This window comes from Lactuca sativa, chromosome 3 (assembly GCF_002870075.4).
Source record: "Lactuca sativa cultivar Salinas chromosome 3, Lsat_Salinas_v11, whole genome shotgun sequence".
Classification (NCBI taxonomy): domain Eukaryota; kingdom Viridiplantae; phylum Streptophyta; class Magnoliopsida; order Asterales; family Asteraceae; genus Lactuca; species Lactuca sativa.
The window spans coordinates 292,799,062-292,871,150 of record NC_056625.2 but is presented as its reverse complement, the minus strand read 5'-3'; the positions used below and the strand labels follow the sequence as shown (position 1 = coordinate 292,871,150).

The following is a 72,089-nucleotide window of genomic DNA, read 5'->3' as shown; positions in this document are numbered from 1 at the left end:
ACTTCCGAGGATCGATGATTTATTCGATCAGTTGCAGGGGGCATCTTGGTTTTCCAAGATTGATTTTACATATGGATATCACCAGAGGAGAGTATGGGGGAGGATATTCAAAAGACGGCCTTTAGAACTCGTTATGGGCATTACGAGTTTGTGGTGATTCCTTTCGGGCTCACCAACGCACCGGCATTGTTCATGGATCTCATGAGCCGAGTGAGTAGGCCTATGTTGGATCGGTCGGTGATCGTGTTCATCGACGACAACTTGGTGTATTCGAGGTCCAGAGAGCATCATGAAGAGCATCGACAAGAGGTTCTTGGGGTTTTGAGGTCAGAGAGGCTTTGTGTCAAATTCTCCAAGTGTGATTTCTAGTTACGAGAGGTCTAGTTCTTGGGACACCTCGTTAGTCAGAATGGGATCTTGGTCGATCCGGCCATGATTGAGGCAGTTATGCGATGGGAGGTGCCGAGATCCCTATCCGAGATCAGGAGTTTTCTGGGGTTTGCTGTTTACAATCGGAGATTTATTAAGGATTTCTCCAAGATTGCAGTTCCTCTCACCCGATTGACCCAGAAGGGTGTTACTTTTGTCTGGGGCCCGATCAACAAGTATCATTTAAGACTCTTCGCTAGAGGTTGTACGAATCTCCAGTGTTAGCCCTTCCATAGGGAGTAGAGGACTTCGTGGTCTATTGTGATGCGTTTATTTCAGGGATGGGTGTGGTGTTGATGTAGAGGGGTCACGTGATAGCATATGCATTGAGACAGTTGAAGCCTCACGAGACGAGGTATCCCAAACATGATTTGGTGTTGGGGGCGGTGGTGTTCGCCCTCAAGATTTGGTGCCACTATCTTTATCGCGTCCGGTGTACCATTTATGCGGACCATAAGAGCCTGAAGTACCTGATGGATCAACTCAACTTGAATATGAGATAGAGGAGATGGTTGGATGTAGTGAAGGACTATGACTGTGAGATCTTATATCACCCAGGTAAGGCTAATGTGGTAGCCAATGCCTTGAGTCACAGTGCCGAGAGCGCTCCGATCCGAGATGTGTGTATGAGGATGACAGTGATGACTCCAGTCTTAGAGACCATCCAAAAGGATCAAGTGGTGGCTGTAAGACCGAAGAACCATAAGAAAGAGCGTGTGATTGGGCAGGTTTTCGAGTTTGTGACAGACAGTCGTGAGCTTATGACTTTCCATGGGCGGATTTGGGTGTCGTATACAGGTGGAGCTTGCCGTATATTGTTGGAGGAGGCACATAGATTGAGATTCTCGATCCACCCAGGGGCCACTAAGATGTATTTGGACCTGAAGAGAGATTATTAGTGGCCCTGTATGAAGAGGGACGTGTCATGGGTTGTAGAGAGGTGCTTGAGCTGTTGATGGGTTAAGGCGGAGCACCAGCATCCACATGGTCCTTTGTAGCCTTCAGAGATCCCTCAGTGGAAGTCAGAGCATATTTCTATGGAATTTATCACCAAGTTGCTAAGAATTTCGCGTGGGGTTGATGCGATGTGGGTGATTGTGGATCGACTGACGAAGAGTGCTCACTTCCTCGCTATCAGTGAGAGCTCTTCTGTAAGGACACTGGCCGAGATTTATGTGAGAGAGGTGGTAGCTCGACATGGAGTGCCAACCTCGGTAGTGTCATACCGAGACATGCACTTTACTTCTAGGTTCTGGAAGAAATTTCATGAGGAATTGGGTAACCGGTTGCATTTCAGCACCCCGTACCATCCGCAGACAGGCGAACAGAGTGAGCGGATGATTCAGACGCTTGAGGACATTCTACGTGCATGTGTTATGGACTTCGGGGGAAGTTGGGACACTTATTTTCCCTTGGTTGAGTTTTCTTACAACAACAACCATCATTCGAGTATTGGTATGCCTCCCTTTGAGCTTCTATATGGGAAGAGGTGTCGGACTCCCATTTGCTGGGGAGAGGTAAGGCAGCGAGTGATGGGTGGCACTAACATAGTGCTAAAGACGAACGAGCAGATTCAGCAAGTCAGGCAGAGGTTACTGACAACCCACAGTCGCCAAAAGTGTTACACAAATCAGCGACGATCCGAGCTAGAGTTCCAGGTTGGAGATTTTTTCCTCCTAAAGGTATCCCCATGGACATGGGTGATCCGATTTAGGAAACAGAGCAAGCTGGGGCCCGGATACATTTTTCCTTTCAGAGTGATCGCCGGAGTAGGTAGAGTGGCCTACTTGTTAGAGCTAACATCAAAGTTGATCCAGTTCATAACACTTTCCATGTGTCTCAGTTGAGGAAGTGTGTAGCCGATGAGACGGTAGTGGTACCCTTAGAGGACATTCAGGTGGATGCGAGCCTGAATTATATCGAGAGGCCAATTGCGATTTTGGATCGGAAGGTGAAGCTTTTGAGAAACAATGAGGTGCCCCTAGTTTAGGTCCATTGGCAACATCAGAGGGGATCCGAGTATACTTGGGAGCCGGAGTCTGAGATGGGCGAGTAGTATCCAGAGTTGTTTCCGGAGCCTCACTTCGAGGGCGAAGTCTGATGATTCTAGTAGGGGAGAATTGTAACATCCCGACTCCCATGTATTTCTTTTATTTATTTATTTATTTGGAGTTTCATGAGTGACTCAACGAGTTATGAGTCTAACTCGTCGAGTAGAGTCTGATTTGGTCACGTGGGTTTAATGACCGACTCGACGAGTCAGAGAGTTGATTCGTTGAGTAGGCGCTGTGAGGTGAAACCCTATATCTCTGGGGTTGGGGCCTATTTAAGATAACTTACATCCTCATTTCTGCCTCATCAGCTGCTTAACACCCCTGAGTGAAACCCTAAATGTGTGTAGTGAGCTAAGAGAGTTATGGGGCTAATCTTTGAGTATTCTATTGCATCTTTTGAGGAAAAAAGGAGATTATCCAGCAAGGAACGAGGAGGAACTGTTGGATCTAGTGCTATATCGACCGGAGCTTCTGTGGAAGGTAAAAATCCTACACCTTTCTCATCTTATGGGTTAGATCTCATGATTATGGAAGATTAGGGCTTTTACCACCATTTATTGGGATATTGAGTGCATTGAGTCTAACAAGAGGTCTAGAATTAAGATATGGACCTTGTGAGGTCCATAGAGTCCAAAGGTCTTAGCTTTATGCAGCCATATAAGAGTATTTGTACTAAAACACCCTTGTTAGAGTTGTATTGGCATTTTGGAGGAAAATATGACATGCATGAACGTAAAGATCGAAGCTTTACGTGACATTCGAGCCTTGGGAGCCTAGATCTAGAGTGTGGAGTAGTAGATCTGGCTTGAAACGACTGAATGAGAATTCAGACTGAAGGGACTCGCCGAGTCAACGAGCTGACTCGACGAGTCGGCTAGGGTTTTCCCCGATGAGTCTGTACATGGGTAACTCAGCAAGTTGACGAGACAACTCGACGAGTTGAGTTGGGTTTTCACGAGGTTCTGAAGGAACAAGGGGGATTCGGCGAGTCACATAGATGCACTCGGCGAGTCGAGTCAACATGGACAGTTGACACGAGTGTTGACTTTAGGGTTTGGTCAAGGCAGGGAGTATGGGGACCATGAAGGGGTAAAATGGTCTTTTACCCATTCCATAAGTTTGAGAGAGAGATTTACCTAGTTTATTTCAAGTTGTGATTTAAGTGTTGATTAGAGATTATTATCTTATGTGTTAGGTGGAGGCTAGTTCGAGATTCGTGTATGAGATTATTAGTTACTTGATTACGAGGTGAGTTTTCTCACTATACTTACCATGAGTGGTATCTATGTGTGACCAGAGGGTATTATGTGTTATATTGAGTATTTTGATATATCATGCATTATGTCTTTGTGATTTATGTTGAGTATTATTAGTATGAGCTTGTTGAGTTAGGACAGGAGGGTCCACCCGAGTTGTAGGACAGGAGGGTCTCCACTGATACACATTGGCCAGAGGGTCGTATTGAGTTAGCCTCGAGTGGCTAATGTGATGTGTGTGGTATTTTGGGGAAGTCACTAAGCTTTGTGCTTACCTTGTTATGTGTTATGTGTTTCAGGTACCTCTTAGGATAACGGCAAAGCACCGACTTGATTGTACACACGCTTGAGTTGGAGATATGTTTTGGAGGATCCTGGATTTGTGTTAGAAACAGTTTTGGAACATGTGTTTTGATAACTTGATGTTTGTGGAATATGTGGTTTTGAAATGAGATAATTGGGTTTTTAAATGAAAAATTTTTGGTGTTACAACAAAGGTCAAAGAAAAACATGGAGTACTATAGTCTAGCTAAAGACTTAACCTAAGCTAAAAATCCTCAAACCTAACTTAAAAAAAATAACTCAAATTACCTTGGTGACAACTTATCTGTGGTACTGATTTACATATACATAATACATATATTCTAGACTTTAGGAGTTTTTTATTGTCATAATGCTAAACTCTAATTAATCATGTGTCACAATGCGTTGTGATTCATTGGTATAGTTAGATCCTGAAATCGTTCCATGCTATAGCACCTAGTGATGTCTGTCCTGTTATTGTATATGTATACGCACTTATGTAAACGTATTTATGTAAACATACTCATATAAGCGTAATCACCTAAACGTAATCATGTAAACGTATTTATGTAAACGTACTCATGTAAACGTATCTATGTAATTGTATAGTAGTGTACTGTAATGTTCTGCGTGTGCTAGCTGTAACGTGTGTTCTCTCTCTATCTAGCATGTATAGTAATGTATTGAGTGTACTAGCTGTAATGTGTGTTCTCGCTCTATCTAGCATGTATAGACTCATGAATGAACTGACTCGTGGTATGATTCTGCATTCTAGTAAACGTATTAGTATCTCCCTAAACTACCCATATGGTAGCTTACTAGTAATATAACTGGTACGTATGAACATGGAAGTATACCCTTGCTACCCAAGGGTATTTGAACTGACTGGAAGAACCTTTATGACTATGTATGTACACATGATTTATATAACTAATATTTATACGACCTTCGGACGGATACCCGATACCTTACCAGACCACATCCCAAAGGGGAAAAGGAAATAAAGCGACTAGCCTTCCTAAGTCCTTTAAACATTTCTTATATAACTATACATACATAGGCATGCAATTGACAATATCAAAGCATAAAATAAGTTTTGTAAAGCCTTTGAACATGATTACTATCCAAGAAAAGATCGACTTGATGTCAATCTATAAAACGGGTTGAAAGCATTTGTTTGATAAAACAGTTTAAGTATAAAGAAACATTTGTTTGAAACACAATTGTAAATGAGTTTGAAGTGAAACATATAGTGTATAATGAACAGTTTAATAAGGAGTTTTAAACATATAAAACATTTATGAAACTCATTTGAAGACAACTGTTTGGTAAAACGGCAAATGAGTAGTAAATCATTTGAATGCTGCTTATTAATCACATGTGATTGATATAATAACTAGCATGATTCTACTTGTATCCCCCCATAAAACATTTAAAAACATTTAAAAACATTTAAAACATTGATTAAGGGGTATGAACTCACCTGTAGTGAGTGGTACGGATGAACTGAAGATGTAGGATTGCTAGGTGTCAAGTGAAGTCTTGAACACACTCTATGATCCTAGTTAACATATAATATCACATATATGTATCCAATTAGTCTTTAAACAACTAATAAACAAGTCAAGACACCCTAGGACATGCTAAACACCTTTTACAAGTGTTATAAGTCTCAAGGATTGCATCTAAGTGTTGTAGGGAAAGGCTAGTGTGTTTGGGGTTCAAGGAACACTCCATTAGGGAGTTTACAGTTTTGTGGTCACTAGAAAAAGCGTTTATGGTCATAAACCCTTGGGTTTACGGTCGTAAGCTCACCCCCTTTGTGACCATTTGTTGTTTGAAGCTTTAAGAGTCCCTAGAAGCTTTTCTACTTGATGTATGTGACCATGGAAGGAACTTAGGGCACCATTTCACTCCTAAATGGAGTTTACGGTCCTATTACAATTTTCCTTTGAGTTTACTACCATAAACTCCTAAGGTTTATGGAATTTGGGGGGTTTTCAAGTCCTTAGCTCATCATGGTAATAGTCTAGGTTAGATTCTAGGCATAAGGAATAAATATGGGACATTTATACACCATTTTGGGGTGTTTACGGTTTTGGGAGATCCCCAAACCGTAAACACATATAAATGAGTGTTTTCTTGTTCTTTTATGTGATAAACACTTCAAGGAATGATCTAGGCAAGTCCCTAAGGCATTGTGAAGCATCTAGGCACCCTAAGGTACCCCTTTGCACCTTACTTGGTGTTTACGGTTTTGGGAGCCTCCCAAAACCGTGAACACCTTGTTCTTGGTGTTCTTGGGACATTTCCTTGATATTAAGATGTATAGCAAGCTTTAAATGACTCTAGTATAGAAGTACTTACTTTGTGGAAGCTTGAAACGAACTAAAAGTCCAAGAACACTAGTGTGTGTTCCTGGTGTTTTGGAAATCTAATCAAAAACACAAAAATGGATGGATGAAAATATGTATAATCACTAGTAGTTATGATACATCAACTAATCAAGCCAAGAAGTACTTACGTTTTCGGGAAATCGGTTGAAAATCGGGATGATAGTTGAGAGTGTTTTGGAGTTTACTCTTTAGAATGAAAATGAGAAGTGATGCACTTTGGGGAGTAAACTCATGCTTAAGGCATGAGTTTATGGTTTTTGAAGAAATTTTTGGCCCAAACATAAAAGTTTGGCCATGAACTTCTAAGCTACGTGGTATTCGCGGTTTTGAAATTTGAAGACTCGAGACGGCACATCCTTTCACCCGATCGTTTAAAGAATAATTATTATAATAGTCAAACGAACTTTAAATTTGTTAAAAACAAATAGAAATGAAATTGACTTATAATATGAAGTGATTGAATTTTAGGGTTTTACCGAATGAAAATTTAGGATTCTCACACAGGATTACCTCCGCAACTTCAAGTCGAGTTCCGATTCGACTTAGTTCCAGAGGCTACCCCCGTAGCCAAATCGCCCTATCGTCTAGCACCTTTAGAGATGCAAGAACTGTCCGGTCAACTTAACGAACTGCTCAGCAAGGGATTTATAAGACCAAGCTTCTCACCCTGGGGAGCTCTAGTCTTGTTCGTAAAGAAGAAAGACAGATCGTTTCGTATGTGCATCGAATACAGGGAGCTCTACAAGCTGACCGTCAAAAATCGTTATCTGTTGCCTCGTATCGACGATTTATTTGACCAACTTCAAGGGGCGAACTTCTTTTCAAAAATCGACTTGAGATTCGGATATCACAAACTACGAGTGCTAGGGGAGGAAGTTCCAAAGATAGCCTTCCGAACTCGTTATGGGCACTACGAATTTGTAGTGATGCCTTTCGGATTGACAAATGTGCCCGCTGTATTCATGGACTTAATGAATAGGGTGTGTCGTCCTTACTTGGATCAGTTCGACAACGTCTTCATCGATGACATACTTATCTACTCTTGTAGTAAGGAGGAGCATAGTCAACATCTGCGACAAGTCCTCGAAACATTACGTTCGGAGAAGCTCTACGCGAAGTTCTCGAAATGCAAATTTTGGATTCGACGATTCGAATTCTTAGGGCACGTGGTTAGCGAATAGGGTATACACGTGGACCCTTCCAAAATTAAAGCCATTGAGAACTAGTCAGCACCAAAGATGCCTACAGAAATTTGTCAATTTCTAGGCCTCGCTGGCTACTATCGTAGGTTCATTCAGAACTTCTCCCGCATAGCGAAACCTCTTACAATACTGACCCAGAAGGGCGTGGCCTTTGATTGGGAAGAGAAACAGGAAAGAGCATTTCAAACGCTCAAACACGCCTTGTGCACCGCACCAACACTATCCCTTCCCGAAGGAATAGAAGACTACGTTGTCTATTGCGACGCGTCAAATCAAGGACTCGGATGTGCTCTGATGCAGCGAGGTAAGGTCATCGCCTATGCCTCGAGACAGCTGAAGACACATGAGGTCAACTACACGACCCACGATCTTGAGCTAGGAGCAGTTGTGTTTGCTCTGAAGATCTGGAGACATTACTTGTATGGAACGAAAAGGACTATCTTTACAGTCCACAAGAGCTTACAACACATATTCGACCAGAAGGAGCTCAACATGAGACAACAATGGTGGGTCGAGCTACTCAGTGATTACGAATGCGAAATTCGTTATCATCTGGGTAAAGCCAACGTAGTAGCTGACGCCCTGATTCGGAAGGAATATTCTGGTCATAGAGTCAAATCATTGACTATGACTATCCATTCACACTTGTCCACACAAATTAAGGCAGCTCATCTTGACGCTTTGAAGCCTGAAAAAGTGGCGGGTGAATCCCTAAGAGGGACGGATAAGAACTTGGAGGTTAAGGGTGGCGGAGCTTACTATTTCATGGACCGGATCTGGACCCCAAAACTCGTTGGTTTCAGAGACTTGGTCATGAATGAGGCGCACCACACTCGTTATTCCGTGCACCCGGGTTCAGATAAGATGTATCTGGATCTCAAAAAGCTTTATTGGTGGCCTAACTTGAAAGCAGAGATTGCTACCTTCGTGAGTAAATGCCTTACTTGTGCAAAGGTCAAGGTCAAATACCAGAAACCCTCCAGTCTACTACAACAGCCCGAGATACCGGAATGGAAGTGGGAGCAGATAACTATGGATTTCATAACCAAGTTGCCCAAGACGACGGGTGGACTTGATTCCATATGGGTCATCGTTGGTAGACTGACCAAGTCTGCACACTTCCTGCCGATCAAAGAAACAGACAAGATGGCGAAACTTACAGGAACTTACATTAGGGAGATTTTAAGACTGCACGGTGTTCCCTTATCCATTATCTCGGACAGAGATAATAGATTCACTTCGAGGTTCTGGCAGTCCTTACAAAGTTCCCTAGGAACTAGGCTGGACATGAGTACAGCCTACCATCCACAGACCGACGGGCAAAGTGAGAGAGCTATCCAAACCTTGGAAGATATGTTGCGAGCCTGTGTGATAGACTTCGGGAAAGCATAGGATACTCATTTACCCCTTGTCGAATTTTCCTACAACAACAGTTATCACACGAGCATAAAGGCTGCTCCATTCGAGGCCCTCTATGGCCGAAAGTGCAGATCCCCTTTGTGTTGGGATGAGGTGGGTGATACCCAGTTAGCTAAAGGACAAGTTCCTAAAAGCACTCTCACAGGTCCGGAAATCATACGGGAAACGACGGAGAAGATCGTTTAGATCCGTGAACGATTGAAAGCTTCCAGAGACCGATAGAAAAGCTACGCTGATAAACGTAGGAAACCGTTGGAATTCGAGGTGGGTGACCGTGTTCTATTGAAGGTCTCATCTTGGAAGGGCTTGATACGCTTCGGAAAGCGTGGAAAGCTAAATCCAAGGTACATTGGGCCTTTTGAGATTCTCGCAAGAATTGGCCCTATAACTTACAAACTTAACTTACCGCGCGAACTCAATTACGTACATTCTACCTTCCACATATCGAACTTGAAAAAGTGCCTGTCCGACGAGACTCTTGTTATTCCACTCGATGAGATCGAGATCAACGAGAGCCTCAACTTCATGGAGGAACCAGTAGAGACCATGGACCGAGAGGTCAAGCAAACGAAACAAAGTCGTATCTAGTGAAGGTTCGCTGGAACGCCAAGCGAGGACCAAAATTCACTTGGGAGCGCGAGGATCAGATGAATCTGAAATATCCTCATCTATTCTCTTAGTTATTTGTAAATACTTTATTGGCTTAGACTTTAATTTCAGGACGAAATTCCCTTTAACAGGGGATGATGAGACAATCCGAAATTTTCATTCGGTCAAACCCTAAAAGCCAATCACTTCATATTATAAGTCAATTTCAGTTCTATTTGTTTTTTTTAACAAATTTAAGGTTCATTTGACTATTATAATATTTATTCTTTAAACGAACGGGTGAAAGGATGTGCCGTCTCAGGTCTTGAAATTTCAAAACCGCGAATACCACGTAGCTTAGAAGTTCACGGCTAAACTTTTATGTTTGGTCCGTAAACTACCCCAAAAACTGTAAACTCATGCTTAAGCATGAGTTTACTCCTCAAATCACATCACTTCTGATTTTCACCCTAAAGAGTAAACTCCAAATACTCTCAATTATCATCCTGGTTTTCACCCGATTTCCCGAAAACGTAAGTACTTCTTGGCTTGATTAGTTGATGTATCATAACTACTAGTGATTATACATCTTTTCATCCATCCATTTTTGTGTTTTGATTAGATTTCCAAAACACCAAGAACACACACTAGTGTTCTTGAACTTTTAGTTCATTTCAAGCTTCCACAAAGTAAGTACTTCTATCCTAGAGTCATTTAAAGCTTGCTATACATCTTAATATGAAGGAAAAGTCCCAAGAACACCAAGAACAAGGTGTTCACGGTTTTGGGAGGCTCCCAAAACCGTAAACACCAAGTAAGGTGCAAAGGGGTACCTTAGGGTGCCTAGATGCTTCACAATGCCTTAGGGACTTGTCTAGATCCATCCTTTATGAGTTTATCACACAAAAAGCACAAAAAAAACTCACATTTATGTGTGTTTATGGTTTGGGGATCTCCCAAAACCGTAAACACCCCAAAAGGTGTATAAATGTCCCATACTCCTTCCTTTTGCCTAGAATCTAACCTAGGCTATTACCTTGAAGTGTTTAGGACTTGAAAACATAAAAATACCTTAGTCCATAAGAGTTTACGGTAGTAAACTCATGGAGAAATGGTCCATGGATCATAAACTCCATTTAGGAGTGTATTGATGCCACAAAACACTTCCTAAGGCTTAAACATGAAGTAGGAATGCTTGGATTAGCTTAGAAGGCTTCAAACAACAAATGGTCACAAAGAGGGTGATCTTACGACCGTAAACCCAAGGGTTTACGACCATAAACCCTTTTGGTTATGACCATAAAACCGTACACTCCCTAATGGAGTGTTCCTTGAATCCCAATCACACTAGCCTTTCCCTACAACACTTAGATGCAATCCTTGAGACTTATAACACTTGTAAGAGGTGTTTAGCATGTCCTAGGGTGTCTTGACTTGTTTATTAGATGTTTAAAGACTAATTGGATACATATATGTGATATTATATGCTAACTAGGATCATTGAGTGTGTTCAAGATTTCACTTGACACCTAGCAATCCTACATCTTCAGTTCATCCGTACCACTCACTACAGGTGAGTTCATACCCCTAATCAATGGTTTAAATGTTTTTAAATTCTTTTATGGGTGGGAATACAAGTCGAATACTTATAGTTATTACATCAATCACATGTGATTAATAAGAACAAAACCAGTGATTTTCTTACTGTTCAAACTGTTTATCAAACTGTTTTGCTTCAAACTGTTTTACAAATTCTTATACTTATCAAATACGTTTACTTAAGCTCTGTTATACTCATTATCAAATGCATGCCTATGTATGTATAGTTATATAAGCAATGTTTAAAAGGCTTAGGAAGGCCAGCTCACTTTATTTCCTTTTCCCCGTTGGGATGTGGTCTGGTAAGGTATCGGGTATCCGTCCGAAGGTCGTTTAAATATTAGTTATATATCGTGTGTACATATATAGTCATAAAGGTTCTTCCAGTCCATTTAATACCCTTGGGTAGCAAGGGTGTACTTCCATGTTCATACGTACCAGTTACATCACTAGTAACTTACCATATGGGTAGCACAGGAGGATACTAATACGATTACTAGAAAAATGAAACATACAATGAGTCAGTTCATTCATGAGTCAGTACATTGCTATTCATGCTAGATAGAGAGAGAATATACATTATAGTTAGCACACACAGAACATTTCAGTACATACAAGCTAGATAGAGAAAGAGTACACTTTTCAGTTAGCACATTCATTACATGTATATTCATGCAGTTATGTGAACCATCAAACGGGTCATGGCACTTCCTGCCATGACCGTTTTTGTATCCCGAATCTCCTTAATTGGGGAGCGTATGAGTTTGTGTATAGATCTATACTAGATTGACTATCCTACACCTTGCTGCTCGCTACAGTGGGACTTGCAAGTCTACGGGTGCCAAATGTCATTTCTTACGGTGTATTACATCGTCGTTTTACTAGAGTCGGTAGCAGGATACAGGTCGATCACATGTTACTTTGAACACCTTTTGTTTTAAGGTAGGTAGTACAACGGTAGTCACTTATTACAAATACTACAGTACTATAATATTTTCCCATTACATTCACTTCGTGAATATTCACACGATGCACGGTAATGTAAAAACTATATTTTTGGTTAATGATAGTCGGAATTGGGAAAACACACACTCTAACAAGAGACACACGCACACACACTAGATGCCTTGGTAGAAAGCTACATTTAGTAGGAAACATAGGGCTTTCTAGGAGAGTTCAATCATTTTACAAAACATTGTACAAAACATCTTACGAAACATCTTACAAATGCTTTCATACAAACACAAACATTAATATACTTATGATTTCACCAGCTTTAAGCTGATACTCGCTTTCAAAATAACTTGTATTCTCAGGTGACCAATAGACAGGTGCAGGTGACAAGATTTTTAGAAGATGGAGTTCGTTCAAGACTCATATTTTATTTTGATATGTATATTTTGGTGTCTATATAACTTGACAGAACACACATGTATGAAATTATATTATTAATGCAATGGATGATGTTGTTGCTTGTTACTATTATTCATTGTTGTGATACTGTACATGACGTCCACCGCCCCAGAACGTTTTCGCCGTTCATGGTTTTGAGGTGTGACAACTTGGTAATCCTAATTTCGGTGTGTTAACAAGAGGACAAGTTAGAGAAAAAAATGGAGTTCTTAATGTTCACCAAGAGTTTTGCATATTTAATGCTTTTATTTCTAAAATTGAACAAAAAAATAGTCAAGACTGCATTTGAACATCCAGATTGGGTTGTTGCAGTGCAATTTGAATTAATTGAATTTGAAACTAACAAAGTTTGGAGGTTAATTCCTAAACTAGATGATGTTTTTGTGGTTGGTTTAAAATGGGTTTTCAAAAACAAAGTTGATAAAGAAGGAAATGTGGTTCACAATAAGGCAAGGTTAGTTGTAAAAGGTTATTTTAAACAAGAAGGAATTTATTATGATGAAACTTTTGCTCATGTCGAAAGATTCAAATCAATGCGGATTTTTCTTGTGTATGCAACTCACAAGAACTTTAATGTGTACCAAATGGACGTGAAGTGTGCATTCCTTAATGGTGTAATCGAAAAGGATGACTATGTTGACAAACAACCTGGACTTATGTATGATAAGTTTCATAATCATTTTTATATCCTTGACAAAGTTGTTTATAGGTTAAAAGAAACACCTCATTCTTGGTATGCAACTTTGACTAATTTTTTGAAAATCACTAAATGTAAGAAAGGATCAATTGATCCCACGTTATTTCAAAAGAGAGTTAGAGATCATCTCATGTTTGTACACATTTATGTTGATATACTTTTTTTTTCTACCGACCCTTCATTGTCAAAGGAAGTTGAAGAATTAAAGAAAATTCAGTTCGATATGAGTATGATGGGTAAGATTAACTACTTTTTGGGACTGAACATTTTCAAAAGCAAAAGAAGGAATTTTTATAAATCAAGAAAATTATATGAAGAGCTTGCTTGAGCGCTTTGGTATAACTACTTGTTCAGATGTTAAGGTTCCCATGACATGTGGCACACACATAAGTCCTTCGTTGGAGAATCCTACAAGTGATTTGAAGACATATAGAAGCATGATAGGTTCCTTGTTGTATTTATATTCAAGTCGACCTAATATTTTGTTTTCGGTTTGTAATTGTGCTAGGTACCAAGCAAACCTAAGAGAACCAAATATCATAGTTGCAAAATATGTATTTCAATATTTACATTGCACTCCAACTTTAGGATTGTGGTATCTATAAAATACAAAAGATTCTTTATTTAAGCATTTTTAGATGCGGATTTAGTGGGTTTCCAATTGGATAGGAAGAGTACAATTGGAGGTTGTAAATTTATTGATGGGAAGCTTGTGAGTTAGTAGTCAAAGAAGCAAACAAGTGTATTGATATCTACAACGGAGGCTAAGTTTATTGATGATGTTGTATGTACTCGCAAGTGATCTATATTCAAAGTCATTTGTGTGACTATGCAATTAACATGAAGATAATCCTTTATTTTGTGATTCTCTAAGTGAAATTTGCATTTGTCATAATCCAATTCAATATTCTAAAACAAAACATATTGCACTTCGATACTATTTCATCAAAGATCATGTTGAGGATAGGAATATCAAAGTTCATTTTGTTAAAACCACAGATCAACTGGCAGATATTTTTACTAAACCACTTGATGAAAAATATTTTTTGAGAATCTTAAATGGATTAGGAATGATGGAAGCTTGTTATGTTCCAACCTCTAACTAATTTGTCTTTTCTTTAATAATCGAAGGTTTGCACTAAACCTTGCTATTGATACAATTTCATTTAGAGATTACTGTTCATGTTTAGAGCTTCAGTACTCTTCATTTTCGACATTTGCTCTGAATTGATCAGCGATTGTTGCTAACAAGACAAGGAGTAGCGAAGGTAAATTTTATGTTCTAGCGAAGGAGTAGCGAAGGCTTACCAAAGGATCTTTCGAAGAACTAGCAAAGTCATAATCGAAGGACTAGCATAGGTATTATTTTGTTTGTTTTCATTGAAAAATTCTAAAATCCAGAAAGATTTTCTTTATTTTTGTCTTTTATTCCTAAAATCAAAAAGCCAAAAGATTTTCTTTATTTTTTTCTTTTATTTCTAAAATTCAAAAATCTCAAAAATATTTTTTTACTTTTGATTTTTTTATTTATTTTAGTATCTTGTTGGATATTTCATTGTAACACATGTTGTACATAAGCATGAACAAGCGAAGCTCAAAACGTATAAGGTATTATTCGATACTCATTGAGTAGTTAAGTGTCCCAGGAAGCATGTTGCAACATGTTGTCTAAAGCCTCTCTGACTCATTATTTGCAAAGCCTTAATGAAAATTTTCTTCCCGATAGGCTGTATTAATGACAGTTCTCGAGCTACCATTCTCTTCTCAGTTTAAGTTAAGAGATGATTGCATTGTCATATTTTTCACAGAGGTACAATGAATTCTTTTATCCAATATTTTTCACTCAAAATTTCTTACACATTGCACACATAATGAAACATGTCACAAGAAATCTCTAGTAAAAAATAACTAGGATGTAGGTATGCCAAAATTTTGTGTTTATGATCTCAAATAATTTCTCCATGATGAGAGTGAGACCCAACAAACATTTCACCTTTAAGCAATTGACAGTGAACAATTTATTGTTAAAGAATTTTTACAAAGAATTGACGAACGAAGCCTCATGTTTCAATGTACCTTTTCAAATGTCCAAAATCTCATTTTCAATTCTTATGTGTGATCTAAATGAAATGTACTAATCCCAAGTCATTTATTCCCAATAAGATCCAATTCATTATTTTCTATGAGATTTTCATTTGAACATTTACTTCGATCTTTAGTCGCTTACAATTTTTCCAAGGCTTACTTTGATAATGATTACACTAATCACTCAATTATTTTCTTACAATGATTTCTTCTTATGTTAAGTTGCAAATTTGTTTAAAATGAAGTGTACCTTTGATACTTGCTAAAAGAGCCCCTTCGATACTTGTTTATAAGTATTCAATTGTAATTCACGAGAAACCACACAAGCAATTTGATTTCTCTCTTGATATCGAAGGAGGAGTATCTTTGACCAGGTATTACCAACCCATACCAAGATTTCGTAAGGTCTGGAGTACGATTTCATTTAAAATTCCCAGAAGTGAATGAGGCCCAACCTTAACTATCGAAGACTAGTCATTCAAATCTGTCAAGGCTTCTTGATTATTCGATTTTGTTGGTGATATCGAGATGGCCGTTGAGAAGAGACGTTACTGTTGCTTTATCATGCATCAAGAAAAATACTCATTATGTGTATATGTGGAAGATTAGTATGGTTTCGCTTTGGTTACCTACTTTCCACATGGCAGTTATTAATTCGGGCTTGGTTTAATTTTGAATTTCATGCTAGTTATAAAAGACAATTCGGCGGTTCAATTTAATCTTTTTGATTTCCTGAATTCATGTAGGAACCCTAACCCTATTTACTAATCATTTCCAAAATTCTCTTCTCGATCATCATGTCCACTGCTAATACAGTTGTTGATCACTTCAACATAACTGACAATGAAGTTTGTAACAATTGGTAAAAAATGGTCGGTGTTCGGCGGTCAAACCACCGCGAACCACTATGTATTAAAGACCAAGTGCATGTAATTTTATGTTTATAATGTATATTAAAGATATTATATTTATAATTACTTTTGTAACATCTCAAAACTTCTATCGTTGAAGATCGAATCGAAAATCACCAAAAAAAATTAAATTTATTTGTTACGTTAAATTTTTTTTTTTTGCATTCAGTTTATTTGAGAGTTGTGGATAAGAAATTTGAATAGATTATGTTCTCTAAATTCCGTGAATATAAAGAACATCCAAAACAGAGATCGCATGAGAAAGTTACGCCTCTTTAAAGTTATAAGAATTGATATTTATTTGATTTTCCTTAAAAGAACTGTGCACTGCTTCGTTTGAATTAGCTACGAGCCTCGTAAATTATTTCTGAGCACTTTTTTGAACTTAGACCATGTTTTATTATTTTATTCATTTTTATGACATTTTTAGTCTCGACTAAAATCAGATTCGTAAAATCTGTCGAATCCAAAACAATTAATCGTGAAACTTTAAATATCATTCCACGGAGTTCCGTATATCCAAACTAAAATCCTTCAGGATTTCATCTGGAATCACCATGATTGAGACAATAAACAAACACATTCATAAAAATTTTCATATGTCCGGATCTATAAACACACAGACCGAGAAACGAGACAATGAGCGTGTTTGGTACGGAGTTTTTGGAAGCGTTTGAGAGCTTCTACTTTTAGTTTTTTTTTTTAATAAAACGGTTTAGTTTAAACAAAAAGCTTCGTTTGGCAGTACGAGCGTTTAGCTTTTAGTTTTAACAAAACGCTCCGATTCTAAAAACTACTTCATGTATCGTTTAACAAAACGCTCATGAGCTTTTGAAATAAATTTACATAATTACCCTTAAAAATAAATTTATATATTTATTTATTTTTAATCAATTGTCATTTTATGTAATTTTATATATTTCAAAAGCTTCCAGCTATTTTTACCAAACATTCATATAAAAAATAAAAGATACAGTTTTCCGCTACCAGCTACCCATTACCTGCTTACAACTAATAACTATTTTTGCCAAAGACAACCAATATCACTATTTCACTAAAATACTACTTCGCATATGTTTAATTGTCAAAATATCTACCCAAAGGTCACCTTGACTTTTCAATAATTGAGTAAGCTTCAAATGGAAGCTACCCAATTCCTTCGTCCATTATTGATCTGAACATCCCTCTCTCCATCTCCCATTTTTCTTTTCTTTTTCTTCTTCTTTCCTTCTTCAATTTCTGGCCAAATGAGAGGCTGTCGGCCACCATGGCAGTCCCTTTCCCTTGTGGACTCAAGCAATCACCAAACACCACTGGAGACTTGTTTCCGATCAGCACCAGCCAAACACCCATCTTAGTGAACTGCTTCCACCATCGAACACCGGAATGTCCCCGACGATGACCAAATCGAAGCTGAAGGTCACCGAACGTCGATCTCTCCACCTCCTTCTGATCGTCCTTCGCAGCTCCCTCCCCACCTTAGACGATGACAACGGCCCCAGCTGCCGCCTCCACTGCTTCTCCATCGATTGAAGCTGTTGAAAACACTTTTTTTAATCAATGACTACAACTGTTTCACATCCTCCTTTGAGTTTGCTAGCGGCGACGGGAGTAGTGAACCAAGAGGAGCTCGCTAGAGATCGTTTGCCCCTCTCCCTCCCTTCGCATTTTCTGATGCCGAATCAAAAAACGGAACCGACGAAGAAGCTGCCAGAGCAGCCCATCACCACTGCGGTCGGCGACAGCAGCCACCTGCTGCTTTCATTTTCTTTCCTGGACCGTTGCCCGTCGATCAGTCACCATCGGACCTTCCCGATCGCTGCCTTCTTCGTTCATGTTCCTTTTTCCTTCTAGATCGGATGAAGACCGATACCTGTCCCTTTTTTGTTTGTATCAATTGCCCAAAAACAGTCCCCCACTTATATTAAATAATCAAAATCAGGCCTTTGACATAAATCTTTACAAGTCGTGTCCAGTTTGACTTAGTCATTACAAAAATGGTCCCTATATTGTTTTACAAAGATCAAAATTGTCCCTTTTGATTTAATTTATCACAAATCAGTCATTTTTGTTAGACAAATTACAAAACAATCATTTTTGCATATAAAGTATTTCAAAACAAGTCCTTTAGTTTAAAGTATTACAAAAATAGTCATGAGCTTTGTTTTAACTAAAAAAGACGTCGAGATGTGGTTTTTCACGTGAAGCTTCACCAAAACCGAGCCTAGATCGAGATCATGCAACGAATGTATCAAGCCTAAATCAAGATCACGCATCGAATGTGAGTTTCTACGGCACCTCTTCTTATAGTTTTAATATATATATATATATATATATATATATATATATATATATATATATATATATATATATATATATATATATGTGGGTGGGGGGATTTATGAGTATTCATCCGTTCGTTCATAAGAAAAATATTCATCATGCATCATTATAAATGTTATTATATATTACTTGTCATAATCATCATAAAATTTAATAGTCATAATAAACTCCACTATCACTATCATTTTTAAAACTGTAAATTTTTATCGTAACTTTGATCCAAAACACAATTAAATTATTGTTCTTATAGAATTATAGTCATGAGTTTTTCAAGTTTAAATATTAATAACAAGAACTAAATTTTTATTCGTAAAACACTGAAACAATCTAAAAAATTTCTTTTAGAATTAGAAATAGATTCTAAGATAGCAATATTCAATTGCATATCTAATATTGAAGCAGTACATGTAATAGATAATAGTATAAATTGGAAACAAGAACAAATAAAAAATCTTGAAAATAAGATAACAAGATTAATTTGTTAAATATGTCTCAAGAAATAGAAAAATCACTAATAATAACTACTCCGTTAATAAAAAGAAACTAAACATTTCATTTCAAAAATAAAAAATACACAAAACTTGTTAATATGGAAACTTTACAAGAAAAAGTAGAAACATTAACTAAATTATTTGCTGCATTAGAAATTTCATCCGAAATTCAAGAAATTAATACAGAAATAGAAAATAATTCAGATAACAATTACGCAGAAGTAATATATGATTTTTCATCCGATGATGAAAACCCTTATTCAAATCCATATAGAAATTCACAAAATAATTTTGGATTAAAACGAAAACAATCATATGTTGAATATGATTATCAAAGTCAATATATTTATGGACCACCTTCATTAGAAGAAAATTTTTTATATAGAAAAAGAATGGTTAAAAATAAACAAAATAAATAGGAAAAAATACCTCCACAATACATACCTAGATTATTTACATTTCCAACAAATTCAGATATTCTCTTTATTGATTGTGATCATAATCCCGAAGCAAAAATTCAAGAATGGAGTAATAAAATGAGATTACAAATTCAGTTAGCTGAAGAATTAAGAAATTTACACCCAACACTTTTTCTTAATTTTATCATTCATAAAACACAAGGTAATATATATCGTTTTCTCTCATCTCTTGATGAAACTGAAACAATGATGATAACTACTATTGATGCTATGGAAACATTTAAAAATGGATTAAGTCGTCTTATTCAGGAATTCAAAGGAAAACAAATCGAAGATAGAGTATCATAGGAAGCTTTTCAATTAGAATCGTTATGCCTTTTAACTACTCTACGAATCTGTAATATGTGTTATCTAGACCCATTTATATGCGAATATTCTGAACATTATTATAATTTAGATTCCACTAGAAAAAAAGATAACATTAGACATGTTTTATGAAAAATTACCATCATTAGTAAGTGAAAGTGTAATAAAAGATTTCCAAGAAGCATTACAACAAAATAAAATTGCAGATACTTTAGGAGCACAGATAAGTATATTAAAAGCATGGATGTCGAAAAAATGTTTAAAATAAAAAACAACACAAGATGCAAAAATTTATTTATATTGTGACACCCTTTCTAATAAAGTTAATCAATATGGTTGTAAAGATAATAAAAAACAACGATATAAAAATAATATTTGGAAAAAACAAACTTATTAACCTAGATATAAACAATATTATAAACAAGGTGAAAGAAAATATTTTCGAAATAGAAAACAATATAAACAAAAATATCAATCTAAAACAAATTATTGCCCATCAAATAAAAAAGATTGTAAATGTTAGATATGTCAAGAGAACGGACACAAAGCTTATGAATGCCCAAAAAAGACTAAAAATGAAAAAGAAAAAAAAATCTATTAAAAATTGCATATGATCTCGGATATGAACCTATAGAAGATTCAAATATAGATATTTATGCATATACAACTGATTCTGATTCAGATGCAGATAAATAATCCTATGGAGAAAGCATTATTGGGATTAGAACGTGAGAGAATGCTCATATCTAACTCATCTGAAGTATACATTGCCAAAGCATACAATGGTATGAAAATACCATCCGAAGTATACTGTGACATCCCCAAAATCACGGCCAGAAAAGACCGGTTTGTTTATGCTTTATAAAAATTAGAGTACTTCATTTCATAAAAATGTTGTGGAATTTGTTCCCAGAAAAACATGGTAAATACGTTATTAAAATATTTTTGAAGAAACGTATTTATTTTATTTTAAAACGTTTGGGATGTCATCGTTAATACAAAAACATAAGCATAAACAGAACTTACAATTATTTACACTAGTGATCTACATCTCTTTAAATCTCTCAGTGTATTGTGACTTCATATCAACATCTGTGATATAAATAAACTGAGTGGGTCAGGTTGGGAAACCTGGTGAGCACATAGAGTTTTCAACCCACAATAATATAATTATTATTTTTAAACATCAAACAATCAACCCAATTACTCATTCCTGTTATCCTCACATTACGTCCCTAAAACATCTAACACAAGGGACCTAGTCAAAGGACTATCATTGGGATGGAGTATATCTGGTGAGCACACAGTTCACACAGTTCGAATAAACACACAGTTCGGTTAAACACACAGTTCGACTAAACACCTACAGGTTGCGAGCCTGCTAGTGTTCCACTGGACTGTCTAGAATAGTCCGTGGTCGTCATCTATACTCCGCTAGATGACTAGATCATCAAGAACAACTATAACGAGGCATCTCATTATTTCATTTTATCACACAACAACTAATACATCTACCCATGTTTTACCCAACACATTTTGTAGATATAAAATACATATACACTTTAAATCATTGAAAACATGTATAAAACATTTATCCAACATAGATAGCAAGTATACAGATAATATACACACACAGCACGTAATTTATATAAAATACTTCATATCTATATGTAAGCTGAAAGTAACTATGCACTCACTTGAGTAGGTGGTGACTCAGCACTCGGACAACGCTTCGATACTCTCAAAACGATATTCCTTCGATAAAACCTAGTACCGATACCACTAGGGTTTAGTTTAACGATAACCGCGACAAATTAATTAGTCTGACTATTATTAAGCGTTAATAACGCTCAATATAACTCATAATAATAGCCCAAATAATTATTTTAAGGACCTAATAACATTCATATAATTATTTGAAAGGTATATTAAAAATTGCGTAAGCGTAGCATACTTACAGCGAATTTTATCGAAAACCGAAACTTAATTGGAGCAGCGTTTCGAAACCGAAAAACTCCTTTTTCTCGGGACTCCGGGAGCCTCGGGGCTTCCCTAGGGTGCTAAGGGGGTTTTCTAGGGTTTAGGGGGGGGGGGGGGTTTAGATGAGCTAGAGAGAGAAACTAGTGAGAGAAAGAAGTGAAAAATGGTGTGAGAAATGAAGAACCCTCGCTGCCTTTTTATAGGTGTGCGCCCTCGGTCGTACGCTGGGCGTACAGCAACACTACGCGGGGCGTAGTTCGGATAAGGATGCCACCTCGGACCAACTGTCTCGCATTCGTCGGAAGGATAAGGCCGAAGGGTACGCTGGGCGTACCGAACTCGGACGCAGGGTGTAGGGCGAAGCGACGTGTCCTTCATCCGAAGTGAGCCGTGATCAGCAAGCGACGGTTAGGATTGAGCCACGTCATCAGTCTCCCACAGATTTCGCAATTTCCACTCCCGACTTCTAAAAATCACAACTTTCACATACGAGCTCCGTTTTCGACGTTTTTTATATCCACGCGAAGGTGGGAACGTACTCTACAACTTTCGTTTAGATTTCGTTGGCTAATTTTGGCTCGATTTTAATTTTTATATTATCAACGGGCCGGGACACGATTGGTCCGTTAAATCCTCATAACTTCTTCATCCGACATCCGTTTTCGCCCATCTTTTTCTCGTTATGCTACTCTCAACGAGGTCTTCGATTCTCGTTTAGGTTGTGTCGGCTAAAAACCGCTCGATCTAATATTTGAATTTCGGGCTGTACACTGCTAGTCCGAAACTTCGAAAAATCATAACTTCTTCATACGAAGTCAGATTTGGGCGTTATTTTTATCGATGTTCTTAGTTTAACATATTCTACGACTTTCGTTTAGATTGCTAAGGCTAAATCTCGCTCTATCGTAAATTCACTATTTACGCTTCCCGGTATCGTGTCGGTTCCGTCGCGAAACTTCAACGGGTCATAACTTCTTCGTTATAACTCAGATTTCGGCGTTCTTTATATGTACGAAAACCTTGTAACATACTCTACAACTTGGTTAAAATTATTTATTCTAAATAATCTTTTGTCGAAAAGTCGTTTTCGACCCCCATTGCCTCTAATTTGACTAGCCCGGATTTGCGGGCGTTACATATACAGTGGTATGAAAATACCACCAAAAGCATACAAAAATGAAATATACAGTGATATAAATATATAACCAAAACATACATTGATATGAAAATTCTCATATCAACATTTGAAATATTAAAAGCAAACAAATATGAGCAGTCCTTCCGGTACCTAAAAGGCACAAGTATTCAGACAGCAGACATATTGAAATGGAAGCAATCATGAAGCAAATACAACACCAGCTCAAACAGAAGCAGGAGCAAAAAGCATCATTAATTAAACAACTTGAACTAGTCAATCGTGAAGAAGAGCAACTATAAAAGACACTACAAATTTTATCATCTTATTCAGCACCTAAAGAAGAAGCAGCTAGTAGCTCAACAACAAAGCAACAAAAAGAACACATTCAAGAAATATCATCCGATGATAGTCAACCACAAACAATACATAAAATAGAAAAACAACCTATGCCACCAAACCAAGAAGAATATCCACTACTTCAAGCCGATCATAAAAACATAAAGAAATGGTATGTGATTTTCAATGGAGAAAACAAAGGAATATATGACAATTGGGGAATTGCCAACTCATATATTCTTTGAAAAAATGTCATTCAAAAAAGTTACAAAACAAAAAATGAAGCAGAAGCTGCATACAGAGAAGCATACAAAGAAGTCATAAAAAGATAATGTCGAATGTTCAAAAACAATTCTCCTTGCACCACAAAAACCCATATCCAGCTATTTCCACCACACAGAAACCTGTATCCATCCCAAAATCTCTTAATCAACTACATGCCAAAATTGCCCTTGAAGCCATTCCATCAACCAAAGAAAAAGAAGCCACGAAAAAACCAACTACCCAAAAATTTGCTAAACTATGGCATAGTCTAGTCTCATACACAGAAGTTCATTATTTAATGGGTTTCTACCCAATAAATTATTCTAGTAAAAACTTCGTTATATATTCTTTAACAGACAGTGAAAGAACCCCAGAAGCATTAAAGGTAATCGAAACTTTTGAACAACCGTTCAAAAAGTTTTCCCATCAATTAGCAGAATTATCTAATGATCTAAAGAAACAACTTTGTAAACATATCATGAAATTGTTGCAATCGTATGATTGCAATACGACAAACATATGTTTACATTTTAGACCCCTAGACTATGGAGGGTCTTACACTTTATGTTAAATCCTACCGACACTACATTATTTAAGACAATAATTATACAATGAGGGTCTTACACTTTATGTCGTATTGCAATAGATAGGGCTTTGCTATTTAGAAATAAACAAACATGTATTTACATTTTAGACCCCTAGACCCTCCATAGTCTAGGGGTCGGAAATGTACATATATGTTTGTCGTATTGAAATCATAGGCTCGAAAGAGTCGGTTACAATTATGGTTGCAATCGTATGATTGCAATACGACAAACATATATTTACATTTTAGACCCCTAGACTATGGAGGGTCTTACACTTTATGTTACATCCTACCGACACTACATTATTGCGTATACAGACAATAATTATATAACGACAAATAACAAATAATTACAATCCCTTCTACACTAAAAGGACAAGTGTCTTCAATAATGATTTTTTACATCATTGCTTGCGTCATTCCTCCCGCCACCGAAAGGACAAATTTTTCTGAATGATGTGTGCTTCGGTCATGCCTGACGTTAGTCTTCCATGAATAGTGTTTTTTCCTTATCTGAGTTGTTTCATGATGGCTTGTATTCTCTGGTTAATGTGTCTGCTATATGATTGTTGGTGCTTTTGATATACTTGAGGTATGGATGAAACTGATGTAATTGTAATTGTCAACGGATTAAACGTCCACGACAATAATCTTCTTGTAATTTATATTGCCAAATGCCAAGTAGATATTAATAATGATTGATGAATTTTCTATTTCTTGAGACATATTTAACAAATTAATCTTGTTATTTTATCTTCAAGATTTTTTATTTGTTCTTGTTTATTAATATTTACAAAACTCATGATTAAAACTTTATAAAAACAAAATGATAATGTTCTTTAAAGTTACATTTAAAGTTTTTAGAAATAAATACAGTGGGATAGTGATATTAAATTTGTAATACGGAAAGTTGAAAAACTTTTATGGAATATGAAATGAATTTAACTTCTTGATACTCATAATTGCATTAAACCTTCTTACAACAATTGTTTCAATTGTTGGTGGATAGGATTGAGTTATGACGATGAATATGAATATGTATTATCATATATTTAAAAAGATGAATATTCATTATCATGTTTATGATGCTGCATATGCATATATTCATATGAACGAAAGATTGAGTATGCATAATAATAATAAGAACGTTACTTAGCTTTGATACCAAAATTAAAGACATGACGGTATTAATAAAGATTAAGAGAAGATTATACCTGAATGATGCGTTGGATTATATTGATGATGAATTATGTTGAATAATTGGATGATTATGTGGATAGTTTGGATAGGGCTCTGCTATTCAGAAATAGACAAACTATTTCAACAGAAGAAGAATTTTGAGATTCAACTCAAGTCTTAAACACTCAAATAACTCTTCTTTATTTCTTATGGGCAAAGGCCCTATATATAGGCTTGAAGGAGCAGGTTACAATTATTGTTGCAATCATATTATTGCAATACGACAAACATGTATTTACATTTTAGACCCCTAGACTAATAATGACACTTGTCCTTTCAGTGTGGAAGAGATTGTAATTATTTGTTATTTGTCGTTGTATAATTATTGTCTGAAATAATGTAGTGTCGGTAGGATGTACCATAAAATATAAGACCCTCTATAGTCTAGGGGTCAAAAATGTAAATATATGTTTGTCGTATTTCAATCATACGATTCCAACAATAATTGTAACCGGCTCTTTCGAGCCTATATATAGGGTCTTTGCCCATATGAAATAAACAAGAGTTATTTGAGTGTTTAAGACTTGAGTTGAATCTCAAAGTGCTTCCTCTGTTGAAATAGTTTGTCTAATTCTGAATAGCAGAGCCATATCCACATAATCATGGAATTATTCAACATAATTCATTATCAAGATAATCCAACGCATCATTCAAGTATAATCTTCTCTTAATCTTTATTAATTCCGTCATGTCGTTAATTTTGGTATCAGAGCTAAGTAACGTTCTTATTATTATTTTGCATATTCAATCTTTTGGTCATATGAATATATGCATAAGCAGCATCATAAACATGATAATGAATATTCATCTTTTTAAATATATGATAATACATATTCATATTCATCGTCATAACTCAATCCTATCCACCAACAATTTAAACATTTATCGTAAGAAGGCTTTTAAAGCAATTATGACTATGTACCAAGAAGCAAAATTCACATTTCATGTTTCAAAAAGTTTTTAAATTTTCTTATAAAAATTTTGGTATCATTTATAAACATCTGTTCATTATGTATCATCGTAAATATTACTATGAATATTCATCGTCACAAGTCTTCATTAATATTCATTTATCATCATAAATTCAATATTAAAACCAATCTACCTACAATTTAAACTATTTCATTAAAAGATCTTAAAAGAAACAATTACTATTTTGTACCAACAAGTCAGAAACATTTGTCAAAAACTTTTTAATTCTCCGTATGAAAAGTTTGGTTTCATCACCATCATTATAAATATAAGAGTAATAACTAAACCCCACCATAACCTTGTTATTAAAATTTATAACTTTTAGTTGTAACTTTAAAAGAAAAACTAAACTATCATTTTGTTCTAATCATGAGTTTTTCAAGTTTAAATATTAATAAACAAGAATTACAATTTTTTCGTGAAACATTAAAACAATCTAAATTTTTTTTATTAAACTTAAAGCTAGATTCTGATATATCGATAATCAATTATATATCTAACATTGAAGCAATACATATAATAAATAATAGTATAAATTGGAAACAAGAACAAATAAAAAACCTTGAAGATAAAATAACACAACTAATCTGTTAAATATGTCGCGAGAAATAGAAAATCACTAATAATAACTACTTCGTTAGTAAAAAGAAACTACATATTTCATTTCTAAAAATTCACACAACTTATTAATATGGAAACTTTGCAAGAAAAAGTTGAAACATTAACTAAATTATTTGCAGAATTAGAAATTTCATCTGAAATTCAAGAAAATAATACAGAAACAGAAAATAATTAAGATAATAATGACGCAGAAGTAATATATGATTTTTCTTCAGATGACGAAAATCCTTATTCAAATCCATATAGAAATTCACAAACCAATTTTGGATTAAAACGAAAACAATCATATGTTGAAGATGATTATCAAAGTCAATATATTTATGGACCAACTTCATTAGAAGAAAAATTTTCATATAGACAAGGAATGGTTAAAAATAAACAAAACAAATGGGAAAAAAATACCTCCACAACACATACCAAAATTATTTACTTTTCTAACAAATTCATATATTCTTTTTATTGATTGTGATCAAAATCCCGAAGCAAAAATTCAAGCATGTAGTAATAAAATGGGTGTACAAATTTAGTTAACTGAAGAATTAAGAAATTTACATTCAACACATTTTCTTAATTATATCATTCATAAAACACAAGGTAATGCATATCGTTTTCTCTCATCTCTTGACGAAACTGAAACAATGATGATAGCTACTACTGATGCTATGGAAACACTTAAAAATGTAATAAATCGGCTTATTCAAAAATTTATAGGAAAACAAATAGAGGATAAAACATCTCAGGAAGCTTTTCAATTAGAATCATTATGACATTTAACAAACTTACGAATTTGTAACATGTGTTATTTAGATCTATTTATATGTGAATATTCTGAACATTATTATAATCTAGATTTCACTAGAAAAAAGATAGCATTAGACATGTTTTACCAAAAATTACCATCATTAGTAAGTCAAAGTGTAATAAAAGATTTCCATGAAGCATTACAACAAATAAAATTGCAGATACTTTAGGAGCACGAATAAGTATATTAAAAGCATGGATGCAGAAAAAATGTCTAGAACAAAAAACAATACAAGATGCAAAAATTGATTTATGTTGTCACACCCTTTCTAATAAAGTTAATCAATATGGTTGTAAAGATAATAAAAAACAACAATATTAAAAGAAAACTTGGAAAAAACAAACTTATAAACCTAAATATAAACAATATTATAAACAAGGAGAAAGAAAATATTTTCGAAATAGAAAACAATATAAATAAAAATATCAATCTAAAACAAATTATTGCCCATAAAATAAAAAAAGATTGTAAATGTTGGATATGTCAAGAAGACGGACATAAAGCGTATGAATGTTCAAAAAAGACAAAAAGGGAAAAAGAAACAAATTTATTAAAATTTGCATATGATCTAGGATATGAACCTATAGAAGATTCAGATATAGATTCAAACATAGATATTTATGCATATACAACTGATTTTGATTCAGATGCAGATAAATAATCCTATGAACAAAGCATTATTGGGATTAGAACGTGAGGGAAACCTCATATCTAACCCATCCAAAAGTATACATTGCTAAAGCATACATTGGTATGAAAATACCATCCGAAGTAAACAATGATAAAGTATACAGTGATATGAAAATATCAATAAAGCATACATTGATATGAAAATTTTCATATCATCATTTGAAATATTCAAAGCAAACAAATATAAGCAATCATTCAGGTACTGAAGAGGCATAAACATTTAGACATCAGACACATCGGTATGGAAGCAATCATGAAGCATATACAACAACAACTGAAACAAAAGCAGGAGCAAAAAGTGTCACTAATGAAACAACTTGAAGTAGTCAATCGAGAACTCGAAGTAGTCAATCGTGAAGAAGAACAGCTAAAACAAACATTACAAATTTTATCAGCCTATTCAGCACCCAAAGAAGAAGCAGATAGCAACTCAACAACAAAGCAACCAAATGAAGAAATTCAAGAAATATCATTCGACGATAGTCCACCACATACAATACCTAAAATAGAAAAACAACCCCTCACATCCAATCCAGAGGAGTATCCACCACTTCAAGCAGATCATAAAAGCATAAATAAATGGTATGTGATATTCAACGGAGAAAACAAAGGAATCTACGACGATTGGGGAATCGCTAATTCATATATTCTTGGAAAAAATGTCATTCATAAAAGCTACAAAAAAATGAAGCAGAAGCTGCATGCAACGAAGCATACAAAGCAATAATAAGAGATAATGTCGAATGTTCAAAAACAGTCCTTCTTGCACCTCAAAAACCCATATCTATTTCCACTACACAAAAACGTGTAGCCATCCCAAAATCTCTTAATCAATTATATGCCAAATTTGCCCTTGAGCCATTCCATCAACCAAAGAAAAAGAAGCCATGAAAAAACCAACTACCCAAAAATTTGCTAAACTTTGGGATACTCTCGTCTCATACATAGAAATTCATTATTTAATGGGTTTCTACCCAGTAGCCAGGCGCCCAAGCCCCAAAGCAGTCTTCCTAGCCGATTTATCTGATCTTATGACTTTATGAGATTATTTTATTCATAGATTTATCGATACCATCTACTTAGAAGGAACCAATCTCCACTGCATCAGCGAATTTCCATCAGCTGTACAAACAGTAATAAGAAATTATAAAACACGCTTCGCCAAACAAGAATGAGGATTATTCATAAAAATGCATTCTAGTTATCCAATCTTTGATGAAGATTCACAACTACTTGTCCCAAGCATTACCTTCGCAAACATGGGAATCAGCAATGGTTCGAAACCTACAAAAGATGATCTAACCCATGAAATACCAACACAGGATCATCTAGTTTTCACACTTGCCGGTGTCTATTTAGCATCATCCCACATAGGCAATGGTAAAGATCAAAAGTCAAGAGTCAGAGTAAATTATGCCAGTAAAAACTTCGTTATATATTCTCTAACAGACAATTAAATAACCCCAGAAACATTAAAGGCAACTGAAACTTTTGAACAACCGTTCGAAAAGTTTTCCCATCAATTAGCAGAATTTTTTGATGATCTAAAGAAACAGCTTTGTAAACATATCATGCATGCGCCACGACACAATTGCAGTCATTGTAAAGAAAATATCAAAGAAACACCCTTCATGGAAGACTAACGTCAGCCATCACCAAATCACCCATCATTCAGAAAAAATTGTCCTTTAGGTGGCGGGAGGAATGACGCAAGCAATGATGTAAAAAGCAATTATTGAAGACAATTTTCCTTTCAGTGTGGAAGGGATTGTAATTATTTGTTACTTGCCATTGTATAATTATTGACTAAAATAATGTAGTGTCGGTAAGATGTAACATAAAGTGTAAGACACTCCATAGTCTAGGGGTCTAAAATGTAAATATATGTTTGTCGTATTGCAATCATACGATTGCAACAATAATTGTAACCGGCTCTTTCGAGCCTATATATAGGGCCTTTGCCCATATAAAATAAACAAAAGTTATTTGAGTGTTTAAGACTTGAGTTGAATCTCAAAGTTCTTCCTCTGTTGAAATAGTTTGTCTAATTTTGAATAGCAGAGCCCTATCCAAACTATCCACATAATCTTCCAATTATTCAACATAATCCATTATCAAGATAATCCAACGCATCATTCAGGTATAATCTTCTCTTAATCTTTATTAATTCCGTCATGTCGTTAATTTTGAAAAAAAAAAGATTAATAACATGACGGAATTAATAAAGATTAAAAGAAGATTATACCTGAATGATGCGTTGGATTATATTGATGATGGATTATGTTGAATAATTTGATGATTATGTGGATAGTTTGGATAGGGCTCTGCTATTCAAAAATAGACAAACTATTTCAACAAAGGAAGAACTTTGAGATTCAACTCAAGTGTTAAAAACTCAAATAACTCTTGTTTATTTCATATGGGAAAATGCCCTATATATAGGCTCGAAAGAGCCGGTTACAATTATTGTTGCAATGGTATGATTGCAATAAGACTAACATATATTTACATTTTTGACCCCTTGACTATGGAGGGTCTTACACTTTATGTTACATCCTACCGACACTATATTATTTCAGTCAATAATTATACAACGACAAATAACAAATAATTACAATCCCTTCCACACTGAAAGGACAAGTGTCTTCAATAATGGCTTTTTACGTCATTGCTTGCGTCATTCCTCCCGCCACCGAAAGGACAAATTTTTCTGAATGATGTGTGCTTTGGTCATGGCTGACGTTAGTCTTCCATGAAGGGTGTTTCTTCGATATTTTCTTTACAGTGACTACAATTGTGTCGTGGTGCATGCATGATATGTTTACAAAGCTGTTTCTTTAAATCAGATAATTTTGCTAATTGATGGGAAAACTTTTCGAACGGTTGTTCAAAAGTTTCAATTGCCTTTAATGCTTCTGGGGTTATTTCACTGTCTGTTAGAGAATATATAACGAAGTTTTTACTGGCATAATTTACTCTGACTCTTGACTTTTGATCTTTACCGTTGCCTATGCGAGATGATGCTAAATAGACACCGGCTAGTGCGAAAACTATATGATCCTGTGTTGGTATTTCATGGGTTAGATCATCTTTTGTAGGTTTCGAACTATTGTTGATTCCCATGTTTGCGAAGGTAATGCTTGGGACAAGTAGTTATGAATCTTCATCAAAGATTTGATAACTAGAATGCATTTTTATGAATAATCCTCGTTCTTGTTTGGCGAAGCGTATTTTATAATTTCTTATTACGGTTTGTACAGCTGATGGAAATTCGCTGATGCAGTGGAGATTGGTTCCTTCTAAGTAGATGATATCGATAAATTCATGAATAAAATAATCCCATAAAGTCATAGGATCAGATAAATCGGCTAGGAAGACTGCTTTGGGGCCTGGGCGCCTAGCTACTAGGTAGAAACCCATTAAATAATGAACTTCTGTGTATGAGACGAGACTATCCCATAGTTTAGCAAATTTTTGGGTGGTTGGTTTTTTCATGGCTTCTTTTTGTTTGGTTGATGGAATGGCTTCAAGGGAAATTTTGGCATGTAGTTGATTAAGAGATTTTGGGATGGATATAGGTTTTTGTGTGGTGGAAATAGATATGGGTTTTTGAGGTGCAAGAAGGACTGTTTTTGAACATTCGACATTATCTCTAATTATTGCTTTGTATGCTTCGTTGTATGCAGCTTCTGCTTCATTTTTTGTTTTGTAGCTTTTATGAATGACATTTTTTCCAAGAATATACGAATTGGTGATTCCCCAATCGTCGTAGATTCCTTTGTTTTCTCCGTTGAATATCACATACCATTTCTTTATGTTTTTATGATCTGCTTGAAGTGGTGGATATTCCTCTGGATTGGATGTGAGGGGTTGTTTCTCTATTTTAGGTATTGTATGTGGTGGACTATCGTCGGATGATATTTCTTGAATTTTTTCATTTGGTTGCTTTGTTTTTGAGTTGCTACCTGCTTCTTCTTTAGGTGCTAAATAGGCTGATAAAATTTGTAATGTTGGTTTTACTTGTTCTTCTTCACGATTGACTACTTCAAGTTCTCGATTGACTACTTCAAGTTGTTTCATTAGTGATGCTTTTTGCTCCCGCTTTTGTTTGAGTTGTTGTTGTATTTGCTTCATGATTGCTTTCATACCGATATATCTGATGTCTAAATGTTTATGCCTCTTGAGTACCTAAATGATTGCTTATATTTGTTTGCTTTTAATATTTCAAATGATGATATGAAAATTTTCATATCAATGTATGCTTTGGTGATATTTTCATATCACTGTATACTTTATCGTTGTTTATTTTGGATGGTATTTTCATACCAATGTATGCTTTAGCAAAGTATACTTTTGGATGAGTTAGATATGAGGTTTCCGTCATGTTCTAATCCTAATAATGCTTTTTCCGTAGGATTATTTATCTGCATCTGAATCAGAATCAGTTGTATATGCATAAATATCTATATCTGAATCTTCTATATGTTCATATCCTAGATCATATGCAAATTTTAATAAATTTGTTTCTTTTTCCCTTTTTGTCTTTTTTAGACATTCATAAGCTTTATGTCCGTCTTCTTGATATATCCAACATTTACAATCTTCTTTATTTGATGGGCAATAATTTGTTTTAGATTGATATTTTTGTTTATATTGTTTTCTATTTTGAAAATGTTTTCTTTCTCCTTGTTTATAATATTGTTTATATTTAGGTTTATAAATTTGTTTTTTCCAAGTTTTCTTTTTATATTGTTGTTTTTTTATTATCTTTACAACCATATTGATTAACTTTATTAGAAAGGGTGTCGCAACATAAATCAATTTTTGCATCTTGTGTTGTTTATGTTCTAGACATTTTTTCTGCATCCATGCTTTTAATATACTTATTCGTGCTCCTAAAGTATCTGCAATTTTATTTTGTTGTAATGCTTCTTGGAAATCTTTTATTACATTTTGATTTACTAATTATGTTAATTTTGTCATAACATGTCTAATGCTATCTTTTTTCTAGTGAAATCTAGATTATAATAATGTTCAGACTATTGATATATAAATGGGTCTAAATAACACATGTTACAAATTCATAAGTTTGTTAAATGCCATAATGATTCTAATTGAAAAGCATCATGAGATGTTTTATGCTCTATTTATTTTCCTATAAATTTTTGAATAAGCCGATTTAATAAATTTTTAAATGTTTCCATAGCTTCAGTAGTAGCTATCCTCATTGTTTCAGTTTCGTCAAGAGATGAGAGAAAACGATATGCATTACCTTGTGTTTTATGAATGATATAATTAAGAAATGTGTTAGGTGTAAATTTCTTAATTCTTCAGTTAACTGAATTTGTACTCCCATTTTATTACTCCATTCTTGAATTTTTGCTTCGGGATTTTGATCACAATCAATAAAAAGAATATCGGAATTTGTTGGGAAAATAAATAATTTTGGTATGTATTGTGGAGGTATTTTTTCCCATTTGTTTTGTTTATTTTTAACCATTCCTTGTCTATATAAAAAATTTTCTTCTAATGAATGTGGTCCATAAATATATTGACTTTGATAATCATCTTCAACATATGATTGTTTTCGTTTTAATCCAAAATTGTTTTGTGAATTTTTATATGGATTTGAGTAAGGATTTTTGTCATCTAAAGAAAAATCATATATTACTTCTGCGTCATTATTATCTGAATTATTTTCTGTTTCTGTATTATTTTCTTGAATTTCGAATGGAATTTCTAATGCTGCAAATAATTTAGTTAATGTTTGTACATTTTCTTTCAAAGTTTCCATATTAATAAGTTGTGTGAATTTTTAGAAATGAAATCTTTAGTTTCTTTTTACTAACGAAGTAGTTATTATTAGTGATTTTTCTATTTCTCGCGACATATTTAACAGATTAGTTGTGTTATTTTATCTTCAAGGCAATGTACTTTGAATATGAGACTTAGTTTCCAAGGAGTTGATCTCCATTGGAATATCTTATAATGATTGTTGCCAAGCCTTTGTGGCTTTGTGCATAATCATTACAATAGGAACAATGCATATAAGTTTAAAATCTAAACAGATTTCGATAAATGATAGGAATTTGGAATTCTTACATTTAAGACAAGGAATTGGGAGTCTGAAAAGAGAATCATTGAAATTATGTTCAATTGATCTAATTCACAAAGAAAAAGGATCATAGACAAACATAGAGTTCATACTTGGTGTATAACAAAGCTATTGTTTAGAAAACATAGTGTATATGCTTGGAGCATGGGACACCTAGTGTTTTAATTCAAGTATAAAGTTGATAAAACCGAGACAATGAATAATGAGTAATCAATATGGTGATAAATAGAAAGTGTTTTATTTATATTCAAAGGTTTTGATACCATATTAGATTCATTTATTCTTGTGTTTCACTTTGCATGTTTTGACTTCCATAATAACTAGGTTATTCTTCCGGAATAAGTAAGTGATTCAAACCATCCACAGTCATTCATATGTTGGAAGTAGATATGAATCAATATTGTCATGGGTTGGCTTGTAGAGGTCCAAGTTAGTGGACAAAGTTGTGCTACAACACTCATGAGTGCTCGTAAGTTCTGAGTATTGGATTCAACCCGCGCTCATTTGAATCACTTCATGGATTTTATCACGAGTGATCATGAGACGATAATATCTTATATTCTTCAAACCTAGAGATATGAGTTGTTACTATGAGTTGATAGTACATTGATTGCACGAAAACGCATTGGTAACGATGTTATAAAACGTGCCTTTGTATATGATTCAACAAGTAGTAGAACAGGCCATATGATTCGAAGTTTATCCATTCCTTTTACCTTCGGGATAAAAGAGATATTTGTGGGCCCCTCGATGATTCAATGATGACACATGTGAGTGCTTGGCCAAGCTAGGATTGATTTGATTTGTTCAATCAGTCAGTCTTCATGAATCGGAAATCGGGAAACAACAAATGGACAGAGAGAATGATTATAATCAATGTCTCAGTCCGTATGATATCTAGAATGGAGGAATATATGATCCCTTATCTAATGGACAAGTCATTGACAAAGGTCAGAGTTCGTTGACAAGATCAGAGTTCGACAGCGGCTTTAAGAGCTACGATTTCCAGTTGGTTTTTGAAGTCATACTCAATAATAGTTTTAGACTTATCCAAGTGGGTGACTATTGGATTAATGTCTAAGTCCATAACTACATTTGGTATGTACTTGACCCGACCCGACATGGTCGATTTGGGTTGCACTTCACGGACACAATTTATATGGATAGTCTTTTGAGAATAGTATATTTATGATTTATATTAATATATTATAAGTTCTAATATATTAATATGCAATCATATTATTTAATTAGTATTGATCAAGAATTAATTTATAATTAATTAAGTGATCAAAATGAACTAATTAAATATAGACTCTTATATATATATGGAATGGGCCAAGTTCATTTAGTTTGGGCTAAGCTTTCATGGATAGTCCATGGAGTGATTAACCCATGGATCATATTAAATGAAAGGTCATGGGTTTAACCCTAGTCTCCACAGTATATAAAGATGTCATTGGTTGGTGAAATTGGCACTAGTGTGGGTATACTAAGAGGGTTAGCTGATTTCACTAGAGAGAACCAAAGTATTCTTATTGTTAAAGTCTTCTAAGGTGTTTTTAGTGATTTGTGATTCCACTTGAGGCTCCCACACTATTGGGGCTAAGCTCTTAAAGCTTGAAGACATCAAGCTACATCAAAAGGTATGTCATCTAACTAGTACTTTGTAGTATAAGAGCTTCATAATATGCTAGTTAGGATTAAAGCCTTGGAATGATCTTATTTGCATGTATAATAGAGAAAACATAGATCCAATGTTTATAGGGTTGCATGTACACCATAGGAGTGTTAGAATGCTCAAAACCCAACAGTATCATCGGGTGATACTTAGTTGACGTGTTTATCATTAAAAGGAAGAAGCCGGTGGTTGGTTTGAAGCAAGTTTCATCACTCTGTAAGGGAAGAGTTGGGTTTTATTGAGATTTGTTAACAATATTTGAAGGAAACTGAGTCGGTTGAGACCAGGAGCTGTAATGTGGGAGTATTATCTGGATATGTGTTGCTGCAGGCTTCTAGGATGAAGCCTAATTTAAGTGGGGGTGAATTGTAACACCCCGAGTTCAGAAGTGCAAGTTCAAGGTTCTTAGTGTAAATAAGGAAGGCCAACTCGGCGAGTCGATGGGTAGACTCGGCGAGTCGAGTCGCGGTTCTAGTAACGTGTTAAGCGACCAACTCAGCGAGTCGGCGGCTGGACTCGGCGAGTTGGTGCTGAAGGGAGAAAACCCTAATAAGGGGATTGTGACCTATATAAAGCACATTATAACCCACCTTCAACCACTTTCCTACCCATTTGAGATCCAGAAACCCTCATCTCGTGTGTGTGACTCCATTGATAAAGAATTAGATCTTGGAAGAGAATTTTGGTGTAAGAAGCTTGGGGATTTGGAGGCCATCATCAAGGGGTTTGGGTAGATCTGGAATCTACTTTTGTTTGGGCACATTTCAGGGGTAAGGAACCTCCTCCTTAAGCCTTTTTTCCTTATTCTGATGGGTTTTGGTCCTAAGAACATCCTATGTGCTCATACAAACCCTAATGCTTGGATCTAGGTTTCTCTATTGTACATGCAAGTTATCCAAGACTATAAAACCTAATTCTAGCATACAAGTAATCATATTAACATGAGAATAGGTTTATAATGTTACCTTGATTGTTATGTAGCAATAACAATCCCAAATCTCCTTGAATTGACTTTGGAAGGCTTAGAGTCACAAGTGTCACTCCTCTAATGGTTCACAAACACCATAAGCAAGAGGATGAAGAGGAGAGAGGATGGAGGCTGCCCAAAACGTGTTCTAACCCTAGAAGAGAAGTTCCTAGCCACATTTTTGGTCATACAGGATCTCTTTATATAGGAGGCAATTAGGGTTATCTAACAAGGAAACCCTAATTTGGATGCTTAAGCCCTAAGCAACCCATGGAGCCCTTTCCTTAAGGCCTTGGGCGATTTCATATGGGCTTCCTCCATAGAATTCGTCCACCTTATAATAAAAGGCAATCCATGGCCCAAATTGCAATTATCTTATATTTACATATCCAGTCCCTTAAGTTTAATTAATCTCTTTTAGTCACAAAACTAATTACTAATTAATTCTTGACTAATATTAATTAAACAATATGATTTCTCCTTTAATATATTATTCTCATAATATATTAATAAATCATATTTAATCCTTTCTTTCCATAATTCATCCTATCAAGTTGCTTTGGTGAACGCAACCCAAAAGGACCATGCACCATCGGGTCAAGTACATACCAAAATAGTTATGGACTTAGACACTAATCCAACAGTCTCCCACTTGGATAAGTCTAATAACTATTATGCGTATGAGTTCAGATCCCGATCTGCAATCGTAGCTTTCCAAAGCCGCTGTCAACTCTGATCATATCAGATACGCGTGTCCTTACATAAGGGACCATATATTTCTCCATTCTAGATATCATATGAGATATGATTTCAAATCATTCTCTTTGTACTATATCTTGATTTCCGATTTATGACGACTGACTAATTGAACAAATCAAATTAGCCCTAGCCCGGCCGAGCGTTTACGTTTGTCATCACTAAACCATCGAGGGGCCCAAAGATATCGCTTTTATCCTACTTTGGATAAAAGGAACGGATAAACTTTGATACAATGCTTGCTTGCACTTACTCACCAAATCACACACAACAATATGTTTTATAACACCAAGTTACTAGTGCGTTTACATATCATCAATGTGCAACCGATTTGCAAGATACAACTCACACATCTCGGTTTCAAGAATATAAGATGTTATCGTCTCACCAATCACTCGTGATACAATTCATGGAGTGATCCAAGTGAGCGTGGGTTTAATCCAATGCTCAAATCATATTCATAAGCACTCATGAACGTTGCAGCAAACATTTGCTTATGTCTAATACTCTTTTAGACAATCCACACACCAATTCATGACAATCTTCATTCATATCTACTTCCAACATATGAACGACCGTGGCCCGTTCGAATAATTCGATTATTCTTAATAAATTCATTTATTCTGGAAGTCAAAACGTGCAAATGTGAAACACAAGAATAATACTAATCCCATATGGCCTCAAACCTTTGAGTATAAATAAAACTCCTTTTATTTATCACCATATCGATTACTCATTATTTGTCGTTTCGGGTAATCAACTTCTTACTTGAATTATTACACTTGTCCCATGCTCTTAGCATGCACACAATGTTTACCTATGGTTCTTACTTTTGTGAAATAGATCAAATTGAACAAATTTCCAACCATTCTCATTTCACAACTCCAAATCCTTTTTCATAAGTGTAAGAATATCAAATTCTTGTTACTTATAAAATATGCTAGATTCTAACATTATATGCAATGATCATTTTGTAATGTCACTGCACCAAATTCACAAAGACTATTGCCAATGATATTACAAAGTTCTCTATCGGAGATTGTTACAAGACAATTCCTTAGATATGATGTCTCTCACTCAAAGTACATTCCTTTGAACATCCTTTTGCATAAAAGTTTCTAATCTAGTCATAGATTTTCAATATTCAATTCCCAATATGGACACGCTTCCATATTTTCCATATGACAACTCATTCTTAATAGAATCTTATCTACTCGTAATAATGTTGATATGGTCCATCCAATATGGAAACATTTCCATATTTTCCAATACTATACTTTCAACTACTCACAAGCGACCAATCCTCGGCGAACTTTGGATTGTCCTTTGATAGTTGTTTAATTATTTTAGTCAAAACCGATTGTTGTTCTTTTTCCCTCTAAATGCGCTAGACATTTGGAAAAATTTTAGAATGGTCAAACATTAAAACATTTGCAATCGATCCTATACCCGAAGCGTATGGGACACGACGCATAATGTTTTATTTGTTATGTTCTCAAAATTCGAATTGTGAAGAGGAATGTCGTAATCATAATCGAAACTTTAAGAACACACTATGTACCCTTGACTAAATTTATTAACATTTCTCAACCAAAGCCTTTAGATTTGAAATGAAGCATAATATTCTCTCCCTTAATTATAGCAAAACAACTTTATAACCCTTACGACTTTGCAAGGTATAACTCTTGTTTTTTATAATTAATATTGCCAACTTGCAATACGTGCCTTAATAATCATACAATCATAAAATTTATGCTCCCACTATCATGATGATTATTATAAAACATGACACTTATGCTCTCACTAGCTTTGACATGTATTCAGAAACAACTTAACTTTCAGAAAAACAATACTTATTGAATTTCTTAAGTTCATGTTTCCAATACCTAATGCTTTGATAATCTTTTATCAAGGCTTCTTGAACTTATACACCATTGCCTTAGATAGTTCATATGTGTGTCTAAACAATTGCCAAACCTCACAATTCAAATTATGGAAAGGGATACCGTAACCATAATTGAATTCGAGAATGCAATTTTATAATTACTATCTTTTTAAAATCTTTCTTAGTGAAAGCATTTCCTCACAATCATTTTCATGAAGGAGGAAATCTTATGACACTTAGATTTAAATGGTGTATTTGTTCCTATCCATGTGAATTTGTCAAAACCAAAGTTTACGACAAATTCAAACTCATATGGATCGAACTTTCTTGATCTCGATTTCTTGCCTTTATGGTAGCACAGCTGCCCACCATGTCTTCCAAGTAGTTAATCAGCTCACCTTTTCTTATCAATGTACTTTCCATTGATCAAGGTCCTTGCCTTTTATGCATTCAAATGAGAACTCATAGGACTCACATGCATAATTAACTCAAGTGGAACGACACAGAAACAAAATAATGTCAACACGATAGGTTGTAAACCTCAACTCGTGTGCTAGTGATGATCGATAAGGTCTATTTGATTTGTTCTTGAAGCCTTTCAAGACAAATAAGACTCCCACTGACTCCTTGACATATAAGATTCTCTTGTCAATAACCATTTATTGACAAACAAATATTCAAGAGTTAGTGTATCTTTTATTAAAACACTTCATAAATTGGTCCTAGTTGGTCTTTGTCTTACCCAAGACATCACAACTTTCCACATTTGATGAATGTTGTAAACCTTTTTAATACTTGTCACTCATTATCACAATCTTAACTTTAAGAGTTGTTATTGGAACAATGTATGATTGACTTCTTGATTTAACCATTTCTTCAATTCTTGATTCCTCTTCTTAGACATACAATTGTACTAAGACTCACTTATAGGATCAATTGATATATGGTTCTTAATCATTAAGACCTATCATAAAGCATAAAAGCTACTCTCCCTTCTTCTTAGAATGGAGAAACTTTTATCTTTCTGCCTACTTGATTCTTCTTATTCGTTTTGCTATTGATTTAAACCTTTTCAATCAATTCATAATTACACTTAATCTTGTAAGTATAATCACATTTACTAAACTTTTAGTAAAACATGACGAATATCTTTGTTACTCTTATGGTGAACTTGATCAACACACAACTTTGTGTATTCAATCTCCTAGTCCTTCACTTGACACTTTGTCAATGAATTAGTCTAATTTCCAAATATGAGATTTCTCATTCATCATGCAACCAAGTTGCGTGATTCCAAATTTCTATCAAATTGGAACTTTGGGCGATGAGAAACTCTCCCTATTTGGTAAACTCTTGACTTTCCATAAATAACATAATAAGAACCAAATCCATTATTGCTAATATTCAAACATCAATTTTTCATATACGCCATTGCAAGGATAAATAAATAATATAAAATCAAAATTTATTTTATTGCGGAAAAATTTGTTCTTACAATGTAATTCATTGAAAAACTATGCTAATACATCTTTCTTAGCAATCTAATTCTAACTCTAAATAGTAGCTCAAGAATCTAATCTTCGAGAAATGCAATCGAAATCCATTCCTTCACGGTTAGATTCTGCTCACTTCTTCCCTTAAGCTTCCTTTCTTTTCTTCGATCCTACAAAACATCAATTGCAATCTTATCACATTATGTATTAAGAATCTAGAATAGAAGCTTAAAAGAGTTAGTTAATGGATTTTACCTATATTAGAGCCATACGTTTCGACTCTCCCATCTCTTTAGATCTCTTAGGTAAATGGGGCAGCTTCGTCTCCAATGCCCTTTCTCTTGGCAATAAAAGCAAATTGACTCTTTTGGAACATGACATGGAACTACTTTAGACATTGCCTTTCTCTTATGATCAAACTTTTCGATCATAGCATGTCTTTTGTTGCCATCGTCTATATCCATAGAGGTCTTGAAGGCAGATTCACCAATCAACTTTGCTTTTCTATTGCGCCAAACCATTGCTGATTCAGCAGCAATAAGCATATAGGTGAGATCTATAAGGGTCACGTCGCGGTTCATCATATAGTACTCTCTTATGAACTCACTATATGAGTTAGGAAGTGACTGAAGAACCCAATCAACAGCCATTTCCTCACAGACAACGGATCCCAACATTCTGAACCGATCAATGTGTGACTTCATCCCTAGGACGTGTGCACACACCGACTTTCCTTCTTTATGTTTACTTGCCAAAAGGGCTTGAGTGATCTTGAACTTTTCAAGCCTTCGAACTTGTGGGTTAGGAGAATAATTGGAGGAGGAGGAGGAAGTGAAGTATGATCTCTTGTTCCTTGATCGAATCGTGGAATATCATCTTCATGTGGAATGCTTGTTCCACGGGATTTAAGAAGACCATAGTTGTCAAACTTTGACATCTACAAAACGGGAGAAAATAAATTCAAGTTAGTTGATTGATTGAGTCCTTAGTAAATCACCCAAATGAGATACTAAGGCTAGGACCCAACACAATATGCTACAACTCGGGAGAGGGTTGCCGTAATCCAAATTGCATAACATTTGAAGGTAAGTGAATGACGATTCACTAATTTCCACCATGAAAAAAAAAAGAAATTTTAGTTTTAAATCTATGAAAACTCCTTGATCCTATGAGATTCATTGAACATTTCAATGGCATGTTTAGATCTCGATATGCCCCTCTTGTTTGTAACTGGGATGCCGAGGATCACAAAGCGGGTGTGAATAACCATGCAAACTTACATTGTGCCCTCACATGTTACAGACACCTATTCGATGTGCCGGTAAACCACACACGCTCCACCGAACTATGAAAAACATTGAGTCACCCTTTTCTACCTTTGCTTAGATCCATTTAGTGTGCCGGTAAACCACACACGCTCCACTAACGTCTTCGCAAGGGCACAAAGTGTAATTTCATGGAATTGCATCAATTCACTTTTGCCTAAGTAACTAAGATTGTGATTTTTATGAAAACATTTAGTTACTTTTGTAATTCATTATACTTATAATGGAAGATTTTCGTCCTATCCTACCCGTTCGGCTAACGACCCTCCACTAGTCAAGAGTGCGGTGGGTAAGAGTGGATATCCATTCAATCGCCATTTTATAGGCAATTTACTTAAACACCCCTTATAGACCAGCTTCGTGAATGAGGCCTACTAACGTTAAGACTGACTTTTACTCATACATATATATAATGTTAGACTTTTAATGTTATATATAGTATAGGGTGTATTTTACACTCTTAAAATATTAGGTGGTCAAATTTAATAATTATACCTTTAATTCAATTAAATTGTAAACCAAAACTTTTATGGATTTATTAAACCTCCTTTAATTATACACCTTAATTAATTAATAAAACCATAAGGGTGTGATTCGAACTTTTCAAAACAATACTAGGGTTTTAGAATTTAACATTCCTAATTAAACTTTTAATCAACTTTTAAATTCCAGAACTTGAGGGAAAATTTTGAAACATTTCAAAACATTAGGGTTTAGAATTTAAATATACATTAAACTATTAATCCAAATTTAAATTCCAAAACTGGAGGGCAAGTTTTGAAACCTTTTTCAAAACATTAGAGTTTCAACTATTTTAAATTTCAAAACAACAAAAATTTTGAGGTCAAATTTAAACTATAAAACCTAAAGAGGAAAATATGAAACATTTCATAACACAAGGATCAAATAACAAATAATCTAAATTAACATTTAATCATATAATTATCCATATTTGATTTATTTAATGATTTCTTGCAAAACAATTTACCAATTTATCAAAATAATTAATCAATTATCACATAAGGAAACAAATATTTTATTAATTGATAAATATCTTCAATTAGATCAAGAAAATACTCATATATATATATATATATATATATATATATATATATATATATATATATATATATATATATCATAAAATCGGATTTATATTGATCTAATATGATAAAGGCAAGTATCTCAAAGATAAACAGCAAGAAATCCCGAATATAGCTCCATCTGACGCTCGAACTCGCCAAGTACCCCCATGGACTCGCCGAGTCCACAGTGGGAATCGCCGAGTCCATCATGCAGAACCACAAAAATTGAATTTTTTCAACATACAAGGCATCAATACAATAGAAACCAATCTATTCTCTGATACCACTGATGGGTTTTGGTCCTAAGAACATCCTATGTGCTCATACAAACCCTAATGCTTGGATCTAGGTTTCTCTATTGTACATGCAAGTTATCCAAGACTATAAAACCTAATTCTAGCATACAAGTAATCATATTAACATGAGAATAGGTTTATAATGTTACCTTGATTGTTATGTAGCAATAACAATCCCAAATCTCCTTGAATTGACTTTGGAAGGCTTAGAGTCACAAGTGTCACTCCTCTAATGGTTCACAAACACCATAAGCAAGAGGATGAAGAGGAGAGAGGATGGAGGCTGCCCAAAACGTGTTCTAACCCTAGAAGAGAAGTTCCTAGCCACATTTTTGGTCATACGGGATCTCTTTATATAGGAGGCAATTATGGTTATCTAACAAGGAAACCCTAATTTGGATGCTTAAGCCCTAAGCAACCCATGGAGCCCTTTCCTTAAGGCCTTGGACGATTTCATATGGGCTTCCCCCATAGAATTCGTCCACCTTATAATAAAAGGCAATCCATGGCCCAAATTGCAATTATCTTATAATTACAATTCCAGTCCCTTAAGTTTAATTAATCTCTTTTAGTCACAAAACTAATTACTAATTAATTCTTGACTAATATTAATTAAACAATATGATTTCTCCTTTAATATATTATTCTCATAATATATTAATAAATCATATTTAATCCTTTCTCTCCATAATTCATCCTATCAAGTTGCTTTGGTGAAGGCAACCCAAAAGGACCATGCACCATCGGGTCAAGTACATACCAAAATAGTTATGGACTTAGACACTAATCCAACATATTTTTCATCCATGGTGGTTGTTTTGGGATTATTTAGCATGATTGAGATCTATTTTGGGTATAGAGACTAGATCTAAGGTTGCAACTTCAGATCTTGGTTGTAATGGAGCCATGAGGGCAGAAAGCATCATCCATGGGGCTTGATTGAGAGTGCCTTTGTCCCAAAACCTTCTTGTAGCTTGGTTGGAGCTTGTTGAGACTTGCATGCACATAAAGTTGGAAACATTACGTGTGAATCTGGCCCTAGGAGTCCAAATCTATGTATTGGAAGCAATGAAATGGCCTGAAATCGTCTGAATGAAGATGTCACGTTTGGACTCGGCGAGTCTGTTGAAGATTGCCTTGGAATCAGCGTGTCTGTTCTTGGACTCGGCAAGTCTGGTCATGGAATCCTAATCTTTTCTGGTTGAGTTGTGAATCGGTGAGTCGATGTAACAGCTCAAATTTTCAAATAAATTTTTCATTAAAAATTAAACATCATTATTCGACAAAAGGGTTTATTCCAAGTTTATTCCAAAATATAAATAATAATTCTCCAGGATCTTCAACGGTGGCAGTGTGTACGTGTCACGCCGGCGCCTTTCCACGGTCATCACTAGTACCTGAAAAAAACATAAACACAACTAGTAAGCATAAATGCTTAGTGAGTTCCCCAGCATACGACTTACCCACATACGCCTTCCGGCCCGGACCTTTCGATCCACATAACATTGCCTTCCGGCCCGGACCTTTCGGTCCACATAACATTGCCTTCCGGCCCGGATCTTTCGATCCATATAACATTGCCTTCCGGCCCGGATCTTTCGATCCACATAACATTGCCTTCCGGCCCGGATCTTTCGATCCACATAACATATATCGCATATAAGCACACATCACATATAAAGCATCTACCTCTCTAGACATAGTATGAATATAACACACACGACCTTCCGGTCTAACAGTCAAACCCTTCCGGGTGAAGTATAGTGAGAAGACTCACCTCGTAGTACGCAGGCTATAACCTCTTCGAGCTACTCGCACACAATCCGCTAGTCCGCAGGTTCCCTATAATACCACAGCCCTAGTTAATGATCTTATCAAACAAGACAACTGACCCCTCTAAGATATATACAGGTCAACGGTCAATCTTGACCGGACTCGTCGAGTGCAAAGGGTAACTCGACGAGTATAGACATCCTGACACCACTCGCCGAGTCTGAAGAACGACTCGACGAGTTCCAGTAGATCTTCAAGCTACTCGCCGAGTCTGAAGAACAACTCAACGAGTCCTAGTGAACCTTCAAGCTACTCGCCGAGTCTGAAGAACAACTCGGCGAGTTCTAGTGAATCTTCAAGCTACTCGCCGAGTCTGATCATTGGACTCGGCGAGTCCTCGCCATGCAGTCAATCCGCTGCCTCCTGTATTTCGCATGATTTCGAAGTATATAGATATAGGGCTTCCTGGACTTTCACATATACTATTACAGGGGTTTTTAACACTTATAACAACAATATAATCCAACTAACCCTTAATTGGGTTTCCTAAACCCTAAACTCGCATACAACGTAAAAGTTACAGATTTCGATCCGAAGATTACCTGGAAACGTGTTCCCTGTGTCTCCAAACCTCCAGTACTCGATTCCTTTGATCACCACCTTGCTCCTCCTTGTCTAACAATCTCTTCAAGCCTTCTCAAGTCCTCTCTCTTGCTTCAGATGCTCACACACTCCCAGGGGATCTTCAACCGGCCAAAAAAAACGCGACATGACGGCCATAAGATCGTTATATACGATCAGAAATGAAACGGCTAGGGTTCAGCTGAAACAGCGTCGACTCGCCGAGTCCCTTATTGGACTCGTCGAGTCCAGTCGCGCGTCTGCGATCAAGACCATGGCCCTACTCGGCGAGTCGTGCACCAACTCGCCGAGTCCCCTCCTAAATGTGCCCCAAAAATAATTTAAAGAGATACCTGAAATTCCGGGCTGTTACAACTCTCCCCCACTAGAACTAGACTTCGCCCTCGAAGTCTCTCATTCTGCGAATAACTCCGGATGTTGCTCCCGCATTTCTCTTTCCGGCTCCCAAGTCATCTCCGATCCCTTCCGATGTTGCCACTGAACCAACACCAGAGGTATTTCCTTGTTCCGTAGAACCTTGATCTTCCGATCCCTGATAGCTACTGGTCTCTCGGCGTAATTCAGACTCGCATCTACCTGGATATCTTCTAGCGGAACCACTGCTGCCTCATCGGCTATACACTTCCTCAGCTGTGATACGTGGAAGGTATTGTGAATCTGATTCAGCTCCGCTGGCAACTCCAACCGATAAGCTACCCGACCTACCCTTGCAATTACCCGAAATGGACCTATGAACCGGGGCCCCAATTTGCCCCTCTTCCTGAACCGAATCACCCCTTTCCAAGGAGAAACCTTTAAGAGAACGAAGTCGCCGACCTGGAATTCGAGTTCGGACCGGCGTCTGTCCGCATAACTCTTCTGTCGGCTCTGGGCGGTCAATAACCTCTGCCTCACCCGTTGGATCTGCTCAGTCGTTTGAAGTACGATCTCTGTACTGCCCAACACTCTCTGTCCCACTTCTCCCCAGCAAATGGGAGTCCGACACCTCCTACCATACAACAACTCAAAAGGTGGCATACCAATGCTCGAATGATGGCTGTTGTTGTAGGAAAACTCAGCCAGCGGCAGATGCGCATCCCAGCTACCCCCGAAGTCTAACACACACGCTCTAAGCATATCTTCCAATGTCTGGATCGTCCGCTCGCTTTGACCGTCGGTCTGGGGATGGTATGCGGTACTAAAATGCAGTTTAGTACCCAACTCCTCATGGAATTTCTTCCAGAACCTGGAAGTGAAACGTACATCGCGGTCCGAAACGATCGAGGTCGGCACTCCATGCCGAGATACTATCTCTCTCACGTACAACTCCGCCAACTTCTCTGCTGATGAACTTTCACTAATGGCAAGGAAATGTGCACTCTTTGTTAGTCTATCCACAATCACCCAAATCGCATCGACTCCCCTGGCAGTTTTCGGCAATTTGGTGATGAAATCCATCGTGATCTGATCCCACTTCCACTCAGGGATCTCCAAAGGTTGCAACTTACCGTGCGGTCTCTGGTGCTCGGCCTTAACTTTACGGCAGGTCAAACACCTCTCCACGAACCAAGCCACGTCTCTCTTCATGCAAGGCCACCAGTACTCCTTTTTCAAATCCAGATACATTTTCGTAGCACCGGGATGGATCGAGAATTTCGATCTATGTGCCTCCTCCATCAAAATGACACGCGTACCGCCCACGAATGGCACCCAGATCCGACCCTGAAATGTCAGAAGTCCTCGCCCATCCGTAACGGACTCTGAAATTAACCCGACGACCCGCTCCTGTTTCTGCATCCCAGACTTCACAACCTCGGCCTGTGCCCCACGAATAGTATCTAATACCGGAGTCACCACCGTCAATCTCAAACATACGTCCCGCAATGGAGTACCCTCCGCCCTACGACTCAATGCATCGGCTACCACATTAGCCTTGCCTGGGTGGTATAGGATCTCACAGTCATAATCCTTAACCACGTCTAACCATCTCCTCTGGCGCATGTTTAGGTTGGGTTGATCCATCAAATACTTCAAACTCTTATGGTCCGTGTATATGGTACAACGAACCCCGTACAGGTAGTGACGCCAAATTTTGAGGGCGAACACTACTGCCCCCAACTCTAAGTCATGCGTGGGATATCTCGCTTCGTGAGGCTTCAGCTGCCTCGATGCATAGGCTATCACATGGCCCCTCTGCATCAACACTGCACCCAGTCCTGAAATCGATGCGTCGCAATATACGACGAAGTCCTCCATCCCTTCAGGAAGGGCTAATACTGGTGCTTCGCACAGTCTCTGACGAAGTGTCTCGAAGGAAGTCTGCTGCTCGGGTCCCCATGAGAATGTAACACCCTTTCGGGTCAATTTGGTAAGTGGCACTGCGATCTTGGAGAAGTCCCTAATGAACCTTCGATAGTACCCTGCCAACCCAAGGAAACTCCTGATCTCTGAAGGTGACTTTGGTGCCTCCCATCTCATCACCGCCTCCACCTTGGCCGGATCGACCAATATCCCTGCCTGATTTACAACGTGCCCCAGAAATTGAACCTCCCGTAACCAGAAGTCACATTTGGAGAATTTTGCATATAGCTTCTCCGACCTCAGTACCTCAAGGACCTCCCTCAAATGTCCCTCATGCTGCTCCCTAGACCGCGAATACACCAGAATGTCGTCGATGAATACAATCACAGACCGATCCAGCATCGGCCTGCATACTCTGTTCATGAGATCCATGAACACTGCTGGGGCATTGGTGAGCCCAAAAGGCATCACCACGAACTCGTAATGCCCATACCGCGTCCTAAAGGCTGTCTTCTGGACGTCCTCATCCCGCACCCTTACCTGATGGTACCCTGATCTCAAATCAATCTTGGAAAACCAAGATGCCCCTTGCAACTGATCGAATAGATCATCGATTCTTGGTAACGGATAGCGGTTCTTAACTGTCACCTTGTTCAGTTCCCGGTAATCGATACACATCCGGTGTGAACCATCCTTCTTCTTGACGAACAGAATCGGTGCTCCCCACGGCGAGCTACTCGGCCGAATAAATCCCTTCCCCAACAACTCTTGAAGTTGCGAGGACAATTCTTGCATCTCTGGAGGTGCAAGACGATAAGGCACCTTCGCAATAGGCGCCGCCCCTGGAACTAGGTCGATACCAAACTCCACTTGCCTCGCAGGAGGTATTCCCGGCAAATCCTCGGGGAAAACATCTGGAAACTCGCGCACCACTGGAACCTCCTTCAATGTCTTCAGTCTCTCGGAACTCTCCCGCGTATCCATCACATACGCCACAAAACCGTTACATCCCCGCTGTAGGCATTGCCTCGCCCTAGCAGCCGAACAAAAAGCTAATCTCGAACGGGTACCCTCGCCGTACACCGTAAGAACTCCCCCACTAGGGTCTCGTATAGTCACCAACTGACGCTCGCAGTCGATGACAGCGCTGAATCGGCTCAACCAGTCCATGCCTACAATGACACAGACATCACCCATCGCAATAGGAATTAGGTCAATCGGAAATGCAACCCCGAAGATCTCTAGCACACATCCCCGAAAAACCTCCGTAGCATAAATCACCCTCTCAGCCGCAATGGAAACGCTCAAAGGCCGACTTAACGGCTCACGACTAATGCCGATGTGCTGACTAAAAGCTAATGATACAAACGATCTACTCGCACCCGAATCAAATAATACTAGAGCAGGCATAGAGTTCACAAGGAAAGTACCTACACATATATTAACATAAGCATAACATTTCTGTTGGGCTGAAGTTCTGTTTTGTATTGCGTCTTTTGGGCTCGTAGTTTAGCCTAGTATTTCTCCGGTTTGGGCCTGTCCAACCGAGAGCCTTTTATGTATAGTATATAAGTTATCGCTTACATGCATATTAGGTTAAGATTTAAGATTCAAGATTTCTGTTTTGGCGTTTCAGAGTTTACGTATTTTGTTCTCTTGTAATCTTCTAATCCTTTACAGTTGATGTTCTTAATCGAGCTCTTCTAAGGATTTTATTTAATCATTTAACACGTTTGATTCAAGCTGTTTGTTCTTAATATTGCGTTCTTCCTTGTTATTTATATTGTGTTCTTGCAGTTTCACATTCACACACTTGTTCAAGATCTAATCGATCTTTATAGATTAAAAGCTATTGTGTTTTAAATCTCATCAATTGGTATCAGAGCAGGAGGCTGTGTAATCGATACACTTCTTTTCTGTGAAAAAGATTTTCATTAGGGTTTTCCGCAATCATCGATATTTATTGAGCCGTCATCTTAATTGACGTATCTTAGTATTTATTGTTTTGCCCTAATCTGCTTTATTACAAGTCTGATCTTTGAACAGGTTATTACGATCATTATGGACGCAACGCAATCAAACCCTATTAATATTTCCAACAGCATTGGTTCGACGACAAAGATTCCAATCTTATACACCCATGACTACGAAGTATGGGCACATCATTTTGAAGATTACGTGATTGGATCGGAGGACAATGGTTTTCTCATATGGGAAGCCATTATCAATGGACCATTTTCTCATTCAGCGACATCCAGAGTTATTAAGACGCAAAAAGAATACAACGATTTGCTCAGGGACGTGACAAATCTTGCACAGGATGAGAAAGATAAATTCCAGTGCAACATTAAGGCACTAAGGTTGATCAGATTCGCCCTTCAGTCCGACACATTCCGACTAGTCAGCTCATGCACTACAGCGAAGGAAGTGTGGGATAGACTTCGCGAACTGTATTCAACAGACGAAGATCTTGAACACTCCATTCAAACCTTGCTTCTATCTGAGTTTGGAGAATTCAGGCAAGGAGCCGAAGAAACCGTGACCCAGACGTTTGATCGCTTCAATCATCTTCTCAGCAAGATGATCAAACACGACATTGAAAGGAAGCTCATCGAACAAAAGGTTACTTTCTTGAACGGACTGAGATCGGAATGGAGAGCAGTAGTTTCCACAGTCAAAGCCCATGAACAGTTTAAATCATACTCTTTGGCGAAACTTGTGGGTATTCTAAAGTCCCAAGAGAAGATTGTTGTTCAAGAGAAGAACGTGGTGTCAAGTCTTGGTTCGTTGGCCCTCCTATCTAAAAGTAAAGCTGTGATGGAGGATGAAGAGCTCAACTTGGAAGAATATGACCTCACAACTGAGGATTATGCCATGATGGTATCCAATCCTAAGAGGTTCATAAAGAAGAGGTTCCCCAGCAACAAAAACCGAAACTGGCAGGGGAGTTATAGCTCTGAGAAGGCAAACAGTGAACCGAAGGCTGAGGAGTCCAAGAAGGAACCGAAGGCAGATGGCGATTCCGGAGTAAGCTGTTTTTATTGTGGTGGCAAGAACCACTATGCTAAGGACTGTGTCCTTAAAAAGATGGCTGAAAAGGATGACGGAAAGGACGAGGAAGCCGTACTGCAGAAGAGGTTGGATGAGTTGAGGAAGAAAAAGTCCACCGCTAACCCTTCTATTAATGCTCTTATTGTGCAGGGTTCGGTTAATAATGATGAGTTCGGTAGCACCGAAGTTTGGTCTACTGACTCAGAAGACGAAGAAGTGAGGAAGCCTACTCATGGAAAGGCTTACATGGCTAAGGAGGAAAGCAGTGGTGGAAAATGCTTCATGGTGTCAAGCGCATCTCAAATGAGGGGATACAACACCGATGGAGGAAGCAATGGACCGAAAGTGCAGGAAGACATGTGCTTCACAGCCAAACCACTCAGCCAACAGTTCAATGAGCTTGATGAACTGATAAAGAAGGTACAATCTGTTTTTATTTCATCTAAAGTACCATCATCCTCATATGAGAAAGAACTAAAAAGCGTTAACACAAGAATTTCTCATTTAGATAGTAGCTTAACTCAAACTAGAGTCACCAATTCTAACCTGACTGATCAATTAAGCAGGGTGGCGTCGAAGAGTGAGGAGCGGCGTATGTGGATTGAGTTAAAAGAGTCGGAATTAATTAAAGTCAAAGACGAAAACATTTATTTGCAGAGAGACAATTTGAAATTGTTAAAACAACGAAATGTTTTTTGTTTAATAGCTAAACGTTTATATTCCAATATAACTCAGTTGCACTTGGATTGTGAGATAGGCAAAAAGATCCATCGTATGATTCTACCATTCCTTGAATTTAAGGAGGATGAAATCGATGCCGAAGTCTACAATTGTGAGAGTGTGATTTCGTCTGATGATGTCAACCCATCTTATCAAATTGGACTGGACAAAATTGAGTCCTTCATTAAATCCAAAGACCATAAGGACATGCTCAAAAATCTTCTGGACGAAAATGATAGACTTAAACTGAGAACCGAAACCATACAAAAGTTTGACTCTCTAAATGCCAAAGTAAGCTCAGAAAATAAAATTGATGTTGAAAATGCATCTGAGCTTAACGAGGATGAAAACATGAGTGAAATTTCTGTAGAGGATACGGTTGACTGCTCAGAATTCGTGAAAAGCGAAACTGAAAACCACAAAAATCTTATTTCTGAAAATTCTGTGGAATTCGCTAGATTGTCCCAACAAAAGTCTCCGAAATTAGTAGAAAAGGCTGTTGTCTATCAAAAGGTCAGAACTACTCCGAATCAGGTATACAAAGTGACTGGAGTAACCGAACATCAGACAGCTGAACTCACGGCTATTGTTAACGAAGACAATGCTGATGGCTGTGATGAGTTCTTCTGGGAAGCTCCTATTGACAATGGAAACGAAACCGTTGGCCTATCTGAAAGAACCTCTTGGATGAAGAAAGGGAGATACATACCTGAACCTTTGAACAAGCCTGATAATTTCAGTGAACCAAGCACAAGTGGTACTAAAGACACTCCTCAAGAGGGTGATCATTCGGCAAAAGAAGACATTCCTTCAACACCAACAGCTCGAAGTGAAACTTCATCAGATACTCCTTCCACTTCCTCAGGGCAAACTGAGTCTTCGTCAAATATTCCCTCTGCACCCTCAGCTCAAAGAAAAACTCCCAAAGATCAAAAGGAACCAGCCAGGGTGACATCAAAAGCGAAAGCGAACGTTCATCATCAACCTAAACAGATGAGGGATAAAAAGATAGAAAGGAACCTAAGATACAGGAAAAACCTTTCTGAAAGGAAACAATTCTGGCACTCCCAAAATGCATACTATTCGCACAAGGACAAGAATCTGAGGTTTGAAAATAATGATAATTCCAACAACCGAAAGCCAAGGTTCGGTTCGCAAGAAGATACCAACCGAAAGCCAAGGTTCGGTTCGCAAGAAGATATCAACCGAAAGCCAAGGTTCGGTTCGCATGAAAATACCAACCGAAAGCAAAGGTTCGGTTCTGAAAAGGATTTCAACCGAAACCAAAGGTTCGGTTCCAAGAACAACTCCAACCGAACTCAGAGGTTCGGTTCTGAAGTCAGAAGAGAACAAGACTTAAAGGTTAAACCCACCAACGATCAAAAGCTAAAGGGTCACCTAGAGTCATCAGCAAGGAAGACACCTCCATCCCCATCCAAATTCTCTCGATCTAACTCTTCTCGTCATTCTACTCCTACTCACTCATCTTCATCTTGCTCTAAAGCTAATCCCACTTTTCCTCAAAAATCTCATTCATCAGCTGAACAGAAGGGAAAGCAAAAAGTCGATGAATCCAGGCCTGAGCCTAAAGGAAACCAACCTAATCTTAACAAAATAAAAGTTTTCACCATTAAAAAGAAAGATGAAACAACTTTGATTAAAAGAACATATCTTGTTGATATCTCTCTAACTATTCCTGTTCCCATGAAATCCTCACATGGACCCAAGAAACTTTGGGTTCCTAAATCTGCTTAATTTTTGCAGGTTATAAGTGACGAGCAGTTTGACGAAGAATGGTACATCGACAGTGGCTGCTCACGTCACATGACAGGAAGGAAGGAGGAACTCAGGGAATACAGATCTCTTGCAAATGGTGGCAACGTTAAGTTTGGAAATAACTCTTACGGCACCATAAAGGGATATGGGATGATAACGAATGGTGATTTTACCATAAGAAAGGTGGCTTATGTGGAAGGACTTCAACACAACCTCATCAGTGTATCTCAGCTTGTTGGAGGTACAGGTCTCAAAGTTTCATTCGATGATGAAGGTTCTGAAATCATAGAGAAAACAACAAAGAAAGTGATTCTGAAGTCAGAACGAAAGGGTGAAATGTTTCCGCTAAACATGAAACCCATCAAAGGGAACCCAGCAATCTGTCTGCTATCAAAAGCTCAATCCGACGAAAGCTGGTTGTGGCACAGAAGACTCTCTCATCTCAACTTCAAAGACATCAACCGACTTGTCACTGGAGGTCATGTTAGGGGTCTTCCATTGCTCAAGTTCGACAGAGAACATTTGTGTGCTGCATGCGAAATGGGAAAGCAGAGTCGTCAAAGTCACCCATCTATAATCAACACAAAAGTTGTTGAACCACTCGAATTGCTTCATATCGATTTGTGTGGTCCTTCATCTATAGAAAGCATTGGTGGTAGCAAGTATATTCTTGTTATCGTTGATGACTTTTCACGATTTACATGGGTGTTCTTTCTAAAGCTGAAATCTGAAGCGACTCAAAAGCTGAAAGTGTTTATCAAGCAAATTGAAGTCCAGCTCAAGAAGGTCGTTCGCAACATCAGGAGCGACAATGGTCTCGAATTCAAGAACAGGGAGTTTGAAGCGTTTCTTGCAGAAAAGGGAATCAGTCATAATTTCTCAGCTCCCTACACACCACAGCAGAATGGAATTGTCGAAAGACGAAACCGATCTCTGTGTGAAGCTGCCCGAACTATGTTAAGTTTCGCTTCCTTACCTCTTTATTTTTGGGCTGACGCTATTTCTGCTGCTTGTTATACACAAAACAGGTCCTATCTCAACAAGCGATTCACGCTCACACCATATGAGATACTGAACAACAGAAAGCCCAATGTGAAATTTTTCCACGTTTTTGGCTCAAGGTGTTTCATCTTTAACTCTAAAGAGCACCGCAACAAGTTTGATGTCAAAGCCGACGAGGGAATCTTTCTGGGTTACTCACTCACATCCAAGGCGTACAGGGTCCTGAACAAACGCTCAAGAAGGATTGAAGAGACATACTATGTGACCTTCGATGATAGCTATGTCAAGAAGCTACAGGCCATAGATGACACTGCCAGGGAAATCTTTCCTCAAACTGGTCAAGTCACAGTCTCAATCGCCAATATGTACGAGAATTTTCTGGATCTATTTGACGAACCGGAAAAAGCTTCTCTCTCCGAAGCAGGTGCAGCTGACAATAAAACAGATCATATGAAGCAAATTGTCGAAGATGCTGCAAGAAGGATGCATGAAGGAAATTCGCCCACTGATGAATCTCCAACCAACAATGCTTCAGTCGAGGGGGAGCCAAGCTCACAAGTCCAGGGGGAGCCAAGCTCTACTACTTCAACCGAAGATCCTTCACCAACCGAAGGTACCTCTCCAACCGAAGGTGCCCCTCCAAACGAAGGTGCTTCAATGCCTGAAACTCCAGCACCACAAGACACCCCTGAAACTCATGTTTCTCAAGACTCATCAATTGAGAGGGAGCATGATGATATGACGCTTGATTTCGATAGCCAATCTGAGCCTGAAGAGATGATCAACGCTGAACTAGATCCATCCTTTGATCCGAATTACCCTCCTCTTACGAAATGGACCAGAGATCATCCTATCTCTCAAGTAGTTGGTGATGTATCTAACAAGGTTCTGACCAGATCTCAACTGAAGGCAAAACAGACATCCTTATTCTCAAAAGTTGAGTTCTGTATGTTTAACTCATTTGTATCAAAAGTTGAACCGAAGACAGTGAACACTGCCCTCGATCACTCTGATTGGGTTCAAGCGATGCAAGACGAACTGAATGAGTTTGAAAGGAACAAAGTCTGGTGCCTCATTCCAACTCCTCCAGATGCTTCGGTTGTTGGTCTTAAATGGGTCTTCAGAAACAAAATGGACAAGGAAGGTAATGTCATAAGGAACAAGGCTCGTCTGGTTGTCAAGGGATACTGTCAGGAGGAAGGGATAGATTACGAAGAGACGTCCGGCGTAACCTTGGGTACGCCCAGTGTACCCGGATGAATCCGCGTACAAAATAAGCGCGCGAGTACACGCAGCGTACTCCTTAGTACGCCCATCCAAAATCAAAATGTCAGCCGGTCTGATGGTTGACCTTTCTTTTGTCGGGCTAGTCAAGAAATTAACAGGTGCCTCTTTCTTAACGGAAACCCCGACACGCTTATTTATGTCAAACGAAATATCCCTAACCAAAAAAAAAATCCATGAACGAGCAAGTAAGATCGACCAAACAATAGTCATTTATAGTGATTACGTGTGGAAAAAAAATGGGAAAATAAGAAAGTTAAGAAAATAGAATTAAGGAGATTTAAATGGGGTGACAAGTGAATAAGGATGATGGTATTTATAATTGAAAATGGAGTGTTTAAAATTTGAAATTAAAAAAAAAACGTTATGTTTTTTAAATTGGGTATTTTTTTTTGAAAAGAAGGTAATTTTTGAAAAAGAGTTTGAGTAATTAATGGGTAAAAAAAATATAAATACAATATCTCTCATCCGTGAACCATCGTCGAGTTGTCGAGCCGAGTTCGGCATGCCGAGGCCTCGGCCGGTGTTCGCCGAGATCACCGAGTACATTCTCGATTCCACACCGAGCAACCTAATTTATCTAGTTTGTATAAAACGGAAGCCTATGTAGTAAATCATCAAGGCTACAAGTCTTTGGTCATTTTATGACGATTCTGGGGTTGGACAAGGAATAGTCCACTTTTTTTAGTTATTGTTACAAAATAGTCTTAGTCTTTTTGAAGGTTTATAAATACATTTCTTTTTATATTTTTAGTTCTCAATGCATATTTACTAGGAATTCATATATAAAGTTAAAAATAAACACTATTTAATGGTATATTTTATTGAAAATAATATTTTGTTTTTATTAGTATATAACAAAAAGGGCGGTATAAACAGGGTAATATATAACTTGAAATTATAATTAAACAATTATAAGATCTAATTTATTTTATAGTATGGTGGTGAAATTGTATAGATGGGTTAATATTTTGGTAGACTTTGCATAGGACACTAGACATATAAACATTTTTAGAAAACAAATTGAAAAAGTAAAGCTATATATGTCACATTAGGTGTGAGATCCATGTATTACACGAATTTTATTAAAAATAAAATTTAATATGAATATATGTAAAAATTAAATATTTTATAAAATAATGTTTTTTCATAACAAAATTTAATTTTTTGGAGCATTTATGAAAGAAAACAAATCATTTGGAGTATTTATGAATTTTTTTTATCAAATTAATAGAATGATAATATATATATATATATATATATATATATATATATATATATATATATATATATATATATATATATATATATATATATATATATATAACCCATTGAAATTTTTTGAAAATTTATTTAAAAAAAAATTAAAATCTCAAAAAATGACAAGTGGAAAAAAACAATTTTAAAAATCTTAAAAAATGATATGTATCAAAACAAGGAAAAGAAGACAAATGACTATTTTTATTTATTAAGGAGGATTAACTTTTATAATATGAAAAATCAGTTATTCATTTTGTCAATAAAAACCTACTAAATATTTGATTAGAAATTATCTAAAAACGCTCCTTAATTATAATATATTCCAATCCAAATTTATTGAATTACTCGTTAACAAACACTTCAAGATATTACTATGTAAAGCCAACAATTTTACATGGTTTATTATTTTATATTTATAATTTAGTATTTTAGATATCTAATAATAAAGAAAATCAGTTTCAATTTATTTGACTTGGACAGTTTCAATATATTAGATTTAGACAGAAAAATGAGTGAAATGATTGGAGTGAGGTGAAGTTGCAATCCTGAACAAAACTTACGGTTGAAAAATGTACAAGTGTTTGTAGTACAAAACATTGCATGTTGCATGTTTCATATTTTCTGTCAATAAATAGACATAAGATTTCTTGCATCGCCGATAATATCATGTTAGATAGATTTATATTTAAATCATATTATATAAATTAATAGAGTTATATTTAAATCATAGCATATAAATTATTAAAGCATTCGCGGCTACACCGATTTTAAGATAATATGAAAAAAATCGGCAAACTTTATAAGATATATGTTGAAAGTGTAAATCACCACGGATACCAGAGAAAGTTGAGAACCTCTAAAATTAGAGGCCAAAAATATACAATAACCAAAAGAAAGATACTAATGGAGAAAATCCAAAAATATTGTTGCAATAGTGTGAAAGACAAAGTTGAAAAATATGGTGATAAAAGTATAAAAGAGTTTTTTTTATTTTTTTTAGTGCTAAAATAAAAAGTTTTGATTTTAACGACCAAAAATGTCAAAGTCATAAAATATTTGTAGTAAAAACCTAAAGACACAAAAATTTATTATTGCTTAAAGTTCCTTGAGATTATATATATATATATATATATATATATATATATATATATATATATATATATATATATATATATATATATATATATATATATATATATATATATATATATATATATATACACACACACATGAGAAGTTACACTTGAAATTCTAAAAAAGATAAAAATTTTGAGTTGGAATGTCAACGGGGACAAACGATAATATCATGTTAGACAGAGATTGCATCTCCTACCCCATCCATAAATTCCTGGATTAACCCACGCCCCCGCCAATGTTTTCCCTTCCCAGATTTATTTTGTAATATTTTTTATTGGGCTAAAAGAATTTGTATTTTGGGCATAAAAAAGCTATTTTGTGGGTTAAAATAGTTATTTATAACATAATTTACATGTTAAAAAACAAAAATGTTATCACATTTCAACTTAAAAAGCTGATTTTTTTGACATTTTAAAGATTAAAACCATTGCTATTATTTATTATATTTATTTAATTAATATATACAAATACATATAATATATTAACGGGACCCCCATGTGGGTTCCGAACTGCCTACCACTACCTGAGTCACATATTTATTATTTTTCACTCTAACGCTCCAACGCACCGACAATAACGATATATGTCTAATCGTGAATGATTATATAATAGAGAGATATAATCATATATGAGTATAAATGTCTCTCTCTCTCTCTCTCTCTCTATATATATATATATATATATATATATATATATATATATATATATACATATATATATATATATATATATATATATATATATATATATATATATATATATATATATCTTTTCACAAATTAAGTAATCATAAATAATTTTAGTGGTTGGTGGTGGAGGTGATGATGATAGAGGTGGCTGTGGTATAGGTGATAAAGGTAGCAGTGGTGGGTTCGGTTGTGGCAAATGTGGTTGTAGTGGTGGTGCATGTTATGGTGATGGGGAAGGCAGTGGGGGAAGAAAGAATGGACGATGCTGAATAATCATTTATGATTATAATTCTCATGCAGCGTCAGTACGCCAGAGCACTAAAGCGGTAAATGAAAAATATGTAGCTAAAGAAAAATCTCAAGATCTCTATTTTCTTCACTAGGTTGTGTTATATATGCATTTTTATGGTGAATTTTCAGCAATTTCTGTATAAACATGCCGTGAAAATGGCAAAATTTGTACAAGCTGGACACAAGAAAGTTTGTGATTATTGGTATTACACCAATTGATTGTTGTCCAGCTGCACATGAGTAGAATGTTATTGGATGATGATTTCAAGGATGTTCATAATGAAGCAATTGACAAGTTAATGTCTAGTTTCACATATGTAATGACATTTTTAGTATTTGAAAGTAGATTATGTTTTCTTTGTTGGTTTTTGTTTTGAAGAAGAAAAGAAAAAACAACATGGAGAACGAGAGCATATTCTAGCATAATGTATTCTTCAAAAATGGATTTGTTATTCTGTCAGAATGGATTAGCGACAATATACTCTTAGAATATATTAGTGTTTTACTTAGATTTCAATATTTTTATTTGATTTTTAACCATTCTTAGTTTTATTCTTTTAAGAATAAATTTAATTGTTAACCGTTATTAGTTGTATTCTTTTAGAATGAATGTAATTTATGTTCAAAATTGTATTCTTTAAGAATGAATGTAATTACTGATTCTTTCAAAATGCATGTAATTTATGTTTATAATTGTATTCTTTAAGAATGAATGTAATTACTGATTCTAAAATATTAAATTTTGTTTCATATACAATATGTATTCATTAAAAATTATTAATTTTGATCATGTATGTTTACAATATTATGTCAAAATATAATGTTTTTTTTTCAAGATGATCATGAACACATTCTTTTAGAATATACGAATTAATATAATTATTGTCAAGAAAAATCAGTTTTTTAAAGGTAAGAGAATTAATTGTTCCTAAAGTCTGCAATTTTCCTTTTTTAAAGTTATGTTAATTGACTAAAATACCCTTACAATGAAGTTAGATGATATTTTTCTATTATTTTTAACTCAATAATATTTACTAATCACTTTCTTAAAATAACTAAAATGATTGATTCACAACCAACCCTACCTTCACACAATGAATAGTTAGAATATAATAACCCAGCCATATATATATATATATATATATATATATATATATATATATATATATATATATATATATATATATATATATATATAGGTAAATGTTCAAATGAGAACCAAAAAAGATTAAGAACCGTACGAACCATTAAATCAGATCTATATTTTCAAATGATAATAAATTCTTTCAAACTCTCCCACCATTTTTGAAGAACACGCATTCCTTATTACCACCACCACCTACCACCGCCGACACCACCGTCGTCAGCTGCTTAGCCTTCGTCGAAATGTAAAGTCAATCATGTTTTTTTCTCCTCAAATCTGGAACCACAACAAAAAACGACATCACCAAGGTGTTTCCGGTTCAGATCTACCGTCCAACGCCGGTCATCTCCGACATCATAATTCTGATGACTTTAGTTTGTGTTTTTTTGCTCAGATGTAACAACCAGAATCAGAAAGACCAAGAAAGGAAAGAAAACAGTAAGTCAAATGGTTCAACTCATCGAGTCCAAGGAGGAACTCGACGAGTCGGAACGGGAACCGGGGGATCGGGTAAGTGACCAACTCAGCGAGTCGGCCTCATGGACTCGACGAGTCCGGTCTGAAGAGGGAAACCCTAAATCCAGGACTTTGGGCACTATTTATGCATCTTATTCTCTCCATTATGGTTCCTTATAGCCTCTCTCATCCAGAACCCAAAACCCTAAGCCTCCATTATTACTCGTTCAAGTTTCTTGCCATTTTTGGGTGATTTGAAGAAGAAGGGAGGAAGGACACCATTGGGGATTCAAGGATTTGCAGTAGATCCATAGTTTGAGGGCCTTTCCAGAGCATTTGAAGGTAATAAGTCATTACCTTCACTCTTTTGAATATAGGTTTCCCTTGGTTGTGAGATTTGGGGTTTTTATGCCATGTTTAAGAACCATTTCGAGTTAGAGCCCAGATCTGAAGTTGCTACTTCAGATCTAAGTGTATTTTGGTCTAGAGAGTCATAAAGTATCAGTCTTGAGGGTGTAAGTGAAGCATGGTTTCCTTAAACCCTAGTTTGGAGTGTTTTGGGCCTAGAACTCCTTAGCTATACGTAAAGTTTGCAACTTTACGTGAGGAATAGGCTTTGGAAGAGTGGATCTACAGTTTGGAGTCCCTGCATGACTCAAAAAGCCCCTGAATGTATGAAGGACTGAATAGACTCGGCGAGTCCTTTGAGTGGACTCGGCGAGTAGTATGAAGATGGAGATGAACTCGACGAGTTGGATGAACAACTCGGCGAGTCTGTTGAAGATTGCCTTGGAATCGGCTAGTCAAGTCGCAAAACCCCAAACCCTTCGAGTTAAGAATCGAATCAGTGAGTTGAGTGGAGACTTAGTGAGTTGGACAGGACTGGACTCAGAAATCAGTAGACTCGGCGAGTCATGGGCTGGCTCGGTGAGTCGAGAAGGAAAGGGTTTTTGAGCTTATGAACTCGGCGAGTCAGTAGGCTGACTCGGCGAGTATGGTCAACCTGGAAGATTGACTTTGACCAGAGCTGACTAAGTTTGACTGTTGAAGGGTAGTTTGGGACTAAGTGTTATATTTGGTATTAGTAGATTGGGGAGTCATTGCAGTAGCAGTCCGGGAGTTGTCAGATAGCAGTTAAAAGGGTACCAGCAAGAACTCCAGCAGTGCAGGTGAGTTTCCTTACAGTAGGAACGGGTCTAAGGCCACAATGCCGACCCATTTAGTTAGCAGTAGTTTCCGGACTTCAGTCCGATGTAGTAGTTAGTATGTTTGATGCCTTCGTGGCTTAGACAAGATTTATGTGTTATGTGTTCCGGGCTACGACCCGATGCAATATGCAGTATATGTGTTCATGCTAGTTGATACGTTTATGGTATGCTATGTTGAGTTAGTTCCGGAGTTCGGTTCGATGCAGTTAGTCCAGACTTCGGTCCGATGCAGGGGACAAGGTCCCAGTCAGTTTCCGGACTTCGGTCCAATGTAGGGGTCAAGGCCTCAGTTAGTCCGGACATCGGTCTGATGCAGGGGACAAGGTCCCAGTCAGTTTCCAGACTTCGGTCCGATGCAGGAGGCAAGGCCCCAGTTAGCCCGGACTTCGCTTGTCCCACTCCGTTCCGGACATCGGTCCGATGCAAGGGCAAGGCCCCAGTTAGTCCGGATCTCGGTCCGATGTAGTAGGCAAGGCCCAATATATGCTTTATATGTTTGTATGGTATGTGGTAGTTTAGGGGAGCTCACTAAGATTCGTGCTTATGGTTTCAATTTTTGGTTTCAGGTACTCAGTTTTCAAAGGAGGAGCTCAGAGAGGTTGCAGTGCACACACCATGGTCAGTTAGCCTGGGATGTTTTACTCTGATAATAAGTTTATGATTTGAATTAATACTATGAAATTATGTTATGACTTATGAAACGGTTTTTATAAATATGGTTTTAGTAATGTTTTAAAAGAAATTTTTAGTCGTGAAAATTGGGTCGTTACAAGTTGGTATCAGAGCCTTGGTTTGAGGGATTCGGGCACACCTTCGGGTGTGTCTAAACTCAAACTAAGGAATTAGTATAGAAATTTTCAAAAGGAAAATCAATTTTTGTAAAAAGGAGTTTGAGAAAAGAAAAGAGTTTTAGAAAAAGCAAAAATATTTTTTTTAGAAAGAAAAGAACTTTGAAAAGAGAAAAAGGGTGTGGTACATGCAATCAGCCGAGCTCAAGTAAGTACTCGCCAATTACCATTACAAGTTTATGTTATCATTTTTAGTTTCAGTTTCAGATCAGTTCAGTTTCAGTTTCAGTAGAACAACATGCTAGTATAGGACTAAGGATCTAGGAGGATGCCTTATGTGCCTACTTTATGTGTTTAAGCTTGATAAGAATTGCATGCTAGTATTGGGTAGACATTAGTAGGATAGCTTGTGTAGGTTATGCCTGATGGTATGAGCTTAGCATCATATGCTTGTACAGTTTCTTGTGATGAGAATAGTTTTACATGAGTATGTTTCCTCTATCCTAATGCTGCTTGCTTTGTGCTTTCTGTGACTCTGAGTGAAAGGAGTTAACCATTAGGTGAATACGTCATGTCACATGTGGTCAGGGTTGAATAATCTTAGAGTGTCGGATTTGACCCTATTGTGCAGCTCTCGTCTGAGTCTAACCGTTGTAGGGACGAGTCTTTTACTCGATGGATTATCCGATCCTCATTGCATGTGATGATATTCAGGTGGTGGCTAATTGGCATTACAAGGAGGCCTTCAGCAACTGAGGACTGGTTTGGGTGGATTCAGAGGTTCCCTATGGCAAGCCTAGGAAGTTAGTAGCAGGAGAGTGACTTGGTGGAGTTAAGGTAAATCTTGAGGAAAGTATGGATAGATGTGGAAGGTAGTATGGGCCCGTACTACTGAAAGCACAGGATCTGTACTCAAATCAAGAGGGGCCGAGACAAGACCAGGGAACTTGTAGAGTGTGTGAGAGATCCCTCAACAACGATGTGTATATTGATCTGGAAGTGTTATATTTTCATCTTGGTGACATTGCGTGAGTTACCAGTTAGCAGTTCAAGTACCGGGGAGGGATCTGGCTCGGGCTCTGGAGCCGGGCAACTTGATGATCAGATGAGGGATTTCATTTCTGCAGAAATATTGCGTAACATCATTGATCAGACTCCAGTGCTTTTCGGTTCGGTTAGAGAGGCCATCGTGGAGCTTATGGACAGTCATCTTGAGGCCTTTAGGGATGGGATAGTTTTAGGACAGATTGGGGCTCGTCTAGAACCCGATTCTTATGGAATTCAGGGATCCATCAGGGAGGGAGATCCCTTTTCTAGCTTTTGCCATTAGGGGACAGGAGTGAGTGGGGCACCCTGTCTCCAAGAGAGACCTCTGCATGATTGGATAGTTGAGGAGGTTTCACGATCCATTCGCGGGGAGCAGCCCAACATGGTCGTGAGGATCACTGATAGGTTGACCGCGAAGCTCCAGGATCAGACAATGGTTGTTTAGACGATGGATGGGGTCGACGAGGTAACGCAGGAGCGAGAGACGGGCAGGGAGTCGGAAAGGAAGAGGAAAATGGATGAGACACAGGTAGCCACAGGTTCGGGCAAGATGCCTAAGGGGTCGGATTTGAGATCGAGGGACTATTAGAGCTGCAGTCGATGTGGGAAGTGTGGTAGGACGCACAAGGGTGCGTGCAGGCATAGAAGTGGTGGCGATGTTGGATGTTTCAAGTTCGGCCGGATTGACCATTTTTGTAGAGATTGTACTGTTACCATCGCCCAGGAACTTGACCCGATATGTTTCCATTGTAGTCGGAGGGGCCACAAGAAGGCCCACTGTCCGAGTTTGTATACAACATAACAGGTGATAGCTCCTGCCCCTATGACTTCGAGTACCACCAGCGGTTGCCAGGGCCGGGCAAGGGCACCCACGGCTCGGAGCAGAGTATTCCGGATAATTTCAACAAGGATTCGTGCAACACTGGATGTTGGGGGTACGTATCTTTTACCTTCCTGTCAATTATTATTCATGATATTATTGTTATGTTGTTGCATTAATATCAATAAGCATATGTGTTGGGGTATTATATTACTTGCTTGTGACGAAGTTTTATACCATCTGCATACCTTGGAATTAGAATGGTAAATTGGAGGTCGTCCCCTCTAGATTAGGATACTTAAGATTCGGTGACTGTAGCATGTATGTGTAAGAATCAGTAATGCTTCACTACTTTCGAAAGGTGTCATTCGGGATTGATCAGTTAAATCATTAGTAGTGACAATTTAGAGCTTCTAGTGAGGTAGCCAACGGACAGTAGGGAAGTGGGTTGGGGATGTGCACCCCAAACACAGGTTCTCAAGATGCAGTCGCTAAAGCAAATATAGTTAAGGATTGAAAGGTGCTTAGTTAGATAGCAAGAATGGTTCGGATCTGGTAAAAGGTAGTTGGAGCGCCGACAGAGGTAAACGTTGGCGGGCAGCAGATCGCCCTTTTAATGGAAAGAAGGTTGGCCAGATCCAAGTAAGGGAGAACCCTCCGAGTATACAAGGGTAAGAGCACGCAGACCCAGAATGAGTACACGACCTCTGAGAAGAAAAGATAGTAGTGCAGTGATGGATGGATTGAGGAGTACAGGATTGGGAGTTTTAGGAACTTCCCAACAGTTAGTTCATGTAATCGAGATGGTTAGTATCTAGTGAGTCCGAATGAGGATCTTGAGAATGGTTAGCAAGAGATGATTTCGTGTTAGTAGTCAGTGGCAGAGACGACATGCAGGGTTGTGTGGATTCAGGAGTTGGGGGTTTGGAAACTTCCCAAAGATAGTTTCATGTATCCGGATTAGTAGACGGTTGGTTTAGGAACCAAGCTGAAGAATTCCTCGACGGAACGCTAAGTGTATCAAGGATATAAGAGTTCGAGGTTGATGCAGCACTTGATGACTGAGGGCTGGTTTTGAGAAATCAAGATGAGGAATCACTAGAAGGACTAGGGATAGTCAGGATGTCCTCGGAATAGTAGTTAGTAAAGCAGTCAGATAGTAGTATGTAAGGGTATAAATGTTGTAATATGTCGAAGTGTTAGTTAGGTTGTTACGAAGGATCTTAAGTATACGTAAGTAGTGTCTTCGGATGTAATGTTATTTTTACTAAGGAATTATAATGAATAGTCTTAATGTCTACTCCTTAGTATTTTGTTATGCTTTTGTTCTCCTATAAATAGGGGTCTGTACTAAGTGAGTTGAGAACTTTTGAAAACAGTCTTTACAGAGAATTCCTTTGTACTCTGTAAAATTAAAAGCATAATATGAGATGAACAAAGATTATATTTACTCTCGTGTTCATCTTTTTCATCTTTCTTAATTCTTACGTGAATTGATCATTAAACTCGATTACAAATCTCTTCAATTGGTATCAGAGCAGCAATCCTTTCTGTGATCTAATTTTCATACGATCAAAAAGGTTTTTGAATCTACTGTTTGATTCGAAAAGCTTCCGTCGTTTTTGAAATTGAAAAATTCTTCTTGATCTCAATCTAGGATTTGATTCTGCGAAAATATTTGTTAATCGAGTGTTCGTTGTGTGATTCTGATTTGAATTATACAATTTGATTTCAAATTTCTCAAAAGTTTAGTATCATCTTGAAGTTTTTGTCCGTACAACAATGGCGTCATTCAATCTGAATTCGATGACATCATTTTCTCATTTGCTTGGATCATCCACAAAAATTCCAATGCTTATTCTAGAATATTATGATCAGTGGGCAGATAGGATGGAAGATTACTTGAACGGATTAGATGAAGAGTTATGGAAATGCATCTCAGGAGAAATCAATCAACCTGCACAAGTTCAGCCAATCGGTATGTCTTCAAGCAGTTTGGAAGTTGATAATCAAACCAATCGTTTAAAACAACTAGAGAAGAAATGCATGAGGGAATTAAGAGGTGCTCTGCCTCCTGTTGTGTATAATTATGTCAGAACATGCACAACATCTAAAGAAATCTAGAACAATCTCAAAGACAAATTTCAAGGAAGTGAAAAGACGAAGATCACATCTGTGAAACAATGCCTGGTGGAACTCAAAGATTTCAGACAAAAAGAAAATGAGTCTATTGAAGCATACTATGATAGGTTCAACGAGTTAATCTATCGTTGTAATCGTTATAGTATAATAAGGTCACCAATGGAGTACAATTTGATATTTGTAATGGGACTTCGAAAGGAGTGGAGAAGTGTGAGTATGATGGTGAAAAATCAACAGAGTTTTGATACTTCGACTTTGAATGACTTGTACAATCAACTAAAATCTCATGAAAATGAAGTTAATGAAATAGGTGAGGAAACAATAGCAAGTCTTGGTGGACCACTGACACTAGTTTCGAAGGTTTCAGAATGAGAGAATGAAAAATCAAAGTATGATGAAGAAGAAGGTTTTCTGATGATGAGGCTGTTGCATTTTACTCAAACAATAGAGTAAAGAAATTTTTTAAGAAACCTTTTAATCCAAAGAAGTCATCAGATTCGAAGGGTAGTTTTGAGAACAAAAACAAACTGGATGAAAAGAAAAAAGAAATGAAGACATATTCGAAGAATGAGATGGAGCAAATGAAGATGATATTGAAAGGTGATACAGGGATTAATTGCCATTATTGCTATGGAGCAAATCATTTGGCAGTAGATTGCTTGTTGAGGAAGAAGGAAGAAAAGAAAAGTAAAACAAAGGATGAAGCTTACTACACTGAGAAACTGGAGGAAGTAAAGAAGAAAGCAAAGAATTTGTCATTGGTGGCTCATGTAGAAACTGAATCGGATGGCACATATCAAATATGGTCTTCGGGTTCAGATGATGAAGAGATGAAAAATCCAACACATGGAGCGATGTATGCAAAGATGGTAGAGGATTCAGATGATGAACAGACTGACGAAGTGTGTGGGCAATGCTTCCTTTCAAAGACTACTGACAGGTCGCCCATGACTACTAAGGTACGTAACATTCTTGAATCTTTTAACATTCCAGTTTCTGCATATAATTCTGAGTTAGTATCTTTTGATGAAACTGTTACTTACTTTGATTCAATCATTGTGTCTGCTAGCAATGAAGCGAAAAAGTTAAGTGATCAATTACTAGAGACAAGAAAAATGTTGGATTCAAAAGTCACTAGGATTGATTACTTAGAATTACAAGTTTCAAATATCATGGAGGATAGAGAAAAATTAGCAAAACAAATAAACTTGTTGTTAGCACAAAGAAATATTTTCTGTAATTCAGCAAAAATATTGTATGGAAAATTAACTGAGTTACATCATTCGTGTGAAATAAGTAAGGAACAACATAGAAAATTACTACCATTTTTAGCTTATGATAGAGCTAAGGTTGATAGTATTTCATATGATTGTGAAAAAGAAATTTCTGATTTTAACAAAGTTCCAGATGATAGGTTTAGATATGGAATTGCAAAAGTCGAAGATTATCTTGATGCTAATGATTTAGTAAAAATTGTAAATGAAACCTTAACTAAATCAGAACAACTTCGAATATTGAAAAAGACTGAGAATTCTACATCTAATTGTGAAACTAATATTGCTGATATTGAAGACAATACTGATAATATTAGTGAAATTAGTAATTTAGAAGATGTTGATTGTTCTCAATTGTCTGTCATAAATGTAGCAAATTCATTTAAAAGGAAAGAAAAATGTGAAGATTTATTAATAAAAATTGAAACTGATAAACCCTCAACTTCGAAAGTTTGTGATATGGAGTTTGTGGAAATACATGAGAGTCAAACCGATGATAGTGACATTGATAAAGAAAATACAAATTCGAAGACAATTCAAAGGTCGAAAGAAATTGAAATTCCTCGAGTGGTTGTTGATCAAGTCTATTTGGATACACAAGAATTTGAGAAAATTCTTAGTGAAAAAGGTGCTCATTATCTTGAATCGAATATTGTTGTTTATCCAATCTTCAAATGCACTGATGATATTGTGTTCCCAAATCAAGTCTTCGTAACCACAGGTAATGTTGAAAATATAAAGCATGAATTCAAAAAGTTGGTTGAGGAAGACAATATGCAAACTTCAAATGAAGGATTCTTTTCAAATCAAAGTACAGTTGAAAATAACCTTACAAAGAATTCATATAAATTTCAACATCAAAAATCAAAAAGAGTATGGATTGAAAAGTAAAAAGTTGAAAAGAAGGAAGTTGTTTCAACTGAAAATGTGTTTACAAAGTACGAAGGTGTTAAAACAAATGTTAAAACAATCAACAAAGCAATAAAATTAAATTCAAAAGAATTTAAAGCTGAAGTTGAAAATTTTTCAAAGGAAAATAATATTTCGAAACGTCAAGCAAGAAAAACAATTTTTTGGCAAACTGTTGAGCCATCAAAAATGATATCAAAAAAATTTTCAAATAGAAGAAAAGCTTTTAAAGAAAAATCAAAGTCTCAAATTTTTGAAAAGAAAAATGCTTCATTTTCAAATAAGGAATCAAAAGTTTCAAATGGAACAAAAACAATAATACCAAGAAATTTTTTTTCAGAAAAAGGTTGCAACACAGACTTCAAAGTTACAAAACAAGACATCTTATCATGAATCATATCTTTCAAAACCAAAAGTTGATTATGTTCCAAATTCAGCAAAATGTTATAATCCTGTGAAGAAACAAGCTGACAAAGTATCATATGCAAAAGGAATTACAACAAAAGGAAATATTGATCATTGGTTGGAAGGAAAAGGAAAGATATACCAATCAAGTAAGTTTTCGAAAGAACAGATACATGAGGCATATGATAAATATGCTAATCCTTCAACGAATGGAAGTTTATCATCCAAAGAGTCAAATATCTCAGTTAAAGTTTGGCAGCCGGTCACAAAAGCAAAAAGTGAAAAATCACAAACTCAAGATGCGAAGGGTGTACTTAGTGAAAATTTGAAAATAATAAAAACTCATATATCTGACCCTTCGAATGAAAATGTTAAATTTATTGACAGTTTCAAAACCAAAGTTTGTGATTGGGTAAATGGTTGTACTTTACAATTGAAACACAAACCTAATATGAATGGACCCAACAAAGCTTGTGTACCTAAATTTTTCCAATGATCGCAGGTACTTTGTGACGAGCAATATGATAACAAGTGGTATATTAATAGCGGTTGCTCACGTCACATGACTGGGAAGAAGGAAAACTTGCGACATTTTCGAAGCCTAGAAAATGGAGGAGTGGTTAAATTTGGTAATAATCACAAATGCAAAGTCAAGGGTCATGGAAAGATAACGAATGACAATTTCACTATCAACAGGGTTGCATTTGTTGAAGGTTTACAACACAGTTTGATAAGTGTTTCACAACTTGTTGTGGGCACTGGAAATCAAGTTCTTTTTAATGAAGAAGGAAGTGTCATTTCGAATGTTAAGACAGAGGAAGTTTTACTTAAGTCAAAAAGAAAATGTGATATGTTTACATTGGATATTATTCCTATTGTAGGCAAACCTGCTGTGTGTTTACTTTCGAAGGCTGTTGCCAATGTTAGCTGGTTATGGCACAGGAGATTATCACATCTCAATTTTCGAAACATCAACAAACTTGTCATACAAGATCTGGTAAGAGGTTTACCCATTCTTAAATATGATAATGACAGTTTGTGTGCAGCTTGTGAAGTAGGAAAACAACACAAACAAGGTCATCCTATCACAATAGATTCGAAGATTGTTGAACCTCTTGAACTCTTGCATATTGATTTATGTGGTCCTTCAATAGTTGCTACTCTTAACAAGAAAAGGTTCATTTTGGTAATTGTAGATGATTTTTCAAGATTCACGTGGGTTTATTTTCTCAGGTTAAAATCCGAAGTTCCACAAATGATGATTGATTTTATCAAGAAGATGGAAGTTTCATTGAAGAAGTCAGTTCGAAAAATTAAAAATTATCATGGAACTGAATTCAAAAATCGTGTCTTCGATTCATTTCTGGTGGAAAAAGGAATTTCGCATAATTTTTCATCTCCTTATACACCACAACAAAATGGTGTAGTTGAGAGAAGAAATCGATCATTATGTGAAGCTGCAAGAACAATGTTGGCTTATTCAAATTTACCTCAATATCTTTGGGCTGAAGCTGTATCAACTGCTTGTTTTACTCAAAATCGATCATTCATTCATAGACGGTTTAATGTTACTCCTTATGAAATCATCAATAATCGAAAACCTAATGTCAAATTTTTCCATGTTTTTGGATGCAGGTGTTTTATATTGAATCTTAAGGATAATCTTTCGAAGTTTCAAAGAAAAGCAGATGAAGGAATTTTCTTGGGATACTCACACAATTCAGTTGCTTATAGAGTGTTAAATAAGCGAACTCGTAAAGTGGAAGAAACTTTTAATTTGACATTTGATGAT

At 36.5% G+C, this 72,089-nt stretch overlaps 1 protein-coding gene and 1 long non-coding RNA gene across 6 annotated transcripts; one reads left to right on the top strand and one right to left on the bottom strand.

Annotated features, from left to right (window-relative positions):
- Positions 1-17,450: 17,450 nt before the first annotated feature.
- Positions 17,451-60,449, top strand: LOC122197237 (uncharacterized). 5 transcript variants are annotated; one of them, XR_008231148.1, is made up of 2 exons: positions 17,451-18,633; positions 59,973-60,449. XR_008231148.1 is itself a non-coding variant. In XM_052769587.1 (2 exons), exon 2 carries the CDS (start codon positions 50,956-50,958, stop codon positions 54,418-54,420), a length of 3,465 nt encoding a protein of 1,154 aa, XP_052625547.1. In that variant the 5' UTR covers positions 17,452-18,633; positions 50,941-50,955; the 3' UTR covers positions 54,421-54,423. The 5 variants fall into 5 exon arrangements, 1 of the variants encoding a protein (XP_052625547.1); XR_008231149.1 differs by having other exon boundaries at positions 59,928-60,449; XR_008231147.1 differs by lacking the exon at positions 59,973-60,449 and adding an exon at positions 20,660-24,988.
- LOC111907730 (uncharacterized) lies at positions 24,450-26,151 on the bottom strand. Its single transcript, XR_002855650.3, has 2 exons — positions 25,490-26,151; positions 24,450-24,926 (listed from the first exon to the last, which is right to left on the bottom strand). It is a non-coding gene; the product is annotated as an uncharacterized LOC111907730 (long non-coding RNA).
- Positions 60,450-72,089: the final 11,640 nt, after the last annotated feature.

Bases quoted from the DNA above. Each gene is read 5' to 3' on its own strand.
- LOC122197237 (XM_052769587.1), top strand. From the start codon at position 50,956: ATGGACGCAACGCAATCAAACCCTATTAATATTTCCAACAGCATTGGT.